This window comes from Rhinatrema bivittatum, unplaced genomic scaffold (assembly GCF_901001135.1).
Source record: "Rhinatrema bivittatum unplaced genomic scaffold, aRhiBiv1.1, whole genome shotgun sequence".
Taxonomy (NCBI): domain Eukaryota; kingdom Metazoa; phylum Chordata; class Amphibia; order Gymnophiona; family Rhinatrematidae; genus Rhinatrema; species Rhinatrema bivittatum.
In genome coordinates, this window is record NW_021821120.1 from 37,684 (window position 1) to 104,466 (window position 66,783).

Genomic DNA, 66,783 nt, shown 5'->3' on the forward strand with positions numbered 1-66,783 from the left:
CTTAGGACTGCGGTAAAACTGAGCGTCGTTTTTCTAACCCGCTGACTGGCGGGAAGATTTTTTTTTTTTTATTTTAATTTTTGGTTCCTCCCACTTAATAGCACAGATTTACAGAAAAGCACTATTTTTTGCTTTTGTGTACACTTTTCCGGGTTACTTAAGTTTCAACACCTGCCCTTGGGCAGGCGTTAATTTCTGAGAGTATCCCAGACGAGTAACTAATAAGCTCATGCATGTGATGAGCGCTATTAGTTTTCGGGGGGGGGGGGGGGGGGTTGGCCCCACCTTTGATGCCCTAAACCCCATGCTGTATAAGGGACAATAGACGCATGTCAAACGCGTATGGCCAAAACGTGTGCTAAACGCTGCACGCGGCCGAGCGCGCTGTACTCTATCGGCCTGAAAGTAAGATAAGGCAATGGGGCCGGAGGGGATAAATCACAGGGCACCAAAGGAACTTAGAGAGGTCCTGGCAGCTCCGCTGGGGACCTTTTCAATGTGGGAGTAGTTCTGGAGTTGGGCAGATGTGGTTCCTAGTCATAAAAGTGAAAGCGAGGAAGAGCCTGGGAACTAACAGACTCGCTGCTAAAACAAAGCTTAGTGCCGTTTATGGAAGCCAAGGGACTGCGAGAGCTGAGGCAGCAGGGTTTCACCACAAGTAACTCTTGCCTGACACGTCTGATCAATTTCTTTGATTGGGTGACCAGAGAGCTGGATCAAGGGAGAGCACTCCATGTAACGTCCTTGGCTTTCAGGAAGGCCTTTGCCAGAGTCTCACATAGACTTATAAATAAATTGAATGCCCTTGCTATAGAACCTCGTGTGACTGACTGGGTTAGAGGTACAACGGCTAGCAGTACATGGCGTTTTCACTGAGGGGGTGTTAGCAGTAATGTTCCTCAGCGATCAGGCCTGAGACTGCTTCTGTTCAGCCTTTCACGTGCGACGCAAGGCAAGGATTGTCAGGAAAGGTTGGTCTTTTTTGTCATTATCAGCCAGGAAGGAATGGAAAACATGAGAAGGGATCTAGTGAAGCTCAAGGAATGATCCGAGGTCAGGCCGCTAAGATTTAATGCTACCACCTGCCGAGTAATGCATTTAGGTTGCAAAAACCCAAGGGAGAGGTAAAGTATCAGAGGTGAAATTCTTCTAAGTACAAAGGAAGAGCAGGATGTGGGGGTGACTGTATCTGATGATATTAAAGTGGATAAAGCGATGGTAAAAGCCAGAGAGATGCTTGGCTGCATAGGGAGAGGAATGGTCAGCAGAAAAAGGGAGGTGATATTGCCCCTGTACAGGTCCCTGGTGAGACCTCACTTGCAATACTGAGTACAATTCTGGAGACCTCACCTTCAAAAGGATATAAACAGGATGGAGTCAGTCCATAGGGTCGTTACTAACATGGGCAGTGGTCTTCATTCTAAAGTATACGGAAACAGATTTAAAGATCTAAACATGTGCACTCTGCAGGGAAGGTGAAACATGGGCGATATGATGGAGACATTCCAATATCTCTCAGGTTTCCATGCACAGGACGGGAGCCTTTTTCAGTGGAAAGGAGGCTCTGGAATTAGGGGTCATGCGTTGAGAGTGAAAGGGGGAAGACTCGGGCGCAATCTTAGGAAATATTTCTTTACAGAGAGGGTGGAGGATGTGTAGAACAGCTTCCCACTGGAAGTGGTGGAGACAAACAGCATCTGACTTCAAGAAAGCCTGGGATCTGTAAGGAAATGATGAGAAGTATAAGGCTAAGTTAATTGGGCAGATGAGTATGCAGATTCTGAAAAGCAGACTGGCTAGGGGTACTTTACTGCCAGCTTGAGAAGCACAGGAGAATCCAAAAATATTTTAAGTTACTGTAGTTGTGATCCTTGCCCAGTACAACTTCTGACCTCCCCTCCCCTTGTCCTGACTCACTGAATTTGTAACCACGATCAGGCTCCACCCCAGCCCTAACAGACCAGGATCAGAACCAACTGCGCTGCTGCCAGTCTAGCACCCCCCACCCAAACCAGTGTTACCCCATCACTGCACCACTCTTCCCAAGTTTGTGCAGGCCCCCGTTCAATGTGAAAGAATAGTGAGGAGGGGCGGATCCACTCCCGGCCCTTGTTGAAAAGTGAGGTCCCTTTTCAGCAGGACCCCATCGCCCAAACTCCTAACTGGTACAAGCCCCTAGCAACTCCCTGCCTGGCTAGAATGGCCTTGTAAAGCAAACGGGGACGAATCACGCAGGCTGGGGCTGCAGACTGCTGCGCACGCCCCTTCATGCACAGTGCTCGTGCGTCTCGTCCCACTCAGCAGTAAGCAGACTGACGCTTAAGAGGGCAAGCAGGGCTGGCCCTGCCTTTAGCGAATCCCATACCTGGGCCCAGAACAGCAAACTGAGTCGAGGGGGTCCAACCAGCAGCAGGAGCCTGGAGTACAGCCATGCATTTTTGAGGAGTGGGGTTTTTTTGTGTTTTTAGAGACATTCTCCCTTCTTGCGATGCTTCCTACGGGCAGCACCGTTTCCTCTTTTGAAAGCAGCAGCAGCAGCCATGTTGGCGCTGTTGCATGCATCACTGCCCGGTGCTGGGTCTGTACGTGCACACAGCACAGCTTCTGGCTCACCGCCGCTCAGGTCTCCCCCTGGCATTCAGAACCACCCTCAGCTTCTCCCGCTCGGCAGGTTGGACATTGTCCTAGGAGGGGAGATTAGACCAAGCTGAGATATCTCCACTGGCCAGAGGCAGTAACGTGTATACAATACCATTCCAAAAGATCAGCTCAGCTGTAAGTGTCGGGGATAGCCACAAACCCCAGAGTGAGAGTTTCCTTTGCACAGACAAGACATTGAGCGTATGCATGGTGGGTTCCCGGTTCTGTATTTGAAGAGCACTAGGGCCCAGCAGGTGCATACAGTAACAGGTTCATTTGCCATTGCATTTTTTATGCGTCCGCCCCAGTGACCGGGATAAACAAAGTCTTTTACACTTTATTGAAAAATATTAAAATAAATTACAGCATTTTACAAATAACGACTATTTACATACAGTGTGATTCCAGTGACAGTAAAGTCACCACAAAAGAACAGAGATACAGGCCAAGGGCCCTCTGCGGAGTGACACAGGCCCAGCGTACCTGGGCACCTCTGACTGCAAGGCTCCCAGCCAAGGTCACAGCCAAACAAAGAAAGCAAGGGCAAGGGATGAGTTTTCACAAGCAAACAGTCTTTACCACTTTCTAACAGGAAGACCACTTACGTCCATCCCACACCCTCAGGAGGAAGTTTAAAAAAAAAAAATGTAAAAAGCTAAACAAAAAAAAAGTGACATCCCAAGTCCAGTGTCATGGCCCCTTAGTGTAACTGTGTTCAGGAGGTCCCCAGCACAGCGTTTCCCAACCCTGGGCAGGGTTTCAGGGCTGCCACAATGAAGATGCATGAAAAATTTGCCTACACCGCGACTCCAATGTATACAAATCTAATGCATAGCATGAAAACCAGACTAGTTAGGTGAACATCCACAAGAGGGCCGGGAAACACTGCCTTAATGTACAAATGCAGCCGTTTCGTACCGATTGTAGTGTGCAAAATGTGCAAAACCGCTGCCAAATCTGTCAAGAACCCACAGAGCTGCTCCCCAACCAATAGTTTAAATAGTAAATCTGAAAAGTTACCAACTAAGTCGTCAGGAATACGTATACAAGAAAAAAAAATGCATGGGTGATCTTTTTCACCCTGGTGATACACCATCAAGAGTGGGCTACCTGCTGAAATACGTGGCTCAGAGAGTGTCAGGTGAAGGCCACGGATTGAAGAGGTCGTGATCCAGAAAAGGTCCTGGAAGAGATTCATGGCCAGCGGCCAGCTGGAAGCATTTTTACTTTCAGACACTATACAAACAGCTACAGGTCATGAGGAGCCTCCTCACCCTCAGCAGATGAAAGCAGGATTCTCGGAAAAACTAAAAACTTTCATCCCCTCCCCCAAAATTCCACAAGACAGCGAAGGTCAGAGAATAAATCAGTTTGCAGATCCTCAGCTGCACAGCTCCTCCCTTGCTGCATTTCACATTATGCCTCAAGTGCCAAACAGGGAAACGGCAGCAGCTACAAAATCACGCCGCATGTGGTGAGCAGACGGCCAGGGCTGCAAATGCACAGAAGAGAATTTTAAAAAGTTGGGCATCAGGTACACGAGAAATTGTGTCTCACCCGGCAAGGACAGGCTTGTGGTTACGAGTTGGAAGGATCAGATTCAGACCTTTTGCTCAGTTGCCTATCACCCACAGATGGGATCCTTATGCACCAGCAAAGCCAGGATCTGCTGACATTATTACTCGATAAATAGGTGGAACTGAGAAGCCATCTAAACGGGGCTGTAATTAATCAGGTTCAAACATGAAGCAGCAGGACAGCTGGTGTCCCGTCCCTAAAGATGCATCTAGTAGTGAGCACCAAGGAAAGCTGAAGCGAGTGGGGGTAATAAGGTAATAACGTCTTGAAATGTATGAACGAACACACCCATAAACCAATTTAGAATGCGTACCATCCGCCACTACTTCAAGGGCACTAGCACACCTTGCCCTACAGGGTCAAGAAAGCACAGTTTTTAGGAGGTGCACAGTCAGGAATGGAACATCTGATAGCTGTTGGCTATGACCTCTTGATTAATGAGGCCAAGATTATCCTCGATCCTGGGAGGAACACTAATCCCCACACAATTAAATATCTTACTAGGATATCCATTTGCTTTCTGGTCTAATAAGCCTTTCTGCATGGCCTTGAATGGGAGCAGAACTCCCATTTACTTGTATAGGAAGCCAACTTTAAGACAAAACACGATTTACACATTAATGGTTGACGTTAGCCAGCAAAATAAATGAACAGAATGTACCATTTGCTGTTCATTCTCTCAACTGATGATGCATACTCGTGAGATTCTGAAACCAGGGCAAAAACAGGTGAAAGTGGAGTAATCTAAGGAAATTTCTTTATAGAAAGAGGTGGTTGTATGGAACAGCAGCCACGTGGAGGTGCTGGAGATGAGGAGCATCTTCGAAATTCAAGAAAACCTGGACAATGACAAGAGGACTGCTGAGGGAGAGGAAGGGGCTGAGCCAGACATGTGGATGGGGCAGACTGGACAGCCATATGGTATTTATCTGCCTTCATATTTAACGTGTCTTTGATCTTTAAGTAGTGAAGTACTAACTTTTGGCAGGTTAACGACAAATGATTTAACAAAACCAAATGTCGATATTTCCCCCAGCAGAATAGCAACTCTTTCAACTAAAAAACTCGAACAGGTCACCGAATACGGTCTTCTCCTACAGAGCAGCACATCTTTGAGTCCCGAGCACTGCCGCTTACTACCAAGAGCATGAAGTTGTCAAAACACAAGGCCTCACCACCTCCAAGACCTTCGCAGGCCACCGTAGGAAGGAAGACTCCTATTAACTATGATGCTGTATTTAAACAAAGTAACAAAAATGTTAGGTCAACAGATGTATTGAAATATTTTAAATTATTTCAGTAAACATGTAAAGAGAGTGGCCCTTGGCTTTCATTTTAATAATGAAGACTGGACACACTATTATATGGAGTGTTTTGTTACTTGTAAAACTGCTGCACTTGGACAGACAACAGCAGCGTAGCTGCACGTCGACCTGCTGCTTTGTTATGAGGTTACCTATCGCCAACCCGTCCCTAGCCTCTAACAAATACACAGAGACCTCAGATACTAGGCAAAGCCTTCAGTGCAGGAAGGCCCAGCTTCAGGCACCTGGAGTCATAACGAGAGGCAACCCGAGGCCACCACAACCTCTGCAGAGCCAACTACGCTACTCCCTCACTGCAGGAATTTAAAGCCAGCGACAACCAAAAGTTGAATCCTAAATTCCAGCAGGAAGAATTAAATCATTTTGGTCCCAGGAGCAGCGATCCCAGTCAGCAAAGCACAGTACCACTTTTGCAGATAATCTGAACTATCCTCCTTCACGTTGAGTGTTACCATAGCTGCGGTTGGATTACAATAATTGTAAGAGGTGCAGATGGTGGCGGGACAAAACAGGTTAAGTGTTTTCTTCTGTCCCCAATCTATAGGAAGTAGGGTGAAACATGCCAAAGCAGATACAGATGTAATGGAGTTAGTCCATGATTTCCCCCCCCCCCCCCCAACTTGCTTCTTGTTCCTTATTTCCACAGTCAGAGAGACTAAACAGGCAACTTTGCTCGAGGTGAGCCCAAAAAAAAAAAAAAAATAGTATGGCTTTGTTCTCCCTTTTTTGTTAGATAATTAAGAATATTTGTTTTTTTTCTGAAATTATGCCTATTTACCACTGTAAACATGTAAGTACAACAGCAGCAGCATTAGAAGTTATATAATCCAAACCAAACAAAAAACACACATGTTCCTTCTGGAGTGAACAGAAAGTCAGAACACTGGCCCAGAACAAAGTCCTACTCGAGTTTAGCATAAGCACATCTCCGTGGAGGGGACTGTTAATAAATCCCCTTTAAATGTAATAAATCACTCCAGCACGCCTGCAGACGGGTGAATGTTTTCCAAAGAATGCCCCACACCGTGGTGGAAAGAAGTTATACCCCTGAATTAGGGGACACCACATTTTCCCGGGATAAATTAGGTGCCCTGAAGGGGGAATCCAATTAGCCAAGGAAAGTCCGCACAATGGCAATCCAGGGCTGATCAGGTCCCCTTCCATATTTTACGGCTTTCACAGTGGACGGGTCCTCAACGCCTCCAACCGCACAACTGGAATAGTGATCCTCTGTCCCTCCCTTCTAAATGTGTGGAGCACAACCAGGTCCACAGGGCGAGAGAGAGAGTCCAGCATGCTCCGCACTGTCCGTGCCCTGGATCAGCCCATACTCGCCATCCTAAAAAGATTTATGTGCTCAGGCTGCCACCATAAACTCATCTCACTCAAGACAGGCTCGGGCCTACTCCCCAAGCTTTACAGTTCTCCTCAATGGGTTCAGAATTACAGTGGAAGCTCAAGATACAGTAAGGTTACCAGAGCAACAGAAAACAAAACACAACATCTTCTTAGTTTGACAATCAACAAAAAGGGTAAAAAAAAAAAATGCACGCATTAAGACAAGTGAATTCCTTTCTAAAAACAATAGAAATCCAGAGCTCTCTGGATTTGCCTCTGTGCAGTCCTAAACATCACCAAAAAGTTCAGTTTAACATTTAAAAAAAATAAAAAAAAAATAAATTGGCTACATCATTCTGGAGTTACAGTTAAGTCATGGAAACTGAAACATGTTCCAGCTTCCAACCAGCTCCTTCGCTGGTCCAGCAGGATGAAACAGACCACAACTTTCTTTGCCAAATCAAATAAAATCTTTTTAACATTTTTTCTGAAGCTCAATTTGAACTCTTCGTACCAAGCAGGCCCCGGCTGAAGTCTCTGCAGTGGGATGGGAACGCACCCAGGCAGACCCGTGGAAAGCGCCTTCGTGTTACCACGTCCTCTGAAAAACGGGACTCGCACCCAGAGATCCACCACAATACGGCCGTCTCCACTGTGGATCTCAACCACAGGATGCAGACAAAGCCCATCACGCACCCGCCGCTCTGCTTTCACAGACAGGACAGTGAACAGTTCCTAACTTCTTGTGTGTAAAGAGGAGAGGATTTTTCCTGTCGCATGCATTCACTCTGTTTTGCAATTTGATCACAAGAGGGTCCCCCTGCTTCCCTCCACCACCCTTTTCCCGTTCTCTTTCCAAACTCCCAGAGCTGAATTTTGGCCTCTGAAGATGGCCATGAACAAAAAATTTGTTTTGACAGATGAATCTCAAAATGAAGGCAATGAAAAGCATTCAGCAACAAAAAAAAAAAAAACAAAACAAACCGCATCTTATTTTAAACCCATGTCCTCTCGGACTGTGCGTACTCATTCAAATCTCACAAAAATTTCCCATTGAAAAGGATAAAAGTACAAATCGTTCCAGTGTAAGCAGTTTCTGCTTCATGAACTCCAGATTTCCTGAAGAAATCTTGCGGAGCCTTCAGTCTTAACATGGAGTCTTGTAACGGGTCCTGAAAAGCAGGCCGAACCCAAGCAAGTCTTCGGGCAGAGTAAACGGCATGTCTACGGGATGGAATGCGATCCTACGAAGCTCAGCTGGATGGAGTTTTCATTTCTCTTCGGGAAGAAAAGTCACCCCGTTTCTCTTTATATCGGCTCATTCCCAGAACACTTTTTAGCACTAACCCATCATCCCAGGGAGCAGTTCCCAAGCTGCCTCCTGGGCAGCGCGTTTCACGTCTCGGCATTGGCATTGTTCACATTGTTATACTCGTTCATGAGCTGCTCGTATGACACAGACAGCTCCGTCTCGTTGCTGGAAAAAGAGGATTCGTCTGTACAAGTGTCCATGTTTTGAGGAGCCTTGGATTCCTCCCCATTCTCCTCATTGGAGGACTTGGATTTCTCCTCATCTTCCGATAAATCTCCTTCCTCATTTACAAAATGTATGTTGGTGGTCTCAAAGATCAAAGGTTTGTTGTCCCTGGAGTCCCAGACCTCCCCCTCTTCTTCACTAATACGGTCCAGCTGGTTTATAAATATTTCTTTGCTATTGAGGGGTCTCATATCATTTTGTTGTGCAAACCCACTGGAGAACCTCACCTCATCGTAACTATACCCATTGTTCTTTGTGTACATCACCAGGAGGTCTTTGTTAGTCTTTTCTGCCTTTGGCTTTGTAGTCCCTTCCCCAGTGATCGTTTTCTCACCACTAGTTTTTAGAGCCTTCTTGCCAATCTGCTTGATAAGATCATTGTAGGTCTCTTCCTTCTTGGATAAGAAGCGAAAGATGTTCACATCTTTGGGGTTGGTCCTGCGAAGGGCTTCTGTTTTCTTGGAGCGTGGATCCATGTCACAGGATTCCTTCCTTCTCTTCCTTCGTTTCTTGATTGCTTTGTGGACCTCAACAAACATGCTGACTTTCCAGTTGACAAAGAGGGAAAGCCAGGCAAGGCCCAGGTAGATCCAGATTTCCACAAAGTATCTATACAGCACGTTATAGTTTATGGCTGGGTTCACACCTAAAAGAAAGAATTGCATAATGGTTTAAGAAAACCTAAGATATAAATACATAGATCCTTGTCAAGCAGAAAAGTTAGATATAGACATTATATGTAGTACATGCAGCCCTACCTTATCTTCAAGACTAGCTCTAAGGAGTGTGGGCCCCACTACTTTGCCCCTGCCACAAGGTTGGAAAGCAGGGTGAGGAAGAAGTCATCCCATCTCTTGGACCCACTGGAGGCGCCTCCATTCCTATGGCACCTCCTAGCCCACCAGATCTGAAATCAGAGGTGGCTGTAACAATGTCTACCCTTACCCTCCCCCACATGGACAGTCCTGCTTCTCAACATCATTCCTCAGACCCAGCTCTCCCTCCCCCCCCCCCTCACCTCCAAATCCACCTAATATCTGTATCCCTGGCTTGAAGGCTGCTCCTCCCATCTCCCAGGGGTCTCTCTCTCTCACTTCCAAACTCCTGCCAGCAGAAGGGGGGGTTGGTGGGTTTACTGCTTCTAACCTGCTGTTTGACTGATGGGGGGAGGCAGAGGAATCAGTGGCAGCCAGGCTACAGCGAGGGAGGGATGCCTCTCACCTCCTTGGCTCCAGTAAAGCGTTCCCTAGTAGCTATTCTTCGTCTCACAGTGCTACATCAGGAAAGAGAGCAGTGATAGCAGCAGCCCTGGGTCACAAGGAAGGGGTAGACGCAACCTAATGGTGCCAGTGGGAGTGAGGGGGGGGGGGAATAGACAGAGCTACTCCAATGGAACAGGGCTCCCAACGCAAGGTGCCCAGAGCAACGGCCCTGATTTGTCCCTCTCTCCACTTCCCCCACCCCGGGATGGCCCTGCCTGTTTGACCACTCAAACAGATGATCCTTCCATGTCTATAGATCAAGTTTTGTGTATTCCTTCACCAAGGTCATTTTCCCTCTCAATGACCAGCACTAAGCATACCATCATCAGCATCAATATTATAATGACCACTGTACAAATTACAACCCATGTTTTAGGCCCCTGTGTCAAACACATTGAGAAAGTTGGCTGGCCCTGTGGTAGTGCCAAGCAGAAGGTCCCTGGTTCGATCTCCAGAATAGAGTCTTCTGCTCCCCGGGTAGGTTAGGGATGCTGCAGAGGCAGCGTTCCCAGCCCCCTGGTGGGGAGGGATTTGTGGCTATTGCTCGAGTGGGATGCCTGGGTTCAGGGCCCATGGGGGCAGGCTTCTGAAAGGAGCCCTGGTTCGTGGCTCTGTGGACTTGACCATGGGCAAGTCACTTTGCCCTCCATTGCCTCGGGTACAAAACTTAGATTGTAAGCCCTCTGGGGATAGGGAAATACCTTCATGTAATCCGCTTTGACGTGCCAAAAAGTGCGAAAAGCGGAATATAAAACAAACAACATCTAAAAATCGCCAGATCAGGTACATTGTGGGATATATAAAATAGGAGGGGGGGGGGGAGAATCCCCAGGTAGTTGTTAATGAAGGGTCTGGGCAGCAGATCCCAGTCCTGGAAGTACAGAAGCGCAGGAGGAAACTGCTGGGGTGGGGGAGGGGGGGGAAGCCCCCCACCCCGGACAACCTAACCAAGGAAGGCTAAACGCCCGATTCATGAGGAAACAGCAAGGTGCAAAATGAAGGATTATAAACTTGGGTCTCTCGATTTCCCAGCTCCTCGGTACTCTGCCACCCCCGCTGAACACAGTTCTCCTACTGCCGCTTCTGAGAAGGAAAGAAAAATGTATACTAACCAGCAACATAATCCCCAAATCCGATGGTGGCGATGGTGATAAACGAGAAGTAGAGGCCTTCGATGTAGTCCCACTGCTCGGTGACCATGAAGATGAACGGAGGGATGAGCAGGTGGACCAGCAGCCCCCAGAGAATGAAGATGGCCGTGCAGATGATCTGAGCTTTTCTCTGTAGGGTTGGTAGAGACAGAGGAGGTGGTCAGTGGCAGGAGGTCTCAAATAAAGCTGCTCTCTCATTTGCCCAACACAGGACTACTGTCAACTGAAATACAGTAACATAACTCGAGTGGAGGGGTTAAAGAAAAAAAAAAAAAAATCAGCTCTATAAGGAGGGACAGAAAATATTTCCCCAGCCAGCTAAAATCCCCGTTTTCCCATAAAGAATGGCTTTTCCCATGGTTTTCTCTAACTACAGCATGCACGGTACGGAGGCCTGCACGCTCTTTCAGCCTGGCAGGGGCTTTCCCCGGCAAATGATTTTCAAACTGATCTTAGAACAGCACCGGCGTTTCCCGACCCTGTCCCGGAGGCCCACCTCGCAGGATAGAACAGCACCAGCGTTTCCTGACCCGGAGGCCCACCTCTCAGGATGTCCTTAATGAATAGGCAACAAGAGATTTGCTCACAACTGAAAACCCAGGAGATGGGAACCTCGTGCGTATCCACTGGGGCCATCCTAAAACTCCCAACTGGCTCGGTGGGCCTCCTGGACAGGGTTAGGAAAACAAAGCCAGTTACTGGTGCGACTGATCTCTCCTGCTAACGTGAGCCTCCGACTGAGTGAAGCCACCGGTAACGGGAGACGGTGCGGCCTAGAGGACAGAGCAGAGAACTACGTGGCAGGAGAGCTCTGGAGTCCACGGACTGCAGTACCGGGGAGAGTCACCATCAACCTGCACCGCAGCTGGGGGAATATTAATCTTACCCCTATCCTTTGGAAGCTGCTGTGCAGACCAGGTACCAAATGGTGTAAGCTAGATTCCTCATCTGATGAGGCTGTGTGCCTTTTTCTCAAGTGATAAATTAGTAAAGCCGGGTAATTCGTTGACGGATGGGAGCTGTGTGTGAATTAATTGCTACTGCTTATTCAATTCTTGTTCCCACAGCTCCCCTAATTAGAATTCTGATTGTTCCGTCATCTATCACGGCAAACTGGTTCAGCAGGTCAGACTGCATGGCTTGGTGGGTCACCAGAAAGCGATGATGCAAGGCACAGCTTTTTTTCTTCTGCATGGATTACAAACTGCAAGGAGCGGCCCAGGATTCCTCCAGTGCAGCACCTCAAGAAGAAGTGTCGCGTTCCCAGAAACTGGGATGATGTGCGCCCAAGAGCCAGAGATAAAAAACTGACCCCTCATCTTCAGGATGCAAGGGCCTTTAGGAGTTTGGCAGAGTCCTCAACCCTCAGCTCTGGAAAGCAGGAAGGGTTTTTAGAAAAATGGAAACTCTCCAGTGAATAAGAAGCAGAGGCTGGGACCAACCTGATGGTCCATACGGTAAATATATCCTAAGTGTTGTGACGTGACATTACACATGAAAGGCGGGCCATGAAGCGAGGAAGAGCTAGGAGACCTAGAAAAAGGACCGTGGAAGAGTTGCACGCCCTGCGCAGCCTGCAGTTTCCAACAGAGAGCAGATTCCAGCCCTGCCCAGGGCCACACCCTCCAAGCTGCTCGCTTACCAAGCTCACGCCTCTCTTGGTCAGGAACTGCCCCAGCCTCTTGGCCCGGCCACCGAAGAACTTGCCCAGAGCGCTGATCCACGTCAGGCAGAGGGGGACCCCGAAGAGCCCGTAGAATACGCAGAACACACGACCCGGCGAGGTCTTTGGAGCGATGTTCCCATAACCTAGAAGCGGGACAGGGAGCGCATCGTGAGACAGCAAGCAAGCCCTTTTCTCCAAGTACTTCCCTTCCAGTTACAGAATCAGACCAGAACACGCAAAACAAGTAAGGAAAGACCTGCAGAGAAATTCATGCGATTGCTTTTATTCCCCCTCCCCGACTTAACACGTTACGTTGATTTAAGTCCAGCCCCACTATTGCCCCTAAGCAGGGCCAACGTTGGGGGGGGTGGAGGGGCCAATTGGAGCCTTGAGACGCTCCTGCTGCTGTACCCAGCCCCTCGACGTCTGACATTTCCCCTTCTTCAGGCTCACCGGTGAAGCAGGAGCTGCTGTGGCTCATGTGCAAAGGCATCTGTGCTGGATCCAAGAAAAGAAGGAGTACAGTACCCGCCTCTCTCCTCCAATCTTCGGGGCCCCACTGCTTTTCGATATCTTGGTGGGGCAGGCTGCAGTGCACTCAGTGGCCACAAGGTGGCAGCATTACCTTTTATAATACGATACTGCCACCTTGTACCAGCAGTGGCCACTGCAGACCCCCTGCCATTTTTATTTTTTTGCCTGTGTTTTCCTTATTTCCATCTTTTTAAGGGTGGAGAGTTTTATATGATCCTGATCGTACCTGGAAGCATAAATCAGTCTTGATTCATAAGTGTTATGGAGGGAAAGTTCTTTCAGTTTTCTAACCTTATATCCAGATACATGGCCCTGAAATTTCAGTTGCTGTGGGTTGAATGGCTCGGGAAATAAATGTGCACACAGACAAACCAAATGCACAAGTGATTTTATATTTTTAATGAAAGCAGGAAGGAAAAGAATTGCAGGGCAATTCTCATGGAGGTGCTTTTTTCTTTCCCCTCTCCTCAACACTGATTTCTGGGAAACGGTGTTCCCCGTTGGCCTGTGCAGGCCGCAGTCCTCGGTGTCCACAGGGTATCAGTATCATCTGTTACTGAACAGGGCACTGCCACCTTTTGGCCAGTACTGGTACTGCAGCTGAGAAAAAAAAAAAAGTATTTTCCTCAGCTTTCAGCTGGAGCCATGAGGGTCCTGGGAAATTCGCTCGCTTTCTAGTTTTTATACACATCTATCCTGAAAGTCAGGATGCTGCCTGTTCAACAGTTTGGGAAACCATGTGTATGTACGAAAATATGTCATCCCCCAGCCCACCCCCGTATTCAGCTAAATCTCTAAGTTTTGGGGGGGGGAAATAATTCTTCTAGTTCCTAGCTTATTTTGTCATACCAGTCCTGAACATTTGGTTACTGTAGGTTGAATTGTTCTCATAAGATAATGCACACACAGAACAGGCAGGCAAAGCAGAAATACAAGATTTTTTATCAAGATAAAAGCTCCGAAAAAGGGAAGGGCGTCGTACATGGACTGTGCAGATATTAAGTCAGTGCTGAAAAAATGTTTCTACCGTCTCCTTTCCTGCTCCCTTTCCAGAGTTACATCTAGTTCACTGTGCGGCAAAGTCTGATTCTCCTTGAGCACTGGAGAGCTAGCCCTCACCTGGCCAGCGCCTCCACCACTGAATAATGGCGGCACGCGAGATCCAGTGGCGGCAGCCTCCGTCAGATCACTGTCCGAGCCCAGGCATTTGCAACGCAGCTCCCGCCAAGGCTCCAACGAATCAGAGTTCTGCGGCACAACTCGTCACAGACTTGCGACAAGGACACAATATGACGACATTTTGCCTAAGCCACCAATTTAGATGCCCAAAAGTCTCAGCCAACAAATCCTGCCGACGGGGGAAAGAATAGTTACTGCAATTTTCTCTGTCTGAGCCACTGCATGGGTGGCACGATCCAGCAGCGGGATCCTCCTCTGCGAGAAAGCTGCTGGACTCGTTCCTCCGCGTGCAGCTTTCCCCCCCTGATGTGTTGGATCGCTTACCGATTGTAGTAATCACCGTTGCAGCGAAGATGACCGCGTTAGGCCAGTTCCAGTTGTTGAAGGTGGAGTTGCCAGTAATGGTCACTCCTTGCCCAGCAGCATCGGACACCACCTGCAGGGAAACAAGAGCAACAAGGAAATGAGTGACCTGGGGCCGACCTGGCTCTCACGCCAGAGTCCACCAACAGCCCAGCTTAAGAATGGCCCACTGGCGTGAAACGTGCCTACAAGACCCTTAAAAAGCTCAGCGTTATTCGGGGAGCCAAAGTAACTAACAGTGGCTTAGTGATGTCAACCCCAGAAACCCAATGCCTTTTTACTGTGAGTAACACAAGGGACTTTCCAACCAATAACCCGCACCCGCTGGGGCATCCTGGCAGCTCAGTCACCGTGCCACGTGCTGCCACGCAGGAGACCTGGGTTGGATCCCTAAGCCCGGATCAGAGGACGCTACAGAGGCAGAGTTTACAGCCCCCCTAGGGCGGGAGAGAGAGAGAGCGTCCTAGCCAGGTGTGCAGGGGTCATGCTCTGGGTTCCAGAAGGAGCTGCAGCCTGCGGCGCCCGCCAAGGACGGTCGCGGCAATCGCTGGGCTAGAGAGAGAAGGTGAGGGTCGGAAATAAGAGGTGGCGACAGGTACAATCCTAAAACTCCCAGAAAAGTCTCAAGCCAGCCACCACGGTCTCATCTGTCTACAGAGGCTTTCAGCTCGGGAGGTGCACCCTGCAGTGACCTCTGCATTCAGGGACAATTCATCAGCAGAAATCTGACCAAACATTGTGGGGGGGGGGGGGGGGGGGTCCCCCTCTTATTCTGCATCCAGTGTTTAAAAACGGTGAGAATGAAGCCAACCCCCTCCCCGAGGGTTAGGAGAAGAGGAAAGAAAGACTGAGCCACAGTTTACCAAGACATCTCCTCGTTAAAAGGACTTCAATTAGAAAGGAGAGTCTGCCATACCCCATGCCAACGACGATGAAAGAGACACGGGAGGGGGGGGGTGCTTTCGTTATTTTTTGTTGCTGTTATTTTGATCGACTTCATTTCTAAAAATTTTTCTCTTTTAAATGTTAGGAACCAAGGGCCAAATTGTAGGTTCCCAGATGCCCGAGCTCCTGGGATTCTTCCAACCTTCAACGGATGACTAAGTAGTGGGCTAGTCAGGCCCCCTTTAGGAAGGCCTAATCAAAAGACGCTGGTATTTCATTTCTGAAAGCTAGAGATGCAATCTCGAGCTAACGCACCCACTTCTCATACATCACCACAGTTCTGCCTCCTATGTACTCGGTGCCTTGCTACTTTATGGAATCCATGTTGGGCCTAGCTTTAGACAATGCTTATAGATAAAATATCTGCAGTCCCCCCCCCACCCCCCATGTCCCTCTAACCTCCTGGGCTCTGCTCCCCTCAATACTGAAACCCTAGTGTCCCTGTTTCTTGCTGGGCCCTTTAACTCTGTTGCAGAAAAGCGGCAACAAGGAGAAGCCCAGCTCAGTGGCAGGTGATCGCACTGCCTCCAGGTGTTTATCTGAGGTCCAGCGGCCTCGCTCAGCGGCTCCCTCAGCCAAGCCGCTGCACCCTCTCCACCTTGCTTCTCCCTGCTGGTTTGCCAATTCCTGCTGTGTCAGGCCTGGAAAGCGATATTTATACTTCTCTGGGTAGGAAACAGTCAATATTTAGACTTCGATAAAAAAAAAAAAAAGACTTTTTTCAACAAACCCTACCAAAGGCCTACCTTCTGCAACACACGTCTGTGCACAGAACACTTTGGAGGCAAAAAGAAACCTTCTTATTAAAAAATGAAAATCAAAAAGCGGCGCAAGAGGCAGGTAGTGCTTAATGTGGTGTCGTGTCCTCCTCCGGCCAGGACATAAAGCAGCAACAGCAGGACTGGAATCAGAGGAGCAGCTTCCGGACAGCTCCGTGTGCCTGAAGTGCTACTCTCCAGCAGCTCTTATCACCAGCACTCTCCAATAGCCCCTTGGGCGGGCTGGCGACGTCTCCCGAGTAGAGCGTTGCACGAGCATCCTGCCCGGATGTGTGAGCGAGAGAGAGAGTGAACAGACGAGTGTGCATCCTGCTCCATGTCCCCTAAGGACTGGGCTGCTGTGGGCATAAAAACACACAGGCCGATACAGTAAGGTGCGGTAGAAAGAGGTGCGTTAGTGCCGGGCGCACCCGCGTTTGCCTCACGCACAGTTCGGATCACCTACCGCTCGATACTGTATTTAAATGGCATGCAAATGCAAGCCGCGTCCAACGCGCGTCCATGAAGCGCAATCCATTTTACTGTATAGGCGCTATACATCCCCCAGCCCCTGCTCACCTGCCCTGGCCGCGTCCATGGGTGCCGGTCTCCGTGGCAGCCCCAGTCCTCTCTCCCCTCCTCCCGGGGGCAGCCCCCGCCGGCAATGGTGAATGGGCGCACGCCGTGACCTCCGACCTCCAGCCGGGCGCTCAGGTCAAGGCGTGCGTGCGTTCATGCACCCTCGCCGGCGGGGGCTGCCCCCGGGAGGAGGGGAGAGAGGACTGGGGCTGCCACGGAGACCGGCACCCATGGACGCAGCCAGGGCAGGTGAGCGGGGGCAAAAAAGTTTGCCCGATCCTGGCTCTTGTCCCTGGGGGTGAGGGGGTCGTTTGCCCGTGAAATTTTGTCTCTCTGACCTGACGCTCCACACTAACGCAGGGGTAGGGGTAGGCGGTAAGTTAGCAGGTTAAACGTGCGGCAAAACTGCAGGTTAAAAAAGCGATAATCGGGGCGCGCGTTGCTGAATGGGAGGGAATAGCTAATCCGATCGTTTACATCTCATATACATGCCGCGGGCGGAAAGGGTTACCCGTAGATTTAAAGAGGCGGTAAGGATGAGTTAAAAGGGACAGTGAATCGCGGGTTGGACTAACGTGGGCAAATTGTGAGTAGAAAGCGGGTTAGAAGCAGGGTAACCGCGGCCGCACTTTACTGTATCGGCCTGATTGATCGGCTTTTTGCATCAAAGAAAGCAGCTCTCACTGGGTAACGAAACCAAAAAGACATTTTCTACACACAACCCAATCCTTAGAGGGAGCTTTGCTCTCTAGGGAGTCGCAGTGGCTCCCCGGCCAGTCCATGGGGGAGGGGGAGCGGCCTGGAAGGAAGAGAAGGTGAAGGCAATGCATGAAGCAAGGGAAGGAGGGAGGAAAAGAAATAAAAGGTTCCCTGCTGGGGAAAAAGGAGACTGAGAAGAATGGGGTAAAGGAAAAACAAACAAAAAAAAAACCCCCAACACACTAAAAACAACAATAACTAAACTACAGAGCAGAAGAGGTGAACGAAAAGTCCCAGGCTCCTAAAAACACGCCCCTTTTTTCTTGCTGCTTAAGTTTTTTGAGTCTCTGCACCTCCCCAGCTTAGTTGTGTTTTTTGCACACTATTTTTTTTTTTTAGAAAAGCTCTCGATTGCGGTTTTACTCTCTCTCGTGCCGCTGGCCCCAGATCCTGAGGAGCAGAAGCGGCGCAGCACTGCCCAGAGGTTCACAGCTGGCTGCCAGGTCTGGGAGTGCCGGCCCCGAAGCGCCCAGCCTCCCGTCAGGCATTTAAGGAAAGCGAGTGCCCTGCAGCTCGAACCCGGGAAGGGAGGGAGGCATCTTATACAGAGGGAACAGAAACCCATTACCTTCTACCTGTCGATACAGCTGCGTGACGGAGGATAGTGGGGCATGGAGAGTAGGGTGATCAGTGGAGTGCCTCAGGGATCCGCTCTGTGCCCGCAGCTGTTCAAAATTTTTGTGAGCGATATTCCAGAGGAGTTAAGAAAGATAAAAGGGTTTGTCTCTTTGACGATGGTAGAAAGTCAGCAAAGGTGTGGAACACCCCTGAGGGAGTAGAGAAAACAATGCAAGAGAGCCCGAGTGCTCAAATGCTTGGTACTCAAGATTTAATGCAAGATGGTGCCTAGTCCTGCCCCTGCTGTAGAAATCTGAGGGAGCAGGACGTCGGTGGAGAGGGGGGGGAAGGGGTACAGAGGAGAGGGCGCGCCAACCAGGAAAGAGAGCTCGGGGTGGCAGTGTCCGATGATCTCACGGCAGCGGAGCAATGTGATGGTTGGAGCCGGAGGGATGCTAGAGTGCTTAGGGAAAGGGAGGAGGGGGAAAAACCCAAAAAATGTGATGGTGATGCCAGACACGGGTCATCGGTGGGACCTCACCCAGCACAGCGCTTCCACTTCTGGAGGCCGTCCTGAGCAAGGCCCGCAACAAAAGCCACACGAGATCAGGCTTGGGGGCCCAAGGGCCCGATTTTCAGAAGAATTCACCCGTGCACTTTTACCCGTGTAAGTGGGATCTTGAAAACTGCTGCAACATAGCATTGAATTGTCCCTAGGATTTACCCGCCTTAAGTGGCTTTTTAAAGTTGCCACGATAGTCGTTACATTTATGCACGCAACGCCTCTGAAATCTCACCCGCATATCTAGGGGAAGAGGAGAGAAGGCGGGCGTGGAAATGGGGACACGACTTGAAACCTTCAAATACCTCAAAAATATACGTAGTGCTCAAGAAGCCAATCTTTGTCAAAAGTAAAGAAGAAGAGAGATGACAGGATGAGGCTCCAAGGGAGCAGGCTCAGGAGTAACAAAAGATAAACTAAAAATGTTTCTTCATGGAAAGTGTGGTGAATGCATAAATGGCCTTCCCGAGTACGGTAGAGGAGACTATAAGAGCAGCAACTTACTTCAAGAAAGGCCCAGAGGATCCCCGGTCTACAGCAGTGCGCCAGAATACAAATGGGACAGATGAGAGGGGCATGACAGAGCTCTTCCCCCCCCCCCCCATGTACCCCCGGAAGACAAGCAGAGAACGCAACAGAACCCAAGGAACGAGCGAACGGCAGCGTCAGTGGTCTTTGCCTGTCCGGGGGGGGGGGGGTGGGAGCCGCTTTGTCTTATCTGAAGGCCACAGGCCTTGTCTCAGCCGCTCTCAGATGTCTTTTGTGCTGGAAGAGCCGGTCCCTACGGGCAGGCCCAGCTCTGAGCAGCACACACCACGTGGGACAGGCCGGATTATCCCCTCCGCCAGCCCAGGCGCAGAGCAAGTCCTTCCAGGGCAGGCGCAGGGCTTCAGACAGCGAAAATGCTTCCAGATGAAGAGCGCTGGAATCTACGTTAAAAAAATGTTCAGGTAGCAGAAGTGTCTGACTTCGAAACGTAGAAGGGTATTAGCCCGCCAAAGACAGTTAAACACAAAACCCAATACAAATACCTTTGTGAGGTTTTGCCTCTCGGTCTGCTCTCTATCCCGACACAAACAGAAAGCAGCAGCTGGTGATCAAGCACAGGCCGAGAGGGGCAAAGCCACGGCGGAAACACACACACACACGTAACAGAGTACACGTTAGGCCATGCGACATCCTGCGACCCCGCAACAGATGTGCAGGTGCAGCATTGCTGTGCCAGAGCCACTACAGTGGTTTTCTAGGGGCAAAAAAAAAAAAACCCCACCAAAAAAACAAACTTTTTCCACTATTGTTCTAGCAGCTCATTGACATCTATACACAGGCAGAGAATGGGGAAACCCCCGTTAAAGAAATACGACCAGCGTGACGACCGGGAGAGCAAGAGAGGAGAGAGACACCAACCCCCACCCCTGCACTTCCAAAAGAGGATTTTAAGGTGGACAAAAAATAAATAAATAAGTCTTTTCAGGCCCAAAAGGTTCACCACTGGCAGTTCCCCCCCCCCCCCCCCCCAACAAGGTTGTAACTGCTGCAAATGAGGGACCCATCCACGGGCTCCAGCTGAAGGCCCAGACCTCGCCCTGCTTGCGTGGTCGGAGCAGCCGCTACCCCCGCAAGCCCCTCGGAGGGGAAACGGCTGTTTGCAGTCAGGAATCCACAAGCACTTCTAGCGTACGGGACAGAGCCGTGAACTGGATGGGCTTTGGAAGATTGCCGATTCCGTGTTTTCTGATTTGTCTTACTGTGTGTATCTGCCGTTAGATTTTATTGTAACCTGCCCCGATGGTTACAGTGTGAAATCCAAAGGCTGAATACATAACACACGCACGGTACACAGAGGGCAGAGTTAGGACTGTAAACCCTGCAGCTGTAACTAGCACGAGATCATCTGAAGGAACAACTTTAGAAAAAAAAAAAATAAGTTGTAATTTGTGCAGGAGAGCAAAACACGTACAGAAGGTGCGTACGCTGACCCAAGGTCACCACCGCTCCACCTGTGCCTGAAAAACGCTTCGCCTGCCTTGGGTTACCGACTCTTATCTCAACAGGCTGAACCACTCGCGGGTTCACTTCAATACATCTAGAGAGGTCTTGTAAATCCTCCAAAGAAATCCTAACAGTAGGGCCCGAATGGCTTAAGTGCAATGGATCAGAACCAGGCCCGGCCAGACGACATGGAGTCCGCTGGTAACCCTCCCCCCCCCAGCGCAAGCTGGCAGAAGGGAGACCCGTCTACCAGGTCTATTGCCAGTGCCCGCGACATCACCGCGTCCACGAGCGAGGTCATAGGCGGCGCCTGCCAACCACAGGATGCTCCTCTAGTGCCGCTGAATACTAAAAAAAGTCACAGACTAAAGCATTAGATTTACACACGGCAAGCAGACCTGCTCATCCTGCAACATGTAGAGCCTAAACCACTGGGGAAAAAAAAAATTAAGAGGACAGCAGAGTGCATTAAACCGCACTGTTATATTCCTAAATCTGATGGGACCCAAAAAAAAAAAACCCTACATGATATTGATTAAAATTAAAGACTGATATTACGTGTAGACAAGATTTCACTATCCACATCAAGTAAAAAATATAAAATGAGCATGACTGGCCACAGAGACTGCCTCCAACCAATCAGCACCGGCGTCAATAGGCAGGCCCTGGAGCGAGCACGGCTAGATCAGAGAGTCAATAGGGAACACGCTCCCCGTGATTACAGTATAAACATGACACTCTGCAACATTCAGATGCCTTATCTAATCACGGGCTCGCAATTAGCTGGGAATAAGCACACACAATTATGCAATCAAATCGAGGTGCGCGAGGCGCCTCCATCTGCCGAAAGAAGCCCCGAGCAAACCCAGGCAGGCGGTCTCCTACTGCGCAGGGTGAGCCGTCGCCTTTATGGACTGCCCTGGCTCCCATCCCAGAGGGGCAACTGGTTGTCCCTCGCTCCATAGTTTTTACAATTCACCTCTTCTAGATTACATTAAAAGTACACACGGCGGACGGTGCCCCACCCTGGATCAGTTAACATTCACCGCCGTGCCACCAAGTCCCTTCAAGGCCTTTCCTGCCATCTTCAGGAGCGGTCAAGGCTCACAGTCCTTCTGATCTGACCGGTTCATGCAGCGCGTGCTGTGTGACGTGTGACATCGTGGGTAACATGGACCAATCAGGGAGCAGGAGACAGATTGCCACATTCCCCCAATTTCTCTTGCCAAAATGGCCATCTCCAGGGGCTCAGAGCAAGCAGGACTCGACAAGAACAGTAGAGCCCGGGTAGGGCTCTACTGCAGATTGTGCTTCTCTGAAGTGTTGCGAGACACACAAAGGGTTACTAGGAACATGCCTAGCACCAGACGATGCCCGTAGAGAATTAAACGGCCCGTGACGTGCACTTTAACCAGCCATGTTCTACCTCCGGCAGGTGAGCTTTGGCCTCAGGAATGCTGTCAAAGGCTTTTTTTTTTTTGTTGTTGGCAACAGTGATGCTCCTTTACGAAGAACCGGGGGTCAGGAGGTGAGAGCTGTCCGCGCTTAGTCTGCAATTTATTTGACGTGCTTAAAATGGAAAGCTGAGGCTTGGCAGCAGCCCCGAAATCTGGTTTGGAGAAAGTTAAAGCAAAACTCCGAAACCAGTGAACTTTAGAGAAGCCCTGAAAGAACTGAAGGGTGAAGAAAAAAAAGGTACAGAATCATCTGAAGTCTGACAGGACTCCAGCAACGTGTAAATAAAGTACTCCCAGCACCAGCAGGAAAATTGCACAGTAGGGCTGAGAGACCGCGCTGGGCTAAGTTTAGAACGGAACAGCACTTTTGTGGGTTGAAGCTTTCAAGTTGGAAGTCTTGTAATTACGATTACGAGCCGGCTCCCGTTTGTGTGGGTCCCCCCCTTAGGGGGCAGGCTAATCCAGGCCTGGTTTACCCCATTCCCTGAACAGCTAAACATATTCCTGCTCTGAGCTACACAGAGCCGGGCGGGCAATGGGTAAGACAAAGACTGGATCAAGCAGTCTTGAAAAACCAAGAATGGGAGCTCCCCATCTGTTGGGCTTTGCCGCCCCCTGCTGTTATTGACCCCCCATGGCGGCACATTTTGCACCCTCGTGAAGGTGCTCTCAGCCGCCTGCACATCGAAGGACACCTCCTCAGCATCGACTCCAACTATTTAGGGGCAGGATGGAGTCTGTTGGACTTATGGTACATAGTGTACTAGACGGCCTCTTGTTTGTTAAAATTACACTATGGATAACGGGAGAAAGAGCAGGTAATGTCTTCCTTTAAGAGAGGTCCACGTAGAACGTTTTCCTCCAGTATAAAGTGCTAGGTTTGGGATTTGGTGGGAAGAGTTGGAAGGAACCCATCGGTGGAATGGGTTTGCCCCTCCCCTGGAAGGGCCCTGCAGGGGATTTCCCCCCTTAAGGGGAAAGGCCCGAGGCAGAGAGGCGCTTCTCCTCAATAGTCCTGGAGACAGAGGAGAACCTGGAGATACCACAAGTCAGTGGGAAGAAAATGATGCAAAGATGTCTCAGAGTGAGAGCCGGGGCACATCCCTTGCTATTGCTTGGATGGGAGTCGAGAGGAATCTTGTGTGCACGGAAGTATCCAATGTGGTATATTTTGTGCTAAAACTGGGGTCTGCTGAATAAAGGGAATTATTTTCACCGAGCCTCCTTTGATCTGTTGGAGTGGAAGGGAGCAGGGGAGACTCTGCAAAAAGTCCTCAAGGGAATGGTTTACGTAGTTGGCGAGGAACTGGTGCGTTAACCCTTTATAATGTTTTGAAGAAAACCAAAGGGATTTTACACCTCCTGAAGGTGGTCACATGCTAAAAGGAGTCTCTAGGAATGGGAAGCTTGTTTCTGTGGAAAGAGAGAATCAAACATTTGAAAGTGTTTCCTTATTTTTAAACAGAGCAACAAAAAGAAGGAACGTAAGTTGTACCTGCCGGGCCTCTCCTTCAGATGACCACCGTTCCCTCCCTCCTTACTGTCACCGAACGGACCCGCACAGCTACAATTCCGTCTCACATAGAACTTTTTTTTTTTCCTGGACCAAACAGAGGTAGCACAGGCTAAGAACCCTTTCATACCTTTCTTTCTGTCTCAAATATATATATTATTTATTTAGAGTTTTTATATACCAGCAATCATGAGAACATATCTTGCTGGTTTACATCGAACAGGAGTGCATTATAAACAAAAAACTAGAACTGAGGTGATCGAAGGTACAGTTACATTTAACAAGGGTAGCCGAACTTGGAGAAGGAAGAAGAGAGGACAGAAGAGAAGAGGTTAAACAATATATAATTTAAATATAGTATACAAAATAAAAGTTATAAACAAGAGGAATGGTGTTTTTAGGAGTCATTGGAATGTGTCATTGGGTTGTGTCCGGAAAAGCTTGCTTGAATAACCAAGTCTTAAGTTTTTTCCTAAAAGTTAGGAGGCAGGGCTCCTGTCTGAGGTTTGTAGGTATGGAATTCCACAGAAGAGGGCCAGCTGTGGAGGTGGCGCGATCTCTTATGGTAATGTGTCTGGTCGTTTTTGCTGGGGGAACTTGGAGGGAGCCTCTGTAAGCATCTCTAGTGGGTCTGGTAGAATTATGTGCCTGGAGAGGGAATTGAAGATCGAGAGTGGTGAGTTGATGTATAGTTTTGTAGGTGATGGTTATGGCTTTGTACATGATGCGGAAGTAGACGGGTAACCAGTGAAGCTCTTTCAAGACGGGGGATATGTGGTCTCTTTTCCTTGCGCCTGTCAAGATTCGGGCTGCTGAATTTTGAACCATCTGTAGGGGTTTGGAGTATGATGAAGGTAGACCTAGCAATAGGGAATTGCAATAGTCTAGTTTCGAAAAAATGACTGCTTGGATGATCGTTCTGAAGTCTTGAGCGTGGAAAAGAGGTTTTATCCTTTTCAGGACCTGGAGTTTATAGAAGCAGTCTTTGGTTGTTTTGTTGATGTGTGCCTTGAAGTTTAGCCGGTTGTCTATTATTACTCCTAGGTCTCTAGCTTGTGTGATAGGCAGATTGGTAGGAAGAGAACTGTTGGAAGTGTTGTTCTCAGGAGAGATGAGTAGGATTTCAGTTTTAGAGGAATTTAAGATGAGGTGTAGGCTGTTTAGTAGTTTGATTTTTTTGTGGCATGATTCCCAGTAATCAAGAGTATTAGAGTATGTGTCTTTGATAGGGATGATGATTTGAATATCATCTGCGTATAGGAAAAAACTTTAGATTGAGGTCGGTGAGAAGTTGGCAGAGAGGAAGAAGGTAAATATTGAATAGAGTCGGAGATAAAGACGAACCTTGTGGGACTCCTATGGCAGAGTTAAATCTTGAAGATTCCTTGTTTTGGAGTTTAACTTTGTAACCTCTATTGTTGAGAAAGGTTTTAAACCAGGAAAGGACGGTGCCGCTGATTCCTATGGATGACAACTGGTTTAGGAGGATGGCGTGGTTGACCGTGTCGAACGCTGCGGAAAGGTCTAGCAAGATCAATAGGTATGAATTTCCTTTGTCAAGGCCCAGTAGGATATGGTCTGTCAATGAGATAGGAGGGATTCTGTGCCTCGGTTTTTTCGGAATCCGTGTTGTGGGGCGAAGAGAAGATTGTTGTCTTCGATGTAGTTTGAGAGTTGAGAGTTGACTAGTTTTTCCATGATCTTGGCGATGAATGGAAGGTTAGCTATGGGGCGGAAGTTGTTAGGGTCCTTCGGGTCAAGGTTGGGTTTCTTTAGGAGTGGTGAGATTGAGGCCATTTTGAGATCATCTGGGAAGGATCCTTGGGCTAGAGAGCAGTTGATGATGTTTGTCAATGATGTGGCTATTGTGTCTGGAATAGATAGAAGTAGTTTGGTGGGGATGTGGTCTGCAGGATGAGACGAGGGTTTCATTCTTCTCAAGATGGCTTGTATCTCCGTGGAAGAGACGGGCTCAAAAGTGTTTAGGCTGGAGTTTTTGAAGGTCAGGTGTTGATATGATGGAAGGGTGTCAGCGGTATTGGAAGGCAGTTGAGTTAAAGATTGTTGATTTTATTTTGGAAAAACTGAGCGAGTTCATCCGCTTTAGACTGTGCCATGTCGCCGGGGATTTCTCGCGGTATGGTTTGAGTGAGGCTGGAGACATAAGCGAAAAGAGCTTTAGCATCAAGAACCAGGTTGTGGATCTTAGATGCAAAATAATCTTTTTTTGATTTTGATGTGAGGGCTTTGTACTGATATAGTGTGGATTTGTATGAGGAAATGGTGATGTCACAGGGGGTTTACGCCAAGTCGCTTCTTTCTTTCTTAAGCTTTGTTTAGTTTCTAAGTTCATTGGTGAACCAAGGCTGTCTGTTGGAGGCGTTGGTGTGAGATTTTTTTATAGTTGAAGGACAGAGCTTGTTAGCTATGTTTTCTGTTATGTTGTTCCAGGAACGAATGGCAGTGTTCGGGTCGGTGAAATCTAATAGAGGGAGCTGAGAATCCAACTGGTTGTGGAGGTCTTTTGGGGAGCATCGCCTTCTGTATTGGAATGACGGTGAGGGGTTATTAGGAGTGTTGGTTCTTTCAGGGCGAAAGAGGAAGAGATGAGAGTGTGATCCGACCATGGAACCTTTATGTTCTTCAAATTGGATGTAGTCGTAATGCCTTTGTTGGTGAAAATCAAGTCCAGAGTGTGACCCGCTTTGTGTGTAGGTTCGTTGACTAATTGTTGGAATCCCATTGCTGACAGGGCTGTGAGGAGGGTTACGCAGCTGTTAGATGGTGAAGGATTGTCTATGTGCAGATTGAAATCTCCTAAGATGATTGCTGGAGAATCCAGGTTGATAAGCGTAGTGGTGATTTCAAGGATGGGGGAGACATCGGATTCTAGGAGCCCTGGGGGGGCGTAGACAAGAAGGATTTGAAGATGTTGTGATGTGAAGAAACCGACTTCCAGTTTTGTGTTGGAACTGAATGGGTGTTGGGTGAAGTTAAGGCTTTTTTTTGGTAGCCAGAAGGATTCCCCCTCCTCTTTTTTTCAGTCTTGGGAGTGAGAAGAAGTCATAGGTCAGCGTAGGGAGTTGGTTTATCAGAGCTGTATCTGAGGGCTTGAGCCATGTTTCTGTTACTGCACAAATATCTGGCTTGGCGTCTGTGAGGTAATCATTGAAAATTAGGGATTTTTTTGTTAGGGATTGTGCATTGAAGAGTGAGAGTGAGAAGAGGGTGAGGCCTAGAAGCTGGGTGATTGGTGCAATCAGAATGGGGGTGAGTGTTTTTAAGTTGTAGTGAAGGGCTTGTCTGGCAGATGGTCTTTTAGGTAGGAGGTGGTGTTGCAAAATTGGTATTGGAAGAGCTGGAAACATTTTGGATGGTTAGCTGGATGGTTGCTTGCAGGATGGTTGCTTGCAGGATGGTTAGCTGGACGGTTGCTGCAGGATGAGCGCTGGACGGTTGCTGCAGGATGAGCGCTGGACGGTTGCTGCAGGATGAGCGCAGGATGGTTGCTGCAGGATGGTTGCTGCAGGATGAGCGTTGGAAGGTTGCTGCAGGATGCGCGCTGGAAGGTTGCTGCAGGATGCGCGCTGGAAGGTTGCTGCAGGATGCGCGCTGGATGAATGTTGCGGGATGAACGCTGGGTTAGCACTGGTACGGTGCTGGTGGGGTAATGCTCGGGGAGAGCGAGGGGCGACACGAAGGGGCGAAACAAAGGGGCAGGCTCCTTTGTTGCACTCCTTCGTGCGCGCGACGCCCGGCGCGCGACGCCAGGGAGAGCGGCGGTTTAAATACCCCGCCGGTCGGTCGCACCTCTGACGTCACCGCCGCGACGTTTTCGTGGGCATCTCGTTTTCTGAGATGGCGGTTCCGGGCGAGGGCTCACGGCTCGGGTCTAGGCCGGCGGAAGCGAGGGCTCGCGGCCCGGGTCGAGGCCGAAGAGGGCGGATGTTCGCGGCCTTACCGGGTGGTAAGCAGCTGGAGAGTTACTGCAGGGAAGGGCCGGCGAACGGCGCAGGAGCCCGAGCGGGGTGAGCGGAACAAGAGGCCTTACCCAGACGGGCTTCAGCGCCGATCGCGCAGGCCAAGTTCACCGCTGGAACTTGACTGTTATTGCATATATATTTTTTTTTTTAGAAGGCACTGCTGCTGCCACAGGGGCAAAAGAAGTCCCTCCCCTCAACATTTCTTGTTTCACCAGACGAGCTCATCCTCCTTATCCCTGGCTTTTTCAACTTGCTAGGAAAGGTCACGGTCAGAGCAGAGGACCCAACGAGCAAGACTTGGGAGACCTCAGGCCACTCCCACCACCGGTCGCTGGGAGATGTCTGCAAGCAAGACATGGCCAAAAGGGCCCGGGCTCTTCCATGCATGTTGCATTAAGATCATAAGAAATTGCCATGCTGGGTCAGACCAAGGGTCCATCAAGCCCAGCTTCCTGTTTCCAACAGAGGCCAAACCAGGCCATAAGAACCTGGCAAGTACCCAGACTCCAAGAAGATCCCAAGCTACTGATGCAATTAATTAGCAGTGGCTATTCCCTAAGTAAACTTGATTAATAGCCGTTAATGGACTTCTCTTCCAAGAACTTATCCAAACCTTTTTTGAACCCAGCTACACTAACTGCACTAACCACATCCTCTGGCAACAAATTCCAGAGCTTTATTGTGCGTTGAATGAAAAATCATTTTCTCCGATTAGTCTTAAATGTGCTACTTGCTAACATCATGGAATGCCCCCTGGTCCTTCTATTATTCGAAAGTGTAAATAACAGTCACATCTACTCATTCAAGACCTCTCGATCTTAAACACCTCTATCATATCCCCCCTCAGCCGTCTCTTCTCCAAGCTGAAAAAGTCCTAACCTCTTCAGCCTTTCCTCATAGGGGAGCTGTTCCATCCCCTTTATCATTTTGGTTGCCCTTCTCTGTACCTTCTCCATCACAACTATATCTTTTTTGACTGCCGCAGCACACTGAGCCGATGATTTCAATGTGTAATCCACTATGACGCCCAGATCTCTTTCTTGGGTGGTAGCTCCTAATATGGAACCTAACATCGTGATCTGGGCTGAACTGTACAAGGAAGGTGAGGTAAACGCAGGGCAGAATCTGATCCTTCAATCACTCCTGCACCCATCTTGGCAGAATAGTGGTGCTGTAAAGTAAGCGTAGGAAGTGCATCCAACCCCCTGCCTTTTACCATGGATGGACCTCCCGAGCACAGCAATGCCCTAATGCCATCTCAGCTGCAGATCTGGACACTTTTAATAACAAAAAGTTCCCCTGAAATTATGAAATTTGACCAAGGTAGTTCAAATTTGACCTTTCTACCCAACAGATATTTGTGGGATGGGGGGGGGGGAGGGGGTGTTCTATTTGTTGATTGGGAAAGACAGAAAGAAAATAAGAGCCTGGTTTTCAGCTGGGTCTCCAAGGCAGACAAAAAACTTGAGACATTTCCTGCCTCTCTCAGCACTTCTCGATCCTAGTCTAGTCGGTAACTGCAAACCAATCTGGTTTCTGAAACCTCCAAAATGAGTAGTCTGATAAATGTATATCCATTTGATTTAAAACCAAGTTAGATTGCACATTTCAGCTCCCCTGAAAACCAGACCGGTCTACAGGCTTCAGGAACCAGAAGCCAAAAAGCCCTGTCCCAACCAAATCGGAGAGCTGGATGTTAAAATGTCACGTTTGATTATTGGTTTGTACGTAGTACCACCTGCTTAAAATGCTTTTGAGTGCCTGAACACTTAAGTGGATCCCGTTATCTGTGACCCTTGAGGAAACTAAAACCAACTCTGAAAAAACGTTCTCTGACTGATCAATTGTAACAGGATGATTTTCACGCCAGTTAACAAGACCATGTCTGCGGCTGCCTTTCACCCAAGCGGGAAGCCAACACCTTTCCTTCATAGCTCTCCACCAGCCTGGACAGCCTTTTCATCTACATGAGTTTCCAATTTATAGGATTGCTTCCAGATGGGAAAAGGAACAAAAACGTTAGCACTGCTCCAGAGGCAGAGTGCCTTGGCAAAGTTCACAGTGTAGGGGCATTTCTGCTTTGGTGTACCCTGTCTCTTCTGCATCTAACTCCGTACCAGCGCTGCAGGCACCCTGCAGCACTATATAAACGAGAAATACGTTCTCTAGGCGTGGAGGCAGCTTACCAACTACAGTCTTAAAATGCCGCCAGCCTTCCAAGGCAAGACCTAAACATTTTCTGCATTGGTCTTGCCAGACAATCTCTACAGTTGGTGTCCCTGCAAAGTTAACTAAAGTTCCTGGAAACTCTACGTGCCTAGGTTTTGCTCTCCAGGTATCCACTGCCCCTGCGACAATATTCCATCTGTCTTTTACTTCGCTTCAGAGAATTTTGTTGGCAGAACGGGTTCGTTATGGATGGCACAGCCACGGGCTCACGTTGCCCCCCTGCCTTGCATGCCCGTGCATTAGCTAGCTCCTGGGTCCTGCATCTAGCCACCAGCCTGCTAAAGAGAATCACCCGCCCAACCTGGGCTTTGGTTGACTTTCGAGGCTTCATGCGCCTATGCTCAAGCACTGGCTGCCTCTTGGGATTCCCATTTTCGAGTGTCAATAGTTTGATCCATTCTTTGTAGAAGCTGCCAAGAAAATTCCTGCAACTCCTCCCACTCAGTTCCCTAGCAACGCCTTCCTGTATCCATAAACCGATAGGACCAGATGGTTTCCTAACTCTGCAGGCAGTACTGGCACTGGCAAAGAGTGCACCATCCAGACTAAAAGACCAACAGAGGTCAACAAACTCAAGAGCTCCTTAATCAGTAATACTCATGAGCAGGCAACAGAGATAAGACCGCCCTGCAGACAAAGTAGCAGAGCTCCAGATTCACTGTATCCTGCAAAGTAGATGAAAACTTGAAAAGGTAGTTTTGGGGGGGGGGGGGGGGGGTTTTAGTCTTAAGAAAAAAAAAAAATTGGATTACACATCCCAAAATGCTTCAAAATGAGAACCAGCGGCCAGCTCTGTCCCTAAATGGCACTGCGCACGCTTCACTTTCCCTCTCATTGACACAGTCCAGCACTGAAGGAAAGTGAAACGTCTTAGCCCAGCAAGGGACTTTGAACCTGCTCAGATTCCTCAAAGTTGGCAAGCGTAAAAAAAAAAAAAAAGAAAGTCAGAGGAAAAAACAGGGCTGAAGTTCAAATCGAAAAACCTACAGAGCAGTAAGAAAAAACAGCACAGAGGATCCTGGCACACATGCAAGGAGAGAGAGAGGACCGGGCAGTTACAAGATCTGGGGGCAAAGGAACCTGTTAACAAGTTTTCAGCCGCGTCAGGAACGGTCTCGCCTCAGTGCCTTCTGTGCTTGAGCCTGGGCCTATTCAGGACAAGGTGATCTCAACCTTTAGGTTCACGGTATCCAGATCTCGAGTTTCCAAAGGATTTCTCAACAAGCCGAAGACCGGGACTACGCGTCCAAGCATTCCCTGGATCCGTGGGATGACCCTGCTACAAGATGAGATGCGTTCAGTGCAGAGGGATCCAAATGAAAGATCCATTTTGTGTTCTCCTCTCAACTGACCTGATAAAGAAAGCTTAGCCCTTGAAAGTTAGTCAAGAGTTAGTCCCTTAAAAAAACACCTCACCTACAACTTTTGACCCTTACTGCTACGTAATCAAGTGCACAAACATGGCAACCACAATCTCTCTCTCCTTTGACCCTCAGGTTGGTTTACCTACCACCACACAAGAAATACAGATCCCAAGGAGGAGAGCTTGGGGTTTTACCCTCCTTGCCCCAGTTCCTCATTTCCAGGGATCAGCATCCTCTTCAACCCCCCAATCTTCCCGGAGCCATGCCTGTTTTCTGTCTGCAAGGTTCTTGCCCCCTACCCCAGATCATGGCAAGCCTTCTCACCTCCTACGAATTAGGCAGCAGGTCTGAATAGTGCTCAGTGTTGCAAGACATCGTATGCGCCTTTTGCTTATTCAGGTATTTTCCCTTTGAATATTGCTTACAAAAATGGGTGAGTACAAGAGTGGCCATGCGTATTTGCGCCTACTGTGCCTGTGGGTGGCCAATCAGAGATAAGATAGCGTATGGCATGTGAAGATGCAGAACACATACATGGTCATAAGAACATAAAGATGTGTCATATTGGCTCAGCCCAAGAGTCCATCAAGTCTAGTATCCCGTGTCCAACAGGGCCAACCAAGTCACAAGTATCTGGCAAGTAACCAAACATTAAATGAATAGATCCCAAGCTACTAATCCTTATTGATTAATAGCAGTTTATGGACTTCTGCTCTAGGAACTTATCCAAATCTTTTTTTAAGCCCATTTACACTAACTGCTATAACCACATCCTCTGACAATGAATTCCAGAGCTTAATTATGCACTGAGTGAAAAATAATTCTCTTCGATTTGTTTTAAATGAGCTACGTGCTAACTTCAGGGAGTGCCCCCCTAGTCCTTTTATCTGAGAGAGTAAATAACAGTCTCTTCTCCAAACTGGGCAGCCCTAACCTCTTTAGGGGAGCCGTTCCATGCCTCTTATTTTGGTCGCCCTTCTCTGCGCTTTTCTTCCAGTGCAACTATATTTTTATTGAGATGCGGAAACCAGACACAGCACACAATTATTCAAGGTCCAAACATGTTCAGAAAATGCCTCTAAAGCAATCCATATGGGCTTCCAAAACAAGAGTTTCCTTTAAAAAAGCATAACCAACCAGCTTCAGGTCATAACCCACCATCCTCTGGATGCTGGCAGAATCCAGGCTTCATGCCAGAGACCCCTGAGAAAGGAAGGAGGAAAGCAGCAAAGTCAGCAGCACCTCCAGCAGGTCCCAGTATCATTAATTTGATAAAGCCTGAATCATTAATTACTTCAACTGGATATAATACACTTCTGGTTAATAAGTTACAGGTCATCCTTGAAGAATTCACTTGTTCTGATAAAGGCTTCCATTACCTCTCTCTTAGTAAACATCACCTTTCTTAGCAAAATAGGAAAACAAGGGCTTTTTGAAAGCTTGCTCCTTCCTGTTTGGCTGGAGATTGGAGGCTGTAGGATTCAGCGCCGGTTCCATCTAGGCAGCCAGGCTGAATAGGGCTCAGTTTCCACAAGGGTATGCCCAGTAAATGGGGGTCATGCAGGCCAAAGATTTTGGGTGTTTTGTTTAGGTTTCTTTCGTGTTTTGTTTTCGCATACGAAAAGCACATTCTCACATGCATCAGAAGCCGTGCAGACAGACAATGTCTGATTTGTTAATGCAAAGCGCTTTTTGTGCATAAAACTACAAACTGTGCGCAAAATCTTCCACGAACGAACACCAAATGAAAAATGTTTCATTGTTTCTGACTGCATTGCTTTGGTTTGTTTTCCCTGATGTGTATAGTGCTGTTTATTATTGTACATATACTGGTTATCCACTTAAGAATGGAGTATCTAATAAGCTGAATATAAAAGCTATTAAATGAAGGTCTATTTATTCCCAAAACATGCCATTCAGTTGAAACAAACATGGACATCTCTACCCGATAACATTTGTTAGCATCTGGGGAGCAATCTTTCCATGCAACACCACAGTGAACAATTCCTTTTACAAACTGCACCTGCTAAAAAAAACGGCTGAAGCCAGTACTTGAATTCCAAGATTTCGGTTAGTTTTGCTGTCCTTGATCTTCCATAACATTGATTACTATAATTCCCTACACCTTGGCTTACCGGCATATCAATTACGAACCTGCAGCAGCTCGGTTAACTGGCTCACGACCCACATATCACCCATTGGCTTCCAGTTGTGTTCAGAATACAATACGGAGTAATTATGTTGATCCACAATTACTGCAAAGAGAATCTCGATCTGGGCTAAACTCCGTCTTTATGCCTTTATAGGCCAACTTCGATCAGCCAATAAACGTCTCCTAACGATTCTCTGGTCCAAATCTTACAAGCCTAGACATCACCAGTCACCACGCCTTCTCCGTGACTGGCCCCCACCTCTGGAATGCCATCCCAGATGTTTTACCCGGTATCACCTCCAGTGGATTCTGAAAAGGACTTAAAAAAAACAAAACCACCCTCTTTCCACAGCCTTCATGTAATACCCCTCAGAGCCCCTTTTTGCCTGTACAGAGGATGTGCAATTTTTATTATGTATAAATTTGTAATTTATTGTAAGCCGCCTTGAACTCTCAGAGTGCGGGGGAGAGACACTTAAAACATACGTGTGCACATCCCCGGGAGCCTCCTGGGGAACGGAGAGGAGTTCCCCAGGCAGGTGCAGCGGCGGCAGGGCATTCAACTAGAGAACGTATCTACGGCGGGGGTAAACTCGGGCTTCCTCTTACTGTCCGCGCTCTCAGGACCAGACGGAGCACTTCAGCGTCTGACCCTATTGGTTTGGCGATCACTTCTCGGCCTTTGTTTTTGTCGAAGGTTACATTTGCTTCTCAGCAATAGGAGTTATACATAAAACCGTTTAAAGATTAACCACATGTAACAAAAACGAGAGGAATTCTCTCAAAGTGATAAATGTGAACCTTTTTAAACGCACAAATTTTTATTTTTTTTTTTTTTTTATTCCCAAGGACGACGCGGGGGGTTCCAAACTTTGAAAATTGCTTTCTAGATGTCAAATCTCCTTTACCTGGGTGAAGTGGCCCGTTTTTGAACGTTACCCTCCTCCGCTTGCTAGAAAGCACCCAACAATTTTAGCCGGATCGAGGGGGGAGGCGTTCCCGGGCACAGGATGGGGGAAGCATGCGTAGATCCGATTTTTATTTAAAAACAAAATGTTCCTGCAGGCGAATCTGAAAAGGGAGAGGGAGATCTGTATGGGAGCAGAGAGCGGGACTTCCGTAGAACCTGGAGCCAGAGCCCCTCTCTCTCCTCACCGACCTCCGTGCAAGATACTGTATGGGAGCAGAGAGCGGGACAATCCGTAGAACCTGGAGCCAGGAGCCCCTCTCTCTCTCTCTCTCCTCACCGACCTCCATGCAAGATACTGTATGGGAGCAGAGAGCAGGACTTCCGTAGAACCTGGAGCCAGAGCCCCTCTCTCTCCTCACCGACCTCCGGCAAGATACTGTATGGGAGCAGAGAGCGGGACTTCCGTAGAACCTGGAGCCTGAGCCCCTCTCTCTCCTCACCGACCTCCGTGCAAGATACTGTATGGGAGCAGAGAGCGGGACATCCGTAGAACCTGGAGCCAGAGCCCCTCTCTCTCTCTCCTCACCGACCTCCATGCAAGATACTGTATGGGAGCAGAGAGCGGGACATCCGTAGAACCTGGAGCCAGAGCCCCTCTCTCTCTCTCTCCTCCTCACCGACCTCCATGCAAGATACTGTATGGGAGCAGAGAGCAGGACTTCCGTAGAACCTGGAGCCAGAGCCCCTCTCTCTCCTCACCGACCTCCGTGCAAGATACTGTATGGGAGCAGAGAGCAGGACTTCCGTAGAACCTGGAGCCAGAGCCCCTCTCTCTCCTCACCGACCTCCGTGCAAGATACTGTATGGGAGCAGAGAGCGGGACATCCGTAGAACCTGGAGCCAGAGCCCCTCTCTCTCTCTCTCCTCACCGACCTCCATGCAAGATACTGTATGGGAGCAGAGAGCAGGACTTCCGTAGAACCTGGAGCCAGAGCCCCTCTCTCTCTCTCTCTCCTCACCGACCTCCATGCAAGATACTGTATGGGAGCATGAGCAGAGAGCGACTTCCGTAGAACCTGGAGCCAGAGCCCCTCTCTCTCCTCACCGACCTCCATGCAAGATACTGTATGGGAGCAGAGAGCAGGACTTCCGTAGAACCTGGAGCCAGAGCCCTCTCTCTCCTCACCGACCTCCGTGCAAGATACTGTATGGGAGCAGAGAGCGGGACTTCCGTAGAACCTGGAGCCAGAGCCCCTCTCTCTCCTCACCGACCTCCGTGCAAGATACTGTATGGGAGCAGAGAGCAGGACTTCCGTAGAACCTGGAGCCAGAGCCCCTCTCTCTCCTCACCGACCTCCGTGCAAGATACTGTACTGGGAGCAAGAGAGCAGGACTTCCGTAGAACCTGGAGCCTGAGCCCCTCTCTCTCCTCACCGACCTCCGTGCAAGATACTGTATGGGAGCAGAGAGCGGGACATCCGTAGAACCTGGAGCCAGAGCCCCTCCTCTCTCTCTCTCCTCACCGACCTCCATGCAAGATACTGTATGGGAGCAGAGAGCGGGACATCCGTAGAACCTGAGCCAGAGCCCCCTCTCTCTCTCTCTCCTCACCGACCCTCCATGCAAGATACTGTATGGGAGCAGAGAGCAGGACTTCCGTAGAACCTGGAGCCAGAGCCCCTCTCTCTCCTCACCGACCCTCCATGCAAGATACTGTATGGGAGCAGAGAGCAGGACTTCCGTAGAACCTGGAGCCAGAGCCCCTCTCTCTCCTCACCGACCTCCGTGCAAGATACTGTATGGGAGCAGAGAGCAGGACTCCGTTAGAACCTGGAGCCAGAGCCCCCTCTCTCTCCTCACCGACCTCCGTTGCAAGATACTGTATGGGAGCAGAGAGACAAGGACTTCCGTAGAACCTGGAGCCAGAGCCCCTATCTCTCCTCACCGACCTCCGTGCACGATACTGTATGGGAGCAGAGAGCGGACTTCCGTAGAACCTGGAGCCAGAGCCCCTCTCTCTCCTCACCGACCTCCGTGCAAGATACTGTATGGGAGCAGAGAGCGGGACCTTCCGTAGAACCTGGAGCCAGAGCCCCTCTCTCTCCTCACCGACCTCCGTGCAAGATACCGAATGACAGCTCTCACCGGGAGAGGGAGAGAGGAGATCTGTATGGGAGCAGAGGAGCGCGACTTCCGTAGGAAACCTGGAGCCAGAGCCCCTCTCTCTCCTCATCCGACCTCCGTGCAAGATACTGTATGGGAGCAGAGAGCGGGGACCTCCGTAGAACCTGGAGCCTGAGCCCCTCTCTCTCCTCACCGACCTCCGTGCAAGATACTGAATGACAGTTCTCAACCGGGTTACATGGAGAAGGCAATGTTTCCTTAAGTGACCAACAACTGCCCTCCCTCAGTCGGCAAAAAGTGACCTAGAGGTGCGGGGCCAGATTGCATTTATTTTCAGTGGAAGGGGTCTGAGGTGATTGACTGAAGTACAAGCCCATACACAGTCTCCCCTGCCAAGTTTTTTGGACAATTGATTTGGTGCATATTCTGCTTTTCAGGCACGTCAAAGCGGATTGCATACCGTCAGTATTTTATAATTACATTTTTTAAAAAGTCAATCCAGTCAGCAGCAAGCCGAGAGGAAGAGTCAATACAAGGGAAGCTCAGATGGGCTGCATGGTAGGATCCGTGCCCGCGTGCGCCAAGTTCTTACCAAGGAGCTCTCACCAGCTGGGGCACTGCTAGCTTTCACAAAATTCACTTAACCCTCCACCCACCTCTCTCCCTGTAACAAGAAATACATCGCACATACAACAACAACTTAAACCGAATTCTTAGTTTCAGTCGGGGAATTCTGATCGGCACAGACAGGATCTAGAAATACTGTACATGAGCTCTGCTTTCCTCAGAGACCCTATTCACATCTGAAGGAGGGATCTATGTGATCAGCTCAGCTACAACATTTTTGCAGGATACATTAATACACAGAGCCATCAAAGCATACGGACAATCCCATTTATTCTAGGATCACTGCACTACGTATTCCAGTCTGACACGCATTTCCTTCCCCCCCACCGCATCCTCTAACTCCTCTCCAGGTTCTCCTTTCCATTTTACTTTTCTTCTCTCAGCATCTTTCCCTTTCATCAAAAGCTTCCCTTCGTTTCTTCTCCCTTTCCTCGCCATCACTTCACTCTACCCCAGGGGTGGGCAAGTGCAGTCCTGGATGGCCACCAACCGGTCTGCTGATCCACAATGAATATGCATGAGATATTTGCATACCATGGAGGCAGTGCCGGCAAGCCTCTCATCTTAAGCATATTCATGTGGATCTCCTGAAGACCAGAACCTGCCTACCCCTGCTCTGTGCCCTAAATCCGAACCACCCCCCACCCCCCCCATTCATCTCCCCTCTCTCACCCTCACATGGGATTCTCACCTCCCCGAAACGTTTCATGTCACATTCTTTCATCCCCTTCAGTCCAATTCCCTCAACCCCACCCAGTTATCCTGTTTCATGCATTCCCCCCCTCCCCCAATATCCCTGATTCAACGCTCACCCCCTAGCATGCTTTTCCCTTCCTCCCATGTCTCATCTTTCCCTGACTTGTGTTCTGGGGCGTCTCCCTCTTTTGCCCTCACGCGGGGTCCTATGATCACAGGTTGTGGCCATTTCTGCTCCAGCCCGCTGAAAACAGGAGGGGGGGGAAAAAATTACTCTTAGTTTTCCAGCAGTCACAAGGGGAGGGGCTGAAGCAAGTAAGAGTGCGGCTGTTCTCAGCTGCCTCACATTCGAGGGCGCTGGCCATCAGTAGACTGGGGGGCCCGGTCGCCCACGCCAGCCCTGGAAAAACAGCGCCTGCAGTTGATGGCGATGCGCCTTCCCATCCAGAGCAGGTTCGGTTCATCGCAGCTGCCCCCACATGTGTTGTTATATGGCCGAAAGGACATGGGGTTTCGGCAGACAGCTTTTCCCTAAAATGTGACCACCCCGACTGACACCGCAGCGTACGTTCAGGGAACGCAGCCAAGATAAGAGTTTCTGTTGGACTGCAGCCCTAAAAATATTGGGACACAAGATACAAGAGGTTTCCTGAAATTGGTTAACTAGTGGGGGGGGGGGGGGGGGGGAAACAGACACCGTCCACAGCGGCAGCAAATTAGTTCAGGATATTGCACCAGTGAAGTTTACGGAAGCAGGTAAAGCGCTCCTGACGTGTGGTCCTGTAACAAACAAAATAAGCTGATATAAAAAAAGAGAGAGGATGGGGTAAAACCTTTGGGAAGCCACTTCTGAACTTCACTGATGAGAAAAAAAAAAAAGCCTGTTCTGACATCCCCTCCCGATGAGAGGCACTTTAAACCAGTGCCCCAGCCTAAGATGTCAGAATTCACTCCTTGTACATTCCTATTACTCGAGATTTGTTTGGCTTCGGAAGGTTGCAACAAAGAATAATTAAGCAGCACACGCGAGTTCTTACTATAATAGCATTTCTTCAGCACACGGAAGAAATTTAGTCCTGCGGCTGCAGTGACCCGAGGAGTCTTACAGGGGATGTTCAGGAACTTCCACCGCTCCCCAGGTGGGTTCCAACCACCTACAGAATAAAACGGCCTCCTGTATCGTCCCCAAGCAAAGCGAGGTCGTACCCATCAGATCAAACTCGGATACCGAGCGGCGTCTCGCCCACAGGAGTTGCTGCCTCCTGCCAGGGGGACCCCCGTAGCTTGCAGTCCGGCCCGCCCTCACAGCTGCTGGCGTCCTGCTGGCCAACACCAGGCTTATCTACAGATGTTCCTGGTCTCAGGAGGGGGCACTTTCCCCGTCCCTTCCAGCTGCAACATGCCTACTTGACACTCAGAACCAGAAGGCCCTGAGAACCATCTCTGCGCACACGTCCTTATTGAAAAGGGGATTAAACAAGAAAGCAGCCCCTCCCTCTCAAGATGGGACCAGTACGTTACAGACCATGAAGAGTTTTACATAAGGAGGACAAGCCAAGGGAAAAGAAGAGGAGATCAACCAGCTGTGAAGAACTGACTGTACGAAACAAACCCTAACTCACAGGTCGTCGGCCTTAGGAATTACATTAAACTGGTGAAAACCATCAAATATATGCAGCACAACCGAGCTCCCAATCTCACCCAGGGTCCAGCAGAAAACTGGTACGAGATCTTCAGCTGAGAGGGCACCACCAAGGCCAAACTGTCTGTGCTGGTACGGGCTCCAAGGCCTCCATTTTAAAAAGGTTACATGCCACGGTATCAAACCAAGCGGATTAGAATAAAACAGTCATTAAAAGTCAACAGTCCAAACGAGCTGCGTAAAATCACACCTCACATGCAATCAAAACTTAAAGTCAGTCATCCTGCATGGATTCAATATGGGATTCGCATGGTATTCCCTTTTAAAGAGAGAGCTAATGCACGTGCAATGTTCACGTACCCAGCGAGTCCTTTGGGAGTTTATGCTGCAACGGAGAAACTCAGTGCGACAACCAAAAGGGAAGATATATGGCAGCTTATTATCAGATCTGCATTCAGTCGCTTTAATCCACTGCATTTATTTGTTTAAGATGCTGTTGAAGATGGCCTTCCATTCGCAATGTAGTTGACGCACAAAACTGCTGGCACGCGCGTACCTAGGCAGCCATCTACGTGCGCACAAACCATCAGTTTTACCTGCCTACCTTCCGTCCACCACCGAAACGAATGGAACAACTAATGCGAACCCGAACAGACATACTGGACATTTGGAAACCCTGAACCGGGTCGGGGATTTGTGGCGACTTGCAAGTACAGTTTGATATTGTGCAATATGACGCAGGATTTTTCAGTTGCAATTAAAACCTTTCCAAACTTCACATAGGACCTATGATTCTACCATGCGAGGCTTCTTCAGAGTTTGTAGTCTAGCCACATTCTGTATAGGATGGTCCTTAGTATACAGCAAGTTTATGAAGAGCTGAAAATGTGTTTTAGAGGAATCTTCACGTATTTAGTATTTGATTTCTCTAGCCGAGGACTAAGTTTAGTATATTGTGGTGTTTACTGAGGCAGCCTCTGTTCGCTAGGAGATTCATGGAAACCTAAATTTGGCCATGGTGCCTGCAACCTTTGCACACAACTGTAGAGGAAGAGAAAACCAGCCCTGAAGAGTAGCAGGAGGCAGCTGCAGAGCCTCTGTGGGACAACCACTGCCCCTGTTCATTGATGCCACACATTTCGGTGACAAATCAGAGCAGCGCCGCAGAGGGGAGAGCAGGGAAAAAAACCAAACACTGGGCAGGTGACGAAGGCGCCAGGCCTACGAGCTTCTCAGAACAGCCATGCGCAGGCAGCGTTGGCCGAACAGGTCTCCCCTTCTTTTAAATAAAAGCCTGGAGTGCTAGGGTTTGGACTTCCAAAATCCGAGAATCTCTCTCAGATTAGAGGCGCCCACATCTGGAAGCGAGAAAGAGGAGCGGACCCCGGTTACAAGCTCTGCATCTCTCCGCCGTCCCGAGGAAGAGACCATGCCTGAAGTCTCGCAGCAAAGAAAGACGCGGGCCGTGAACGCGGGTGAAAGTACAAACCCTGAGTTGTTGGGTTTTAAGAAACTGCAGAGATTTAGTTCCTTTGCCTCAGGGACCCCATCCTCTCTGAAAGGGGCTTGAATGAACCAGAGAAAGCCTGGATGTGTCTTACAAGAGTCCGGCATCCATCTTAGCTTGCCAGAGAAAGAGGACCTTGCACGCGGCATACTCTGCTTTTGGAAAGAAGCTGGCAGCTATAATAATAATTAGCAAATTACATGCAGATTTGGCCATCATCTCACTGGAGGGCAACAGTCCCCCACCGAAGAGAGAGAGGGCGCCCCGAGCAGTCTGCGTTACCGGGAGGAGAAGAAAACGGAAGGTCCGCTCTTACCTAAGCTACAGGGAGAAGTGCTCCGTGTTTAGGGTCTAAGCAAAGAGTTTAAAAAGATGTTTGGTGTCAACACGCAGGAAAAAAAAAGAAGAAAAACCCCAAGGCGAGGAGGCTGCCTGTGTCTGCAGTATTTGGCCAGGAAGGGTTTGTGCGCTGGTTTTGCCCCAACGTCCTGCCAGGCTGCTGCCCCGTGCTCTCCACGACGGGCAGCTCGTCTCGCCGGCAGGGAGAGGTTTTCTTCCTATGGAAGAAGTGGTGTCCTGGAGGGCAAGGGAACGGGCAGCGGCGCAAGAGGGTACAGCACCGGCACCCGAAGGGCAAGCTGCCCTCTCCCCCCCATCCACTGAACATAGCACAGCAGCCCCAGGGTGGGAGGGCAGCCCCAGGGTGGATTTTCTTCAGGCCTGCGGCCACCCCCCATCAGCAAATCTCAAATTTAAAATAAATAAATAACACTAAGATTAGGGCCAGCCGGAAGGAGGCTCACTGAAACCGCCTTCTCCCCCCCTCTCTGGCAGGAACAGAGCCCTCCCTTCCCTGCCATCAGCGCCGGCGAGCTCCCCCTCTTCCTGCTCAGGCCCCACCGGGCTCCCTTTTCAGCCATGGACCCCGGATGAGTGCTGCAGGGCACTTTTGGAGGGGGAGGGGCAGTCTTTTCCGGGCTATTCTGCTTGTCTATTTTTTTTTTTTTTTTAAGTTTAGTTTTCTTCTAACCCCCTCCCACCCCCCACCCCCTTTTCTTTTTATTAGACAGCACGCAGCTCTCCCGGCGGGAACCCTCCCCACAGCCCTTGGTACAAGCAAGATCCACTGTAAAAAAAAAAAAAAAAAGTTTGCAGAATATCAGACTGGGCCCTGAAGAGTTTACTCATGGATGCAGTAATCTTTATTCCAAAGGAAAACATTTTTTAAAAAGTTTACGCAAGCTGTTACGCCTGTAAAACTCCTCTGCCCTAGGCGTGTGCACCCCAAGACAGCCTGTGCCTTCACTGCTGTACTGTGACTGCGTCAGCGCTCTCGCCAACTGCTCGCGGAGGCACGAAAGATGAGCCTTCTGCCAGTACAGGGTCAGGGAGCCCCTGGAGGCATTTCTGCGGGGCAGGGAAGGGAGGCAGTTCAAGCTGTTGATTTCATCGGAGCAGTCCCGACTGCTGTTCTTGGATTGCACGGCCAAGCACCTGTTACATAAAAAACAGCAGTGCTGAGCGAAGACGGAAATACCAGGAGAAAGCGCACTCAGAGGCCCAGTTCTGTGTGTTTCTGGGGCAGGGAAGTCAGGAAACCGCATGCCAAATCATTCAATGGAGAAAAAATAAATTAAAATAAAGCGAGCTCTGCCCGTCAGAAGAACGTATGGGATGAGAGTTCCAATTCCACATCCAGGACCTTGGATGTCACCAGCCAGGTGAAAAACTCAAATGTCTGCATAAATAGGACTTCTACTTTAAAGGTGGTTATAAATGACAACTTTAGGTAAAATTTGCAGCTAATTAGGGGCTTCCTCGAGGGTACAAAAATGGGGTTTTAGTGTTTTCAACTCAGATATACATATTGATGCAGATGAGGAGTTGTCCGCAACGAAAAGCCGTAAAAGCCACAGGAGGGGGATGAGAGAATACTAGGGAAAGTGGTGTTTTTCCACTGCTTATCCTATAAGCCTTTGGCCGTTTTGTAAGGGGGTGGACATTTTTATCAGCCTAAATCAAAAGCTCCATCAATTAGAAGAGAAGGTCAAGCTGTCGAGATGCCAGACCTTCAGATTTCTCCATGACGTACAACCCTAGCCAAAAAAAAATAGGGAGAGCGAACGAGCGCTCACCTCCAACACGGGCCCCGACAGTCTCGCCACCCATTCCCCACAATCATCCAGTGGCGAAGACGCAGGGCCCCACAGCACGCAGATAAAAGCAGAAAAGGTAAAGGTGTGAGTTAAGAGAGCTCAAGGGACCGTCATCCAAGACAGTGCAAAAAAAAAAAAAATGTAAAAAACGAGTGCGGAAATCCAACGGGGGGAGTGGTGATCAGATCGGATGATCTCAATCTGGCAACAAGGCCATGGCCAGAGGGGTACTAACTGAGCTATTAAAGCAGCAGAGAAAGGGAGGCAATCAAGGGGTCTCTATAAATTTGTAACCCTAGGGGAATTCTGTACAAAAAAAAAAAAAATCTGCAGAGTTTGTTTTGTTAAACACCATGATATAAATCAGTTTTTAAATAAAATTTTAATGCAATACAGAAAAACCAAACATTCGTCAAAGATGAAAAATTGTTTAAAGATATTTTGCTGGATTTTCCCAGATTACTTATCACCCCTCAGCTCTCCCCCCCCCCCCAGCAGTTCTCTCGCTCTCCCCTCTCCAAAGCAAGACCCTCAAAGCTTTCTCGCCTGTCACTCCCTTCACCAGGCTCGACCTCCCCCCCTCCCTCCTTCTCAGCTCTCTCCCTCTCTTGCCTACCCCTCTCCAACCATCTCATAGGCTTCACCCCCACCCGTCCCTTCTCCATCAGCCATGGAGGCAGAGCCCCCACCACTGCAGCCTCTCATCAGGCCAGCAACCACAGCCACAGCCTCCTTGAGTCTTCTGCTCGGACGTGGACACCAATGCTTCTCCCTTTGTCCCGTGGTGAATTCTGGACAACTGCAGGGTTCCCCCAGGAGTAAAGTTGTTAGCAAGACCTGATCTGGACGGATCCACAAAAAGGATCCAGACAGGTCAGGAGAAGGGCCACCAAAATGCAACACAGCCTTCACCAAAAGGAGCTAATGTTTACCAGAGAGGAGAGAAAAAGAGATGAGGAAACGTGACAAGACATTCAAACTCCTCAAAAAGGTATCAAATGTACAAGGAGGAAGCTTTTAGCTTCAAGTATTTTGTTGAATGGAAACAGAGAACAGTGTAAGGAGATCCTTCATACACCAGGTCAAAGGAAGCAGGGACTGAACAAGGTTTTAACACAGCAGGCGTGTCCTCATACACTATAACACCTCCTACCATTATAGATCTAGAAGGCAATTATGGTGCCGCTGTGCTGTCAAACATCTGTGCTACTAGTAGTGCCCTGAGAAACCCCGAGGACAAATACTGCAGGATCAGTTAGAGTAGCAATCTGACAGTAAGAACATGCCATACTGGGTCAGACCAAGGGTCCATCAAGCCCAGCATCCTGTTTCCAACAGTGGCCAATCCAGGCCATAAGAAACCTGGCAAGTACCCAAAAACTAAGTCTATTCCATGTTACCGTTGCTAGTAATAGCAGTGGCTATTTTCTAAGTCAACTTAATTAATAGCAGGTAATGGACTTCTCCTCCAGGAACTTATCCAATCCCTTTTTAAACCCAGCTACACTAACTGCACTAACCACCTCCTCTGGCAACCAATTCCAGAGTTTAATTGTGCGTTGAGTGAAAAAGAACTCTCTGATTAGTTTTAAATGTGCCCCATGCTAACTTCATGGAGTGCCCCCTAGTCTTTCTATTATCTGAAAGAGTAAATAGCCATCTTGGCAGCTTTATGCTATGAAAGTTCTCGGACTCAGCCATGCCTCCAGCGTCTCTGCTGCCCCCTGTATCCTGAGCAGTGAGTGGTTAACCTCCTGAAAAATCAGATAAAAAACGGGGACAGCAGGGTCAGCACCGCAGCACAGAGTGCCGGGGAGGGCGATATTCTTAGGAGACGGGATGAGAAATCCCCTTATCTTTAAGGAGCGCGCCTCCAGCACCCAACGCCGCATCCCCGGCAAACGTGCTAGTGCCAAACCCAGCCGGAGCCTCCGGAACCTGCATCTTTCCTCCAGTTCTGGTTCTGAACCCGCTTACTGTTAGGGAAGCAGGAAAAAAAACAAAAAAAAGAGACCCAACAAATGTTTCTTTTACAAACCCCCTTGTGTAAAGTGCAGATAACTGGTGGTGATGCAGCAGAGCTCGGCCATGGCTGCCTCACGACAGCTGAAGCAAAAAAAGCAGATCCTCCTTCTCTCAAATGCAGTGCTGGGGAAGGGGAGAAAAAACAAAACACACAGAGGCAAGAGACTTTTCCCCTCTCTCACCCACCTCCTTATCTGATCACAAAGTTCAGCGGCTGCTGGACCAGGGAATCTTGCAATCTGCCCCCTCCCCACATACACATTTCCTGTTCACAAGCGGCTCCTCCTGCTCACCAAGGTCCCACTTCTGAATGTTTAATTGCACCGATCCGGCAAGATGGATGGCACCAGTCTCTCCAGTCTAATCCCAACCTTCAGTGCAGCCAGGCCCAGAGGTCATTCATCAGCAGCCTGGGCTGACCCCCGCCAGCTCCAGATGTGGAGCGCTGGCCTGCTGATGACAGACAGCACAGGAGCACCTGGCCTCAATTCTCAGAAGGGGGAGGAAGAAGGAGCAGGAAAAGCTTCCCAGGAATTAGCCAGCTCTCTGCGAGGGACGGAAGCTTTCCTTTTGGGTACCCCATCTGCAACATGAGCTCTTCCACCACTCCTGCCTTGCACGTGCTACAAGGAAAAATCTTCCTCCTCCTCGTCATGCCTCAATCCATCCATCATCTTCAGGAAGTCACATCTGGCTGGGTGACCAGCTGCCCACACAGAAGACCGGCTGTTGGCAAATTCGTTTAGGTTTCCTTTTCTATTTTTTTTTGTTTAAGCAAAAAGAGAGAGAGTGTGTGTCATGTGTGCCACTTCCTCTCCCACCGTGTGTTGCAAGAGTGTTCACCAAGAAAGTGAGATTTTAGGAGCCTCATAAGCCATTCATATTCGGGGGGAAGAGAATGAAAGTCCTCTCTCGGCACTCCATGTTGACCCAAAGACTCGTTCTGCATCTGATAATGATCTCTATTGTATTACAGTGCTTATTTGATTTTCTTGTAGCAGGCTCACAGTTCTGCACAAAGAAGCTGAAGATTAGATTAGATTGGGTCAATGTATGGCTTGTCCTAAAACTGTGAGCGTGGAGTTCCTCAGTCTCTAGTGTGTCATTTATATTAACGGACGACCACTGCAGCTTCTTCATCCTCCCGCTTCCTACAAAATACGAATCCTAGATAGATAAATCGGGAGCCAGTGCAAGGACTGCCGTCCAGGGGCGAAATGCCTGGAAGAAACACGGCTGCAGATTCAGAGAACCAAAGTGAACTTGTCTGGAAGGCCAACAAAAAGAGTTCAGTTTTGAATTCTGCATCTTAGAACATCTGGCTGGATTTTTAGGGTTCCTGGCCTGTCCTTCCCTCTGAGCGGCAATGACTGAATTTAATTCTCTGTACGAGTTACTGGCTGCCAGTCAAATTTATTTACTGGGGAAGGGGCACTGCCCAATTACTCTATTTTAAGTTTTTACATGTTTTGTTGATATATTTGACTTGATCTGGATTTTTTGGTATTAAGTTTCTCTCATTGATGTGTAAGTTAAATCATGAAAAAGTAAGAGTGGGAATCCCAGAACAGCCCCGCGTTTCAGCTTCTAAGTGCAAGACCCTGTCACACGAATCAGAGATTAGAGAATGGAGGTGCAGGACCTGACGACTCCCATTCCAGTCGCTGGTAACTCTGCGCAAGTCTCGTCTTCTCCAGACTTAACACTCATAGTCCTCTATAACAAGGTGCACACTCCAAAAACGAGACCAAGCGCTGAACAAAAGAAATTCAGGACTACAAAAAAAAACCACCAACTGGACCTAGGGCTTTAGCAACTGCACGTTTGGTTTGCGCCTGCGATCCTGCAGGAAAGGGAGGGCCGAGCTCGCATGGCGCAAAGGCAAACTGTTAGAAGGCAGCCCTCCGCGGTCACCCGCAGCCTGTTTCACGAGTCTGGCTTCCTAGGGGAGTCATTTGGCAAGGAAACGCCAAGTGGCAACTGCTCGATGGTAACCAACAAGGCCTTCAGCGGAAAAAACGGACGCCACGCCATTAACTCTCAAAGCCAGAGAGCGAGGAAGGACTGGGCAGTGTTCTGGATACACAGAGAACATAAGAAATTGCCATCCTGGATCAGACCAAGGGTGCATCAAGCCCAGCATCCTGTTTTCCAACAGTGGCCAATCCAGGCCATAAGAACCTGGCAAGTACCCAAAAACTAAGTCTATTCCATGTTAGCCACTGCTATTACTAGCAACGGTATTTTCTAAGTCAGTGGTTCTCAACCTTTTTCCCATCGTGACACGCCTGACAGACCACGCTCACATGTGTGACACACTGCTCATTACAATTCACGGCAGAAATAAAAAAATAAAGGCCCAGTATTATTATTATTATTGTTAAGAATGACACAAGGGACAGATACATATTCTGTCTTAACAGAAATTGCATAAATAGTAAACAGCCCACAAAAACAGCACTTAAACAGTAACCACCTTACCTGAGAAAAGGCAACACTGAAAATATTACACCAGGCCTTAAGACACCAATACACCTCCTAATAGGAAAACGGACCAAGCCAGGCTGCTATAGAGCCCTACACAGAAACTACACGCCAGCAGAAAACCTCACCTGAATCACATGTGCTGACCCTCACCTAACAAAGAATAAAGAGACCAAAACACATAACTAGAAGAATGCAGACAAAAACTGAACTGGAAACCGCAACAAGCCAGAGTCTCTGTATGCTCTCTTTATTACACTGTATGCAGTGTAATAAAGGAAAAAAGAAACATCACCCATCCTTATAAAACAAATCAAGAAATATAAAATCAGTAGCAGTAAAATCATAATAAAAAGAACAGAACAGATTTCAAAATAGCCGGTGAATGAAATATCCAATAATTACAAACTCATATCAAAAATGTCTAGATACCATAAAATATTTCAAAATAGCAGACACAAACACCCAGTAATGAAAAATAAAGATAAAAAATGCTTTGCTCTGCATACCTGGGAACGTTTGATATCCAGTTGCCCTGAGATTGTTTTGAATTAGCAGGAGGAGAGATGGTTTGCTTGCAACTTTCTCCTCTCTCAGTCACATTCTAGCGCTCTGTCACACACCTATACACACATGCCTTTTCTCCCTCTCTTATATAGGCTCTTAATTACACATATGCTGTCTATCTTTTCAGGCTTTCACACACAGGCTTTCAATCACACACATACATGCTGTCTTTTTCTCTCACACACAGACTCTCATTCACATACTCACATGCTCCCTCACCTAAACCAGTTCTCAATCACACAGACATACATGCTCTCTCATTTATACACAGGCTCTTAAATACATACACATGATCTCTCATACACAAAGGATCTCAATCCCACACATACTTTTTCACACAAACAGGTTTTCAATCACAAACTTACATTCATGCTCACACACACTTTCACATATACAGGCCTCAATTAACATACATGTTCTCACACACAGGTTCTCAAACACATATGCATGCTTGCTCATTCACTCACCCCCCCCCCTCCTCCGAACTAGTGGCAGCAGCAGCCTCCTCCTTCGTAGAGAAAGGAGTCCCATCGGCCGCGGGGGTTGACTATGTTCCTTGTTTTTCTCCGAGCCGCGCCTCTCTTCTTTCCTTCGGGCTGATGCCGAGCGCACTAGCATGGTCTCTTCTTCCCGCGCACGCACCTGCTACTCACCAGTTCCTCTTCCGGGCCGCGGGGGGGGGGGGGGAGGAGGAGAGAGCATGCCGGTGCCGCTGACTCCAGCTGTCCTGCCAAGTTCCGCCCGGGCTAAGGACCTATTTCGCTTGGGTAGGGAGGAGCAGCTGGGTCAGCGGAGGACCGGGAAGTGTGGCGACACACTGGTTGAGAACTGCTGCTCTAAGTCATCTTAATTAATAGCAGGTAATGGACTTCTCCTCCAAGAACTTATCCAATTTTTTTTTTTTTTTTTTTTTTAAACACAGCTACACTAACCACATCCTCTGGCAACAAATTCCAGAGATTATTTGTGCGTTGAGTGAAAAAGAACTTTCTCCGATTAGTCTTAAATGTGCCACTTGCTAACTTCATGGATTTCTCGGATGAGAACGTGAAACCGTAGCCACGGATGAAGGATTCCATTCAGAACATGTTTTAGTCAGAGCGTGAAAATATTTATGCTGGGCATTTTAAAATCAGGCTTTACCAGATGTCTAGGAGAGAACGGGAGACAGGCAGCTTTTCTTTGAACGAGATGTAGTCCCCTGCTTAGGCCACTCCTCAGCTGTCACCTGGCATGAACCGTGGGATTTCAGTCCATGGGGTGGATGCAGTTAGCATGCATTAAACAGCTGGAACCTGTCGCCAGCCTCCAATTACCACGTTTCACATTATTTGTACAAAGCCCTTCATGCATGGCCCTATCGAACACACAAAAGAATAGGACTAAGAAACACTAACTTTTTATTTTAAAAAAACGGGCAAGAAACAGCAGCACAGCGCCCACCGGAGACGTTCGGTGAAACCAGAGCACTGGTCAGAAACAGAACAAGGACACCTGACCAGAAATAAAGTTACCAGGGGATAAGGGGTTAATGTGCAACACAGGAGGAGAGTGCTCAGTGTCACAAGAGGAAAACGCCAGCAACGCTCTGGTAAATCAGGCCCGAGATCAGGAACTGGCAGAGTCTGCACTTCAACCCCTTTCTAAGCCGGGGGTGGGGGAAGAGAGTTGCCCTGCCGACTCCCGGCCTTCCCCTTCCCTAGCCACGGCCGTGCTGCTCTGCACCCCTTCTCTGGCAGCACCCCGAGGCCTCCTTTCTTATGCAAAGAGCGTTATGGATAAGCGTAGGATTAATGCCAGCACTGCAAATACAGGTCGAGTACGCTCCACGCATCCTGTGTACTCAGACCGAGCTAGAGAGCAAACAAAGCTTCTAGCAAAAATATTTACGTCTACTTTTCTTCTGGTTTACTGTCAGCCTTGGAGGGGAAAGGGATTACTATTTGGTGGCCAATGCAATACCGTGCACTCAGCCGCACGCCCGACGCAGGTTAAATAGGCACTAATCTACCACCTAATGCAATAAGGGGATTAGCGCCTATTTAACCCGCGGACGCAGGGTGAATGCAATAGCGCTCATCACATGCAAATGCATGCGAATGAGGCCATTACTCATTCACTCTGCAAGCAAAAAAATAAATGTGCGTCTCAGATGCGCATTTAAATCACTCACCTATTAACGCCTGCCTGGAGCAGGCATTAATAGCCGAGCGCACTGAAAAGAAGTACAGAAAAGCAGAAAAAAAAAAAAAAGACCTGCTTTTCTGTACTTTTCTTATTGGCGGCCATTTTTATTACTGGCAGACGGCCGGTTATGAAAACAGACACAGAGTTTACCAGCGGTCTTCATGACCAGCAGCCGCAACCCCCTAATTGCATGGCGCCCCCCCTTGCAGGCACCATGCGCATGTTAGGAAATTGGGCGCTGACTTTCAGCGCCCGCTTTCCGCACTTTACATTGCCTCGGCCCCTTGGATTGTGTCTAAGATTTCAGGCCACCTGAGATATTGGCACGGGAAGTTTTATGCCAACCCCCATCTGGATAAATGGGCGCTCTGAGCAGTTCACGCCGTGGAAGGAGAGGCCTGAAAACTGCAGGGCCCCCAACCTCTGGAGAAAGGGCTGCCTGGGGAACAGCAGCCGGCACCCCCGTCTCTTCATGGGACGGTCTCATCCTTCCCTTGCAACCAGCAGAACACAGAAGAGAGGGCACGAGCATGGCAGCGATCCAGTCCCGAGAGGAGGGTGCAGGTGTGGTCTAGTGCGTAAAGCAGTGGGCCAGTCACTTCAGCTGGGAGCGAGGGCATGGACTGTTTTAGCTCATCCCTTCAGAAAACATTGGTTCATTCAGTCCAAGCACCAGAAATGTGCCAGCAGGGCATCCACATCTACAGGGGGATGTGCCTGCGATTATGGACTAATCTCCAATGGCAGAGGGGCTTCCAAAACACTCGACCTCACCGTGTGCTCACATCTCCAAGATGAGCTGAACTGGCCCACTGCCTTCAGGAAGATAAGATGTGTCCACTGAGTCAGCCCAAAGGCCCATCAAGCCCAGTATCCTGTCCTAAAAGTAGATCCAATTTCTTGCTGCTCACGCCCTGGGATGAGCAGTGGATCTCCCTGAGTCACCAGATTAATAACTCTTGATGGATTACCGGCATGGTTAAAAAGGTGAAGTGCAAGAGGCTATATTAGCCAAAAGATCTTCATGAAAATATTGAAAGAAGGATCCATCAGAAGAAAAAAATAGGATAAAGCATAAGCATTGGCAAGTTAAATGTAAGACATTGATAAGATAGGCTAAGAGAGAATGTGAAAAGAAGTTGGCCATAGAGGCAACAACTCACAATAAAAAAAAAAAATTATATAGATATATATATTATATCTATCAAAAGCAGAAAGCCTGCAACGGAGTCAGTTTGACTGTTGGATGATCGAGGAGGGTAAAGGGGCAATTAGAGAAGAGAAGGCCATCGAGGAAAGATTAAACAATTTCTTTGGTGTTTACTGAAGAGGATGTTGGGGAGATACCCGTTCTGGTGAAGGTTTTCATGGTTGATGATTCAGATCAACTGAACCAAATCATGATGAACCTGGAAGATGTGGTAGGCCTGATTGTCAAACTGAAGAGTAGTAAATCACCTGGACTGGATGGTATACACCCCAGGGTTCTGAAGGAACTAAAAATGAAATTTCAGACCTGTTAATAAAATTTGTAACCTATCATTAAAATCATCTGAATTTATCTGAAGATTGGAAGAAGGCTAATGTAAGCCCTATATTTAAAAAGGGATACAGAGGTGATCCATGAAACTATAGGCTGGTGAGCCAGACTTCAATGCCAGGAAAAAATTGTGGAAACTGTTATAAAGAATAAAATCACAAAACATTTAGATGGACATGGTTTGATGGGACACAGCCAGCATGGACTTACCCAAGGGAAGTCTTGCCTCACAAGTCTCCTACATTTTTTTTTTGAAGGGGTGAATAAAAATGGGGAGAGAGGTGAAAACGGTAGATGCAGTGTATTTGGATTTTGAGAAGGTGTTCAAAGTCCCGCATGAGAGGCTTCTAAGAATACTAAAAAGTCATGGGACAGGAGGAGATGTCCTTTTGTGGATTGCAAGCTGGTTAAAGACAGGAAACAGAGAGTAGGATTAAATGGTCAATTTTCTCAGTGGAAAAGGGTAAACAGTGGAGTGTCTCAGGGATCTGTACTTGGACTGGTGCTTTTTAATGTATTCATAAGTGATCTGGAAAGGGAGTATGAGTGAGGTGATCAAATTTGCGGGTGACAATTATTCAGAGTAGTTAAATCACAAGCAGATTGTGATGAATTGCAGGAGGACCTTGCAAGACTGGAAGATTGGGCTTCAAAATGGCAGATGAAATTTAATGTGGATAAGTGCAAAGTGATGCATATAGGGAAAAATAACCCTTGCTATAGTTACGAGATGTTAACGCCTAATATGGAACCTACCACCCAGGAAAGATCTAGGCGTCATAGTGGATAATACATTGAAATAGTCAGTCCAGTGTGATGTGGTGATCAAAAAAGCAAACAGAATGTTAGGAATTATTAGGAAGGGAATGGTGAATAAAACGGAGTATGTCATAATGCCTGTGAGACTGTATCTTGAATACTATGTGCAATTCTCATCGCGGCATCTCAAAAGAAAGGATATAGCTGCACTGGAGAAAGTGCAGAGAAGGATGACCAAAATAAGGGGCATGGAACCACTGCCCTATGAGGAAAGGCTAAGGAAGTTAGGGCTGTTTATATGGAGATGACTGAGGAGGGATATGATAGAGGTCTTTAAGATCATGAGAGGTCTTGAACGAGTAGATGTGAATCTGTTATTTACTCTCTCAGATAATAGAAGGACCAGGGGGCACTCCATGAAGTTAGCAAGTAGCTCATTTAAAACAAATCGAAGAAAATTCTTTCACTCAGCGCATAGTTAAGCTCTGGAATTCATTGTCCGAGGATGTGGTTACAGCAGTTAGTGTAACTGGGTTTAAAAGAAGGTTTGAATACATTGCTAGAGGAAACATCCATAAACTATTATGGTAATTAATAAGCAATAGTAGCTTGTGATCTGTTTGGGTATTTACCAGGTACTTGCAACTTGGATTGGCCACTGTTGGAAACAGGAATATTGGGCCTGATGGACCCTTGGTCTGATCCAGAATGACATATCTTATGTTCTTATGACTTTTCCTCCAGGAACTTGTCCAAACCCTTTGTAAACCCAGATGCATTAGTTGACTTGAGCAGGACCTCTGACAAATTCCATACCTTAAATTGCACTGAGTGAAAAAGATACCTTCTCCAGTTGATTTTACATCTGCTACCTGTTAGTTTCCAGGATGTCCTTCAGCCCTAGTGTTATCTGAAAGGGTGAATGGTCCTTCCCTCCCACTCAGGAGGTTGTAGACCTCCAAGCTGTTTAGCCTCTCTTCATGAGGGAGCTGTTCTAACCCTTTTGGTTGCCCTTGTCTAACTCCGCTACATCCGTTTTGAGGCAGAGTGACCAGAACTGCACACATCGGGATATTCTCAGTTTTATTCTCCATTCCTAGCTTTCTATTTGCTTTCTTGGCTGCCACACAGGATGGGCTCCCCCTCAAAATGTGGCATCTGAAAGTCTCTCCTTACCCCCATCCCACCGGAGCCCCTCCCTCAATTCCACCATCCACACACCGGTGTTTGTCTCCCTCTCTCCAATGATCTCCTCCCTCCCCACCACCTGCAGGCAGCAGCCCTTTTGCTTCTGTCTCCTCCTCTGCCGGGCTTCCTGCATTCGGACAGCAGCGACGGCAGCAGCAGGTAAGAAACCGCCCTGACGCCTCCTGCTCCCAACACTGCTGCTTAGGAGTGGGACTGCCACAGGGGCCCGGGACAATTGCTCCAATTCTCCCTACTTACCCCTAACCCCGGCACATGAAAAACATGAAGTCAGGGGAAGGACGGAGCACATCATCTAAAGCACAAATCTGAATGAGAACTGGGTCAACATTCCAGAAGTTATGGAGGAGGAGGAGGAGCACAGACAGAAACACGATGGATGCAAAGGCTGGTTCCCCCCTCAGCAATACTGACAAGAGGACCGAGGTCTTCTTTAGGTCACACAGCTAAAAAGAGTCTGAATTGTTACCGATTCCAGGGCTTCCCAAAAACCTGTGCTGGTGACCCGACAGTCACACATCCACCATCAATTAACTACGCAAAGCATTACCAGCTAATTCTACCCTTCCTCTAAGTCCCAACTCCCTTCCAACAGCAGGAGCCGGGCCCCGGAGCCTCCGGAGGAAGAGCGTGACGGAGGCTGGCTCTGGCACCTAATCTAGGGGCAGGGCGAAGGGCTTCCGCCGTCAGGCTCGTGGCGCCAATACAGTTCTGCCAGGCCCGACAAAGCTCCAAATGGCCTGCTTCTGCCCCTCCACCTCGCCGCTGGACTCAGGTGTCCGGCTCTGGCACTGCTCCCCCCCCCCCCAGACTCCTGCTACACGCTCAGCAGTGAAGCCGTTAGATTAACACAAGTATCCATTTAAGGAGCTGAACTGAACAGTCTTTACGTGTGAGGACTTACTCGCCTAAAAATGCACTCGTGCTGCAGCTCCTCACCCCTTCTCTCCCCCCTCCACCCTTCCTCGAGAACGCCATTCATTAAGCAGATTCCTCTCATCTGTGCCCTGCTCTTCCACCACCGACGCCCACCTCGCTGTGCCATGTTTGGAATAAAAGCTTCCCCGATTCGGTGCATCGTGCTCTCTCCGGCTGCATCCAGTTTAAAAACTCCCCCCTTTTGAAGTTGCTTTTAACACCTAACCACTTCTCTACAATAAATACACTTCCTATGGACTTGTGTGTTGTCGTGTGCATTTGTCTTGCGTGGACAATAAGTGCCATGGTGCAGGGACCGTCTATCATGTGTTATCTGTACAACACTGCGTTTGTCGAGTAGCAATTTAAAAAATGATAACAGTAGCCCTTACATCCCTACAAGTAATGTGTGTAACCCACCATGTTAAAATGGGTGCCACCCAGGATTCCCATGTGAAAAAAAAAAAAAAAAGAGGTCTTGCTGCAGTCTGGAGTGGAGCCCCTGCCCTTCCCAGGATGGATATAGGCCACTAGCCACCATCTCTGACTGGCACGATCCTGAGTTCAAACTTTGGTCACATTCATATAGAAGCTGCTTGGGAAGATTTGTGTCGCTTCCTGTGTGGGATCTGTGTAAAAAGCCAGGTGCCATTCGTTCAGGTTTGCAACGAACAGGACTCGCTCGTAGGGCTTTGCACCCTCTTCTATAACAGGACTTAAGGTCTGAAGCAGCACTCAAGGAGGTCTGTATTCTAAAAGATGCACTCACTCAGCATCTAAATCCAGGGAGGATGTCAGAGTTAGAAGCTTCAGTATTTGGCTGAAAATTCAGCTGAATTTAAGGGCCTAAAAGTTCAGACCCTGCAATTTGACTACCTAGGTTAGCACTGAATGTCCTCCTGCCCTCCACCTCATTCTAATGCTACCCCCACTGCCACCCACTTTTTAGGATCCCAGATTAAAGTACTCAGCCCTAGTCATGTCTCCAGGGGCCAATGTAGATGCCTTAATCCCAAACTTAGGCCCTAAACTCTGAAACTTAACCCACAAGTGCCCGTCCAGTGATTTCCCCCGCCCAAGGCTGTGCCTTGTTTTATCTCTCGATGGTGAGTATATGACACGCCCAAACCCCTGAAGCTTTTAGACCTGCTGCCCATAAACGAGGGAGGGGGGCAGGGCAGTCGTCCCGCCCCCCCCAGAGATAGGAAGGTTATATATGCAGGAGCTACAGGAGGATATCCTGAAACCTGACGGGCTGGGGGTTTGGGAAGCCCTGCTATACCTATGTGTCCTATCTTCTTACAGGAGCTAGGACACAAAAAAAAATGTCTTTTCCGATCTGCTAGAAGTGTAAAATAAGCCAGCAGATCAATTCGTTATGTTCCTTGCCCACCAGCTCCCGTGCACAGTGTCAGTGGTGACAGGCTAGGATTTGGACAGCCATCTAGATGCTGGCTTCACTTTTGAAAAGCAGCAACAGTGCTCCTCGAGATATTATTCCTGCTGTCGGATTAAGGTGTTCCCTGGACAAGCTCGCGCACGAACATCAGGAGACGTGGCAGAGAGGTGCGCCAACGAGAGGCGCCTCCGGCAGCAGCACTGGTAAAGCTGTAAAATATCATGCACCTGCACTTTGGGGAGGGGGAACAAACAGAAGAGTGACCCGTCCCTAATGCCCACCCGCATCTCAACTGGCCAAATGCCCCCTCTCCCGCTTTCAGAGTCCAATCAGCCGTTACAGCCACCCTTAGGCCGGCCAAAAAAACCTGGACAGGTGCCAGCAAGCCGCTCATTTCTTTCACCAAAAACAGAGCAAACTTTGTCGCTCGAGGGGAAAAAAAAAAAAAAAACGAGTTTGTACAAGCGTGCAAAAAGGCGCAACCAAGTCAGGAGCCGTCAGCTTCTCCGCTTTCTGGCCTGCGCACCAAGGGCGGGGGAAGGGGGCGAGAGCCCCTCTGCGTGTCTCACCCTACAGATGAAAACAAGGAAAGCCTCGTCCTCTCGGCCAAAACTGCCTGGTGCGGCCTTCCTCACACAGAGACAGCAAAAAAAACCCCACCAGACTTGAAAGGGGAAGTGGCACTTTTCCCCCCCACTCTGCAGGTTTTGAGAGGAAGCCATGCTGGAGCCCGAGCTGCAGTCGAGCAGCGGGGAACCTGCATGCACAGCACACGCAGGCTTCACGTCCCCCTTACACAACAACTGTTGGTGAAAGTCAGGTCTGAGCAGATCTCACAATGAGGGGGAGGGGGGAGGGGGCTAGCAGGACTCCTAGCCCCGGCATTTTCCTATTACAGGGCTAATCCTCAGTCTGAACAGTTATTGGTTCTTCGACCCCCTCCAAGCGAGTGATCAGTGCATCCGGCGTCGTCCATGCGGACAGGACTCCACTGTGCCCGAATGCACAGCCACCTCTGGGGCGTTCGGTCCTGGGCTCACACAGCAGGTGGTAAGGAAACCACTGGCTATGCCGGGGGTTACGTCTCCAGATTTTCCCCACTGCCCGACTGGCCCATCTCCCACAGCCGTTCCGTGCGGGGTTTGTTTTTTTTTTTGTCACCTGCAGTCAGGTTCCGATAGCCGAGAACTGGCCTGCAGCATCCCTGGAGGGGAGCAAAGCAAACCCTGACCACACTCGTGTCCCTTCACTATAAAGCATTCACCCTCTTTACACACACTAGAAATCTCTGGCAAGGCAAAGAAGAGAGATGCGTTTTTACAATTTATTTATTTATTTGTTTTAAGTTTCATTTTGGCATGACTCAGATGATTTTCTCTCTCTCAACGTGTCAGGTTACGCCACCAATTGCAAAAACCACACAGTTTCACACCAAACAACTCCCATGCCCTGTGAACAGGGCGGACCTGCCACCAGATAGGATTCAGAGTGGGCTCTGCATGGCCCTGCAGTAAGAACCCTCCCTCCCCAGCACCTTCCACACCTCCCAGTCAACCCTCCGCCAGTTCCACCAGTCTAAGATCGCCAGCCACAGCGCGTGGTCCAAGGGTGGCTTTCTGCTGCGGGCAAAAAAAAAACTGTCATCAAATGGATTTCATTCAGAAAGCCGGGACCACTCCCCGACCCCGAACCAGACTCAAGCCTTGCTGAGGCCCTGAACGATCCAGATCCCTCTCGCCTCGTGCGGGCGTCGTGTCTCAGTTCTTCCGTACAACGCCACCCGGGGTTCTTCCCTACGAGTTTCAGATTCCCCGACATTGCCAGGTCATGTCGCTTTTTTTTTTTGCTGTGAAACTGTTTTAATGCGCCAAACATCCGCTGTAAAGACACCGCGCTCCACAGACCGCTCTCTGTACGCAGACCGGACATAAAAAAAAATAAAAAAGCAGCCCACAAGTAATTTGCTTTTCTTCCCTTTGTTTCCTTGCCCACACTACCAGGCCCAAATTAAGTCTGCTATCTTTGGCAGGAAAAAAAACTCTGCACGGCAGGAAGGACACCCATCCGCAGTCCTGCCTCTCCCACCGCAGGCACGATCCGGGAGCATCATCTCCCTCCACCCCGCGGGCCCGACGGCACCGGCCGTGGACTCGCTCCGCGTGTCATCTGGGGATGGGCGGCCTCGCTGGAGCCCTGGTACCGGGCCCGAGCTTGGAAATTTTGTAGCAGGGAGAGTTGCCACAGAGGCTTGCGGAACACAAAAGAGCCATTCTTTCAAGCAGGGGGGGCCTGCAGACAAGTTCAGCTGGAGCCGTGTCAAGGGCATTTCGGCTGAAGCGGCCTCCAGAGCTGGCAGGCTGCAAATAGCAGCAGAGGTCGTGCGTGCTAAAATACCCTCAAGAGGCAAAAAAAAAAAAAAAAAAAAGTTTAATTGCTTCAGACAAAATTTAGGTTTGCCACCAACAAGGAAAGCCTTTGTTAGCTGCTTGCTTCTGTCCCCTCCAGGCGGCTCAGCGAAGCCCCTTCTGCCCCGGCCCTGGAGCCAGGGGCACTGCAGGAGGTCAAAGGGCAGCTGAAGGAGTGACACACAGCAGGGAGGGGGCAGGAGGAGGCACCCATTACAGAAGATATGGTCTGAAAGCTCTCCAGCACTATATAGCCTAGTGCCACACATACTTCAGGCAGCAAGGTTTGACAGGGAATATTAGAAATGCTTAAATTGTTGTGACAGCTCTTTAAAAAGGGTAATATCCGGGGGATTGCTTTCTACCAAGCGCCAGCTTCAAAAAGCAAAGTTGCAGGAGACCAGGGAGGGCACTGAAGCGGCAAAAAAAAATCTGCACAGTGCCTGGGGGCGAGGGGGAGCTTCGTTCTGTCTGCGCCGAGGACAGGATCCGCATACTAATGGGGCCCGAGAGAGAGAGAGAGAGGGGCATTTCCAAGGCCCCTTCCCACCTGCAAGCAGGCTGCCAGAAAACACTCAAGAGCTGGAAGGGAGAGCGAGGAGGAGGAGGAAAAAAAAAGGTTGCAGCAGCCTCTTGGCACAGGCTCTATTTACATTTCAGATCTGCGAGCCGCATGTCTTTCAATTACTGAGCACTCCAGCGCCCGAGGAGGGGAGCGGGGGCCGGGTCCAGGGCCTACCATCCCCCCTCTCTCACTGGGACTCGGTCAAACACACAGGGCTGACCATGCACATTGAACCTTGGCTTGCCGTGACCTCTCCACGTGTGTTTACAGACCGTCCATATTCTGCCTTCCACCGGTCTGGCCTCAAGGCACATTACAATCCGTTTAAAACAAGTGCAATAACTTTCGGGGTGCTGGCTTTAAGCGCTTGCAATAACAACAAGCCCTGATGGGACTGTAAGCTCTGGGGAGCAGGGACCGTCTCGTGAGTATTTGTACAACGCTGCTGAATGGCCACTAGCTCGCCAGAAATGATGATATGCAGTTTATCTACATATATAAGTTTTTTTTTAAATAGTAGATATGTACTTTTCAGCGCCAATGTGCAGCAGGGTGAAAAAAGTAACAGGATGAAAATAAGAAATATAAAAAAAAGTTGCGAAATACAAAGCAAAGTAATATTTACATTAATTCGATGTCACTTCAAAGGGGTTTACGGCACTTTTTATTTGGAAACAGTAAAACGCATTTGAAACTCAGATGGGACATTTTCACTGTCCGAGTCACAGATTAAACACAATAAAGACCTATACCGCGCCCCTCCCCCTCCACAGTGCACAGCAATGTTTTACTACAGCCAATTCAAGTTTCTAACCCGGTTAGACCAAAAAAAAAACAAAACACTTTTACTGCCTGTATAAACCAGGATCTCGCACTTACTAAAACAGGGAAGGCCGATTTTCAGGTTAAACGCGACCTTTGCAAGAGAGAAAAAAAAAAAGAACATATCTACATCTGTGAAAAGTGTTTGGGGGGAATCAGAAAAGTTACCGCCACAATTTCTCTCTCCGAGCACAGAAGTCATTAAAAGCTAAAATTTCCCAGGGGGAAGGAAATTTAAAAAAAAAGAGGAAACCCAGAGAAAGTAACCCAGATGGCAGCTAAAACGCAGGTCCTTGCTGTGAGAAGCAGGTTGCCAGCTGGAAGGAGAGAGAGGGCTCGCCTTGCCTTTACCTGCAGGATGGTGTCCAGGTCCTTCTGGCTCAGGCAGCTGTACCTCCTCAGGATCTCCTCCTTCTTGCTCTTGTACACGTCCTTGGCCTCCTTCCAGTTGGGCTCCTCCAGCACCTGGAAGATCGCCGCCCCGATGGACAGGTAGAAGATGATGGCAGAGGTCAGCAGGGGCCCCCTGTCCACCATATTTCCCGCGCGCGCCTCCCGCCCTCCGCGGGGCTTCGCTCTCTAGCGGGCGGGGGCCGCCGCGATCGGCCCGCACAGCTGCCTGAAGGTGGGGCCCCTCCAGCTGCGGGCGGGCTGCGCTTTGTGGGGGTGCGCGGTGAGGAGGGGGGGGGGCCGGCATGTGCTGGCCCGGGCTGGCAGACACGTGTCAGGCTGAGCGAGTCACCGGCTGCACATATTTGTAGTGAATGGGGAAGAGGCCAAGGGGAGAGGAGGGGGAGGGACAAGAGATCCGCCCCCCCGGGCTGGCGGAGAGGAGGAGGTGGGAGTGGCAGCCCCCGCACTGGCCAGGTGCAAAGTTTCCAATCGGATCTTTGCGAGGACGAAACGAGGAGAGAGAGAGAGAGAGAACTAATTCCCAGGCTCATTCAGCTGCCCTGACTCTTGAATGGGAGGGAGGAGGCTGCAGTGTAAGAAGCGGAGGGAGACAATTGTAAGCTCCGGGGAGCAGGGTCGGGCTGGGATGTGTCTGCCCTGACCCTTCCCCAACCTGATACGGTGAGGACCCCCCCCCCCCCTCTACCCGCTTTCAGGGCGCGAGCGGGAGAGATCCTGGCTCCAGGGTTCCCGTGAAGCCTCGGGGGGATTCCTCGCCCGCTCTGAGGTCAGCCCAATGACGTCAGCGCCGGGCAGGGTGACGTCAGCGCCTGCTTCCCGGCCAGGGGCTCGCGCCTTTCAGGCGCTGCGGCGGCGCTGAGAGAAAGCGGAGCCTGCTCCCGTTGTCAGACTTTGTTCATTCTCTGCACTTTAACCCTGCCATCCCCGGCATCGCAGTCTACAGGTTTGCGGGGTCAGGAGGACTGGATTAAACGCCGCCCTGCCTGCACCCCCCCCCCAGGGCCTGGGGATCTCCAGAAACAAGCTGCCCCTGCAGGGAGCTCCACCCCAGCCTGGCTCGCGTTCACCCGGGCGGGCCCAGCTTGTCGCTTTCACAACCGGATGAACTCTTTTCTGGGGCTTTTTCGTTTTTTGCCTGGGAGAAGTTGTCTGAAATGTATTTTGCTGCTGTTTTCCCTTTCCTGCTCTGCTCGCTGGAGTCTGGTTGTAGCAGTTCATGCAGTCAGAGTTTGTTTTGTTTTGTTTTGTTTTTAAATTGCACGTTATCTTATTCACGTTATGTTTTAAATTCCACTTTTCAGCAGTGCAAAGCAGATTACATTCAGGTACCGTAGGTATTTCCCTGTCCCAGAGGGCTCACAAGCTAACAGCTAGATTGATTTCATCAAAACCTACGCATTGATAACAAAAAGGGGAGAGAGGGAGAGACTATCTACAACAGTGGTCCCCAAACCTGTCCTGGGGGCCCACCAGCCAGTCGGGTTTTCAGGATATCCACAATGAATATGCATGAGAAAATTTGCATGCTGTGGAGGCAGTGCATGCACATTTCTCTCATGCATATTCATTGTGGATATCCTGAAAACCTGACTGGCTGGTGGGCCCCCAGGACAGGGTTGGGGACCACTGATCTACAGAACCCACATAGTAGTTAAGTATTGTGTGTTGTTTCGGATTTAGAGGCCAGTTTCGCATTTAGAGTGAGATGAAGGAACAGCACAGAACACCTTGAAGATTTCACCTCATTTGGAGTGAGGAAAGTCTTAGGTGAAATTTGTACTATGTTCTCTCACCCTAGCTTGATGGACGCTATGACAGGGTACCATCAAGCTAGGGTGAGCCCCATGAAGCAGTTGTCAGCCGGAGAGACTTGAGTGTCCCCTTTTTTTTACTCCTGGGATTGAGAATGAGGGAATGGGACATTGTTTGGGTTCTGCTCGGAGACAGGATGCTGGGCTCCATGGCCCGTTCTGACCTCATGAGATGTAGCGGCTTTGGGCAGCGAGTGAAGTCGCTGTTACCCCCCACCTCCTGCCTTTTGCGGGTCTCCTTCTGCAGACGTCTCCCTCCTAAATCTGCACGTGCTGGCGTGCGAATGACTCGTGGGCGAATCTCGCTGTTGTTTTTGGATTTTTCGCAGGCCCGCTGCCAAGGTCTGCTTTGTCTTTTTCAGAAATGCACGTTCTTGGCCTTGCTCGGTGGTTCAGCGGCAGGCGGTACCGCGCAGGAGACCTGGGTCCGTCTCCCCGGCTTCGAGCTTGCTTCTCGGGTCGGATGGTGATGCTGTGGCGGCAGCGTGCGTAGCTGGGGAGAAGGGAGCCCCAAGCATTTCTACATAAGAGTATTTATAGGCCACCTGCAGCTAGGCCCTAGTGGCCGTACAATCAAACATTCATAATAAAGTCCAATGCAAACAAAAAGAGTAGTCGGCAACAAAAGTGACCCAGAACGTGCTTAGAAATACCTCTCAAAGTGGCCCACTGCTTCCCTGCATAAAAATGCTTGCCTGAACAAAAATGTGAATCAAAAGGTCCTTAAGCGTTTGCGAGCGAGTCATTTGTCTGAATTCTTGTGGCAAGGAGTTCCACCATATTGGAAAATTCTCGCTCCCTAGCCTCTTTCAGAGGAGGGCGACGCGCGGCTGTAACGTCCAGCAGGCCCAGAGGGAGGAAGGCAGAGTCCTGGTGCAATGGTGCCACCTCGTGGGTGGGTTCAGGGCTCCGGACGGGGCCCCTGCGCATGCCCCCCCCACCAGCCCAGAGCTGTCGCCACGACAGTTGGGAGAGGAGACGCAATGCCATGTGAATAATCCCCAGGTAGCTGCAAGTAAAGGCTCCTGGCGCCAGGTTTCAGCCCTGGTTCTGATCGAACCGTAAGCCCAAAAGAACAGGAGCAAAAAAAACCCCAAAACTAAATTCTCCGAAAGGGTTTGATAAGCCTTTTACAGCGTCTGGAAGTTTGCACGTCGCTGCCTGGGCACTGCAGCTCTTCTGCTTCCCACCTGCAGACCTTCCCTCCCGTGCAGCGGGACGCGGGCCTGCATCGGAGGGGGTCATCCACTTGCACTTTCCCATCCTCGCAACTCATTTTGCATTTTGGTGCTTCTCTGTTGGGTCTCCTGGTTATGCTGCTTATGTAGTACAAGCCACGCCAACCACTCTGCTTATATAGTTAGAGTCACGCCAACCACTCTGCTTATTTATAGTATGAGCCGCACCGACCATTCTACTTATATATTATGAGCCACACTGACCACACTGTTTATATATAGAACAAGCTACTCCAGCCACGCTGCTTAAATATAGTACGAGCCCGCCGACCACTCTGCTTATATATAGTACGAGCCGCGCCACTGCTTATAATAAGCAGTGTTGTCAGCATAGCTTGTACTATATAAGCAGAATGGTCGGCGCGGTTCGTACAATATATAAGCCACGTGGTCGCGTGGCATGTACTGTATATAAGCAACGTGGTTGGAGTGGCTTGTTCTATATATAAGCAACGTGGGCATGGCTTCTATATATAAAAAGCGTGGTCAGCGTGGCTTGTACTATATAAGCAGCATGGTCAGCGTGGCTCATATAAGCAGAATGGTTGGCGCGGCTCATACTATATATAAGCAGTGTGGTTGGTGTGGCTCATACTATATAAGCAGAGTGGTCCACCTGGCTTGTTCTATATATAAGCAGCATGGTCAGCATGGCTTGTACTATATAAGCAGCATGGTCAGCGTGGCTCATAATTTTTAAGCAGAGTGGTCGACGTGGCTTGTATTATATATAAGCAGCGTGGTCAGTGTGGCTTCTCTTGTAATGCCCAGCAATGGCCTGTAGATGGCATCCTCGTGAGAGGATGGGGTGCACACAGGGCTTTTCTGACAGGTTTCCACAGAGGGCAGGAGGCAAAACTCCTAAAGTGGCAGCTGCCATCAGACTGGTCTCCCACCAATGCCACATTCTCCACCATGGGGGCAACATCTCACTGGCAAGTTTTGCTTTCATATTTGCCAAAATGTAAATTGATATGGATCATCTCTGGAGTGCAGAGCCAGCTTGGGTATCCTGAAGCAAAGAAAATGCCAGAGATTCAGTGGGGTCCGAGGCATTGCACCAAGAAGTAAGCCAGACAGACCAGATGTGCCTTTCAGTCCTGGTGCTGTGCTTCTGTACTCGCGCTTCTGGAAAGTCACCGTGAATCGTGGGAGCTCCAGCAATCCGTCAGTGGACAGACACAGATCCTGCGTGCCCGAAGAAATGGTCCAGCTATTCTTTTCTTGGGACTGGACTGTGTGATGTAGAAGAGATGAAAGCATTGTTAAGGCAGCACTGCTCCCTGCAGATGCGGCCACAGAAGTTGTTCAGACGTGGTCCCTAGCATTTTGTCTGTCCTTCCTCTGCCTTTTCAGTTTATTTTGTAACTTGAGTGCATTTTCTCTCTTCCTGGCCAGTGGGATCAGCAGATTTCTAAGCAATGTCACAGTTTGCATCTTATGTGATCAAGTGGGACACGGTTTATTCTTCACATGCATCCAAAACATTCTCTTGACCAGGTTTGCTCTGAAAGACCTACAGGGTAATTTGGTCTGGATGTAGTCTAGTCACCCCCTGTGCCTCGGTGCTAATCCCAGCTCTGTCACGGACTGTTGGTGTGACCCCAGATCTGCCTCTTTATCTTCCCATGCCTCAGTGCTAATCCCAGCTCTGTCACGAACTGTCGGTGTGACCCCCAGATCTGTCTCTTTATCTTCCCCTGGATCTGTCTCTTTATCTTGTGACTGGGGATCGCTATGAAGAAAAACAGTGAGCATGAGACCCGCCCCCTTGTGATGTCATCCAGCCCAGCGTCGAGCCGGTAAACAGCGCCATTCCACCTGGCACCGAGGTGGAGGGGGCTGCCCACCAGCACCGGGCACTTTTGAGATGCTTCACTGAAGAGAAAAGCTCAAAAAAAAAAAGAAAAAAAATCAGCTTTAAAATGTGAATGGAGATCGCTATGAAGAAAAACAGTGAGCATGAGACCCGCCCCCTTGTGATGTCATCCAACCCAGTGTCAAACCGGTAAACGGCGCCTTTCCACCTGGCATCGCGCACCGAAGGGGCGCGACAAAGAGGCACTCCCCTTTGTGCACCCCTTCGTGCAACCCTTGGTACTACCTTTTTTTTTTTTTTTTTTTTTTCTTTTCTTTTTAACTTCTATGTTTCTTCCACTTTTGTTTACCTTTCTTTTTTTCATAGTTGTTATCCCTTGTTAACAATTTTCATTGTTATTAATGTTAAATGTATTTGACAAACATAACTTTTTTCCTGCATCTCCTGTTTTAATGTAAACCGGTATGATTTGTATATTATACAAGAATGTCGGCATATAAAAATTAAAAATAAATAAATAAATAAATCTTCCCCTGGATCTGTCACTTTATCTTCCCCTGGATCTGTCACTTTATCTCCCCCGTGCCTCGGCTTACTCTGAGAAGAACAAAATAATGAATTACCCAGCACCTACCTTTTTATCGAAAGAAAGCCCTTCTCCATGGGATGGGAATGGATTTAGTTACTCATCTTTCCAAATCAAAGCTCATGGTTTGTTGCAATTAAGGTAGGATAATGGATATCCCTGCCCAAGCAGGGTCACAATCTATGTGGTACCTGGGGCAATGGAGGGCAAAGCTACTTGCCCAGGGTCACAAAGAGCATCAATGGGAGGAACAGGATTTGAACCCTGGTTTCGCCAGTTATCATCCCCACTGCTTTAACCACTAGGCCACCCCCTCCACTTCTCGTACTGAAAAGTAATGACCCCGTTATTGGTCTAGCTCAGCAATTCTAAGCCGACGTGCTGTGACACACCAGCGTGTCGGCGAGCATCGGAAGGCCCATTGTGGCATCTCGGTCTCCTGCTGTCCCGGTTGCTCTTCTCTCCCCCTCCTCCACCGCAGTAAGACGCGTTCTTCCATTAAACACCGCTGCCATTCCCGCCTGGGCAAGAATAGCAGAAGGGTTAGAGGAAGCTGGCAACATTAGCGGCATGGCCCTTTCTTTCTGTCTAGAAAATAAAAGTGATGTGCAGCAGGGCACGTGGTAAGAAGAAAGGACCATGATGCATTCAGAAGTAGCAGCTGCAGCAGAATGGGCCCCGACCAAAATGAGGAGCAGCCAGCGATCAGCAGCAGGAGACGGAGCAGCATTCGCCCCCACGGCCAATGGCATTTTCTTGGGGCCCGGAGGCTGGAGGAGGAGGCTGCTACAGCTGCCATTTGTGCTGGGGGGGGGGGGGGTGTGAGTGAGAGCAAGTGAGCGTGTGTATATGTGAGCATGTGTGTGATTGAGAGAGATTGGTCAGGGAGGTAACGGGTTCTGTGTGTGAGAGAGACAGTGGTCTGGGAATGTGACAGGTGTGTGTGAAAGAG

General features: G+C 49.1%; 1 protein-coding gene across 1 annotated transcript; it reads right to left on the reverse strand.

Annotated features, from left to right (window-relative positions):
* Positions 1 to 2,963: 2,963 nt before the first annotated feature.
* On the reverse strand, positions 2,964 to 60,696 carry LOC115082470 (potassium channel subfamily K member 5-like). The gene is made up of 5 exons (XM_029586696.1): positions 60,315 to 60,696; positions 14,535 to 14,646; positions 12,474 to 12,640; positions 10,793 to 10,961; positions 2,964 to 9,064 (listed from the first exon to the last, which is right to left on the reverse strand). Exons 1-5 carry the CDS (start codon positions 60,498 to 60,500, stop codon positions 8,277 to 8,279), a joined length of 1,422 nt encoding a protein of 473 aa, XP_029442556.1. The 5' UTR covers positions 60,501 to 60,696; the 3' UTR covers positions 2,964 to 8,276.
* Between the last annotated feature and the right edge of the window lie 6,087 nt (positions 60,697 to 66,783).

Coding starts and splice junctions, on each gene's coding strand:
- LOC115082470 (XM_029586696.1), bottom strand. CDS start 60,500: ATGGTGGACAGGGGGCCCCTGCTGACCTCTGCCATCATCTTCTACCTG. Junction 10,962..12,473: donor CCAAGAGAGGCGTGAGCTTG/GTAAGCGAGCAG, acceptor CCAACCCTACAG/AGAAAAGCTCAGATCATCTG. Junction 9,065..10,792: donor ATTTGGGGATTATGTTGCTG/GTTAGTATACAT, acceptor TCTTTCTTTTAG/GTGTGAACCCAGCCATAAAC.